Raw genomic sequence first — 72,089 nt, forward strand, 5'->3', positions numbered from 1 at the left:
GCAACAATTATAATACATAGTTAGGTTTAAAGTTGATGAGATATCTATTGTTAACTAATATTTTTTGAGTTTTAAAATAATTAGGTTTTAATTTGATAAGATATCTATTGTTAACTAATTTCTTCTTTATACATTGTTATTATCAAAGAATCATTATAAACTTAAAAGCTTAAAGTTTTAATTATAATTTTATATTATTACTAGAACATCTTTTCAAGTGAAAAAGACTTGACATGGTTTTCTATAATAGGTTAAGCCTTCTAATTATTTTTAATCTTTTTATGCCCATCCAACGGCTCTGCTGAATTGCTTGATACATCATAAAATGACTTGATTTTGTAATGTATATGATTGAACCCATGCAATCTGAACATTGAAAAGTAAAAAAGAATCTTTAAAATTTGGTCCAGAAAATGACTTGATTTTTCATGCCCATCCAACGGCTCTGCTAAATTGCTTGATACATCATAAAATGACTTGATTTTGTAATGTATATGATTGAACCCATGCAATCTGAAGATTGAAAAGTAAAAAAGAATCTTTAAAATTTGGTCCAGAAAATGACTTGATTTTTTATGCCCATCCAACAGCTCTGCTAAATTGCTTGATATATCATAAAATGACTTGATTTTGTAATGTATATGATTGAACCCATGCAATCTGAACATTGAAAAGTAAAAAAGAATCTTTTAAAACTGAACATTGAAACCTTCAATTAAACTTCTTGTAAGAGCATGTGATAGCTAGAGTTTTATTTACTTAACTGGATTCACAAAATACACTTTTCAAAAAATAAGATTCCTCATATCCAAAAATAAAAAAAAGTGTTCAGCATCAATGGTTGGACCCACGGAATGTGAGGCTTGAGAAGTAATAAAGACTTGGCATGGTTTTCTGTCTTTTCTATGCCCCGCTAACGGCTCCGCTAGATGAATTGATTTTTTGACGTTATTAGAAAATTAATAATCAACATGATCGAACCCATGGAATCTGAACATTGAGAAGTAATAAATAATGCATCTTTAAGATTTATGGTCAAGTCTTTGTTCATGTAATTCAGCATCTTTTGTTTTCCATATCATGTCGATCAAAATTGCATTGTCAAGCAGAGAACAAAATAATAAAGCTAAAGCACCACCACAAGTTGATATATTACTTTATATATATATATATAGGTACTCTACCGAGGTATTGTTTAAACTATATTTTATTTCAACAAAAAAAATAACATAGCCTTCTACGCTTGTAATTGCTAAACCATTTTGTATTCAGAATATATTATTTATACTATTCTCCCATGAAAATTCTTGGCTGTGATATTCATACACCAATTGCTGGCTCTATTTCATACACCATGGAAGACTTGGTTGATTTGGTCGATGACGTGGACACCTATGGTGATGGGGAAGAAGACGTTGCGGATGATGAGGACTTTTGGGGACAGCAGCAACGGGTTGGAAAAATCAGATCTGGCGAAGGATGGAGACAATTATCATGTATTGATATTCAAATACTCGAAAAACAAATTAGGTGGTGTGCTGCCTCAATCAGAAGATTTGAATAACTTTCATAATAATTTTTTTAATATCATGAATTAATTATTTGAATTTGATTAGTTACTAAGTGGTGCATAAATAATGTTTTTAAAATGCTAAAAATCATATTTAGATTAGTCCAACGATTTAGAAAGGTTTATTCACCTTAATTTACATTAAATTAATCTTCATTTTTATTATTATTTTAAAGTTTTATAAGTTTTATCAATTTTAATTCACATCGAGAAAATATAATTTTTAATTAAAAAAAGATTCTAATAATATTTTATTAATTAAACATGATTTGTTTTTATATATTAATTTTCGATATTAACCTTTAGGCTATGCGTGTTTGTATAACATCATAATTTAAATAATCTTTAAAAATTAAATAAGTGAATAAGCTTTCATGCATGCGCGCGCGCAGATGCTTCCTCACCATCACTATTTATAAACAAGGAATTATCTGCAAGAAAACTTATTCTCAGTGCAAACATGATTATTTACCATGAGAAACTCAGCCAGTATAATTAATTAGAAGAGATAAATTCTCCATCTAATAAAAAGAATGAACCTTGCAGAAATTTGTTAGACATGCTTCAAGAATATCTCTCTTATTGCAGAAAATTATGGTGCCACATACCTAGTCGGGTGTCTGAAAAGCACCAAGATCATGAAATTAAACCAAGAAAATATATAAATATCAATGAGAAATATTCAGGAGTGATTTATGAAAGTCAATAAATTTGACAAAAAGAAAGCAAAATGGATAGGAGTTTGGTCCGTCCCTTGCATGTTTAGATACTGCATTACCAAGAATGTTATATTTTCACATGTCACGTTGAAGTTATTGTATGAAAGATCCCTGCAAGTTAACAATTCATAAAATCGATTTGAAATTGATCTTTATGAATTGGCAAGTTAACAATTCATATATTACACTAAATTGGCATAAATTAATTAAATTGATTGGTCTTTTTAATAAAATTCTCTTAATCTTTCTCATCTCTCAGAGTTCACTAAATATACTGAAATTGCAAGTGCACTTTTTACAAAAGCAGTGTTTTTTTTTAATGAGTCTTTCACCTTCTCTTACATGCTTTTCCAAAATATATTTTTTATAACATGTCATTTTATTAATAAATAAATAAAACTATTATCATGACTAGATTCCATAAATTGCTAAATAAATAAAGATTGAATCTTATAATATAGTTATTAAATATAAATTGATAAATTGATCTAGAAAAACTTATAATCTAAAACCTTACCCGAGCTGAAATTCATGTTAAACTAAAAAGAAATATTGATTAGGTGAAGTCCAATTGATTCACCTCTATTTTTAATAATTATATTAACTTAATTAAACTAAATCTAGTTAATTTAAAGAATTTTCTTTAATAAAATAAAACAATATTGTTTTACTTAAAAATAACTTAAATTAACTGGGATATCTCTCAAATTAATTTGATAATTTAAACCATTTTTCGAGTTAGTTTCCGATTGCGAATCGATAACTACAATCATTCTACACCTATATACACTCTCGGAAAAAGATAATGATATTCATTTTTCTCAAAGGAAACTGTTGGTCCACCCATGTTCACCCTATGAACAGTCTCCCCACTGGATTAAAAGTTTCAGCATCATCTGTAATGAGCTCATCGGGAACTGAAACGACTTCCAAAGGCATTTAAGAGGCAAATGAATTGCCTGAAAGAGTGATGGTGATAACAAGGTTCCTTGAGGTTACATTAACTGAAAATTCTTTAACAACAGAAGCCTTCACACTGAAATTGCTGAGGAAACACCAAAACTCGCATTGCTCATGTTGTAAGTACCACTAACAAATGGATAGAAATATAGACGAATCCATTGCCTCCCAGGTTGGTTAATCAAAAAGGTGTACTTTGAGGTTCCATCAAAGATTCTTGCTGTTTGATAGAGTGGTGAATCATCCCCAGAAGTGACAGATATTGAAGCATTTGCAAAAGTGTTTTTCGGGGTTGAAAGAAAGTTGGGAGGCAGAGCTATCAGCAACAAAAACACGGTTACCCACTGTAGTATTGGTGAGTGATCCGCAGTCTATAAGATAATTGTCTATGTTGTAACCTATTTTTGGATTCTCATAATAATAATAATAATAATAATAATAATAATAATAATAAATAAATAGCTAGAAGAAATTAAAAAAAATAACAAGTGGCGGGAGCAATCAGAAAATTATCAGAAAAATGAATTAAGGAGGATAAAAATACAAAGATTAAAATTTTAACAGTATATCCTTAAATGATGAGAGCCATGTTAGAAAAGAAAATTCAATTTGAAGAGAAAAGTCCAAAATTGGATGTTTATAGAATCAATTGGATTTTATTGAAGGTTTAATTGAATTTATAAAGGGTTTGATTGCAAAACAAATTTATTTTTAAGTCATTTTGGGCTTTAATTGGAAGAAATTAAAGTTCTTAGGTCAAATTATAATTTTTGAGAGTTGATTTGGTCAAATCAGGGGCTTAATTGCAAAAATATTGAAGTTTAATGACCAATTAGGGATTTAATTGAGAAAATCTGAAACCAAGGACCAAATTGGAAAAGGCGCGTAAATAGAGGGGCTGTAATCAACCAAATCAGGGGTCAAATTAAAGAAATTGGAAGGTTATTAATCAATTGAGGGTCCAAATGCACAAATTCAAAACCAAGGACTAAAGTGAAAAAGGCGGACAATTATAGGGGCGGCGATTGAAATTGGCAGGGATGCAATTGAATTAATTCTTAAAATCAAGATTACATTGTGAGGACTTAAAAGAACAAAAGATAAATTAAGGATTGATTTGGAAATGAATATGCTAGCGCCACCTTTAAATGAAATGACACGTTTTGTATAAAGCGACGCCGTTTCATGTTTAAAAAAAAAAAAACAAAGAGCAAAACGATGTCGTTTTGAGCGACATCGTTCCTCTTTCTCCTTCCCCTGGACGTGCAGCAAGGGAAGGCATACGGTTTTCTTCTTCTTTCTTCATTGATTCCTGCGAGCCGCGTGCCCTACGAAAGACCCGAAGCCCCACGCACCTTGATGATGAGAAATCGGGGGCGCCATGCCTTGCTAGCCGTGCCCACCAACCAACCCAGCGCTGCCCTGCTCCCCATGCACATCAATAAAGAGGCCTCGCTCCCTTGCCCCTACAAATGGAGACTGAACGCCAGCACGCGAGGGGGACAAAAAAGAGAGAAGGAGGACGAACTGAAAAAGAAAGAAAACGAACCAAAACGGAGAGAACGAACAGGAGAGAGAGAGAAAGAGAGAGAGAACAAACCGGAGGGAGAGAGAACGAACCAACGAAAGGGAAAAACAAATCGAAAGAGTAGGAAAGGAAACGGAGGAGAAGGGAAGAGCAATAACCCCTCTCTCCGCCGCTTGAAGCAGTAACACCCCTTCTTAGAGCCGCCATCCATGAGCCGCGACACTGCCACCGGCCTCCACCGCAGCACCGCCAGCAAAGCAGTCAGAACAGTAAGGCATCGCCTCCACCGCACCAGGTAAACCCCCCCCCACCTTCATTTGTTTTGTTGGCTACATTTCCTCCTGCATGTAGAACAAATATCGTTCTGCATGCAAGAGAAGAGGAGGGGGAAAATAATTCCCCCCATCCGTGGGTTTTTTGTTGCTGGCCCAACACTGATGGGTTCCCTTTTTCTAGGCCAAAGCGGGTTTTGTGGGCCAAGTTGATTTCTGGCCCAGCCTTCATGTCTGGGCCAGGTTTGGCCTAGACCCAAAGAGGCAGAGTGAACTAGTAGACCGAGATCGGCCCAACCCTTTTGGGGTTGAGTTCGGCCCAGTTAGTTGGGCTGGCCCAACCCAACCCACCTAATATTATATATTATATATTATAATGTTTTTATATTATTTATAAATATAGATATAAAAAAAATCTGAAAAATCTTTAAAAAAATTGTTGATTTTCCTGCGTATTTTTATCAAAATTGCTTAATATTGGTTTGTATTTTTTATACTGTAAAGATACAAATCTAGTATTAAAATACCCGGTTTTTGTCAAGACATAAAAAAATGTTTTGTTTTCAAAATTCTGAAAAATTCTTAAAAAAAAATTATAGATTTTCATGCATATTTTTATTGCTTAATATTGATTTGTATTTTTATACCGTAAAGATACTAATCCAATATTAAAATTTCCGGTTTTTCGTCAAGACATATATATATATATATATATATATATATATATATATATATATATATAAAGGTTTTGTTTTCATGCATACGGTCTAGTTTCTCCAAAAAAATATCATATTTTTATACAATAAAAAAATTTTCAAAAAATATACGTATTAACATGCACTTTGGCTTTAACAACAAGTTTGTTAGAGCCATGAAAACCAGGCCAATATTTCAAAAATTCTAAAAAATCTTTTTGTCTTCTTTTAGTATCTGGGATTATGAATTTATACGTAAAACATATTCCTGATATTAAAAATATAGTTTTCAAATAGACGTTAGAACAATTAGGTTTTTACCCGATACAATAAGGACCTCCTTACTAAGGAGAATTTTTCTTGAACCATAGACAGACCAACAATTAGAAATATAATAACACCTTAGCTTTTTATCAAACAATTAAACAATACAGTTTATCTTAGGTAAGACGTATTTGGGATACTAATACATTTCCTTTACGCAATCAGTTCCCGTATCTGATCTCTGAGACCAATTAGGGATACTAGTGACCAAAATATTAGGTGGTGACTCACATTCCATTTTCCACCGATAAACGACAAGAGTTTCTTATCTTCCTATATTTGCCATATAGATAGATATTATATTTAGATTTGAAGTGGAACAATTTTTACCGCGACGCTGCACACGTGCGACAGTCTACATGAGTGAATCCACTAGATAAACATACCAAACTTAAGATTGACAAAAGTACACAAATGAAACGTCTAGATCCTACACTGCCCATCATTTCGAAATCTGGAACTTTACTGGGGAAATATGGAAATCTATTGAGCTTTAAGATATATAGAAACTAAGGACTCTTATCAAGGCAGAGCACTAGGGTGCCCCTAGTAATCAATAGCAGAACAATAGAAACCAAAATCCATGAAGAGGGATGAATAAGGAAGTGAAATCAAAATCCAAGATTGCATAATATAGCAAGAGCAAGCAAAGAAGTTGGCGCTTTTCAGTTACAGATACGGAAGAAATCTAAATCCTAAATAGCAATGTATAGAATTGAACAAGAAAGACAAATCTAAAGTAGCCAAAAGCAATACAAGGAAAGGAGCTTGTAGTTGTTGTTACTCACAAATAAATGAAGAAAAGATGGCACACCTTGAACAAAATTTGAGGTCGGGGGGGGGGGGGGGGGGGGGGGGGACCCAGATGGGAAATACTTGTGAGGAGGACAAGGTAAATATGGTATAGTTTGAAATGCTAAAAGGGCTTTCAGTTCAAATAAAAAGAAGTCAAAATACAAGCTGGTGCGAACTAGAACTTTACTGGGGAAATATTGAAATATATTTTAATCATGAAAAAAATATATTTTAATCATCTAATTAAATATTTTTTTTATAGTTTATTTTATTCTATTTTTTTTTATGTTTCTTGTTATATATGATTATATAATCTTGCTTGAGTTGAGTATAACATATATTTCAAATTATTAAATAATAATATCCTTTTCTATTATAAATTTCGTTAATTAGCATTTAATGTTCGCAGAACATGTTTGGTTTGATAATAACATAAAAAAAAAAAAAAATTATTCATTTACTTACTTTATTCAAAAGAAACTTAACTTCTTGGTTTTGATGCGTATTTAATAGTTTTTAAATTTTATTAAAATTGTTTTTTCTAATATATAAATAGCATATAATAGTTGTGATACTTTTTTTATTGGAAAAATATTGAGTAATAAAAAATTAGAATTAAAATTAATTGAAACTTTTTCTGCAAAATACTGTATTTCTGTGTGTTGTCTTTCTTGTTTCTTGTTTCCGCCTGCATCATGAACCTTTAAAATAATTCATAAATTCAATCAAGAATTCCCTGTCTGCATTTTGCTGCAGTCAGCTGTGGTCACTTTTTTGCCAATTCTGGCTGCAGAGAACTTTGCAGCTACGACGAAAGATGCAAAATTCTTTTTGGAATTCAGTTCTGTTTAGAGAAGAATCAAGCTAATAGGTTCAGGTACCACTGGGAGAGACAGAAAGAAGCAGCTATGGTTCAACAAGGCATGATCCTTGCTCAATGAGAAGTGTAGAAAAACTGGTATATAAACCACACAATCTGTGTAACATGGTGGTCTGCATGATCAACAATGGTAGTTGTCTTCTCAATTAGAGGATACATATAAGTAGGCATTGTTTAAAAACCACAACAAATTGGAAGACTCGTTATTGATGCTGCCACTCTCTCAGTTAAAGATGTTTCTTTAAGCCTTAACGACGATATCGACTGAGCTCATCTGATTGCTATAAGAACAAAGGATATTGAATTGTCTCATTCTGATTGCTGCAAAACCTCAACAAATGCTTCCTTCAAAAGCGGGTTTGAAGCTGCGACTCTTTGAGTAGTGATGTCAAAATCTTTACCAGATCTGTAGCCGAAAGAGCAACCATCAAAATATCAGAACACGCATTATATTCTGGACAAAATGTGAGCATATGCTTATGTTCTTCATATCCATGCATGGGACTATCCTCTCTATATCCCACACTACCCCCACCTAAGTTGTGGAAGGGATGAAATATAAATAGCATCACTTACGGGTCATAAACGATTCCTCCAGCTTCTTTGACAATCACAGCACCACCTGCCACATCCCTGAGTTCAAGAGTAGATTATATCAATCAAGCGTCCAGATGAACTTTTCTTGCGTCAATCACAAATACGTACCACGGGCCTCCATATCCGGTTTCATAAAACAAATCAATCCTTCCACATGCAACTCCGCAAAGATTCAATGCACAGGAGCCAGTCATCCTAAGGGATCTCACCTGATAACAAGATAATCAGATATGAATTTTAAGAAAACCAACACATTTTACCAAAGCACATAACTTCCACAGCATGTTCTGGTCTCACCTTGAAAAGTAAGTTGTTAATTCTGTTCGTTGTGGCATCCACAGTAGACTTGTCACGTTTTGTTCCAGCCTGCTCTTAGAAGAATTTAGTTTGGTCAGTTCCTAACATGATTCCTTATGAAACATAAAGGAGTGGACTTGAAGTAGAAAGGAGTTTTAACCAGATTCCACACAGAGCATAACAGGGGTGAACTTAAAGCACTCCTTTTGCAGGGTATTTGCAAGGGCAACATGGTAAAAACTAAATACATTCACAACGCATAGATCTGCATTTCAAATACAGGGAGTTGGATTTCTAGAGTCTACGAACAATATTTTAATATAAACGAGAAGGGTTAGCATGCCAGAAAAATCAATCCAGGGTTAAAACAAGCTACCCTTACTCAGCACTTAACATTTCTGACACTATCTGGAGTTAAGACTGAAATTGATTGTGCCCAAGGCAATTTTAACACCCTTCAAACCGATCCAATAAGAAACCAATTGGAGATGTACAGTTAGAAGGATAGAATTGTACCAAAAAAATATGAGACAGTAGGGCACCAATTCATCTCAGGTTTCAAAACTGATTCCCGGTTATATTTCAGTTTAAGCTATCTAAACTGAAAAGCATCTCAGTTTGCAAGTTTGGTCAGACAAAAATGATGCTGAAAAGCATACCTCTGTTGCAAGAAGAGATTTCACAAGCTCACTTTGAGATGATACTGCAATCGAAACACAAGTACATAGCTGCTTAAGTTTCATGGAAAGATTAGCATGCAAAAGTATCAAAATATAGAAACTGACAATAGTCAACTCAGAGACACCTTTTATGGGTTTTCCATTCAGAAATGCACCTTTTCCATGGACGCCTGTAAAAAGCTGCATTTATAAATCCAAAATCTTTTAGCAAATTACTGGATCACATTTCAAATTCTATAAAATTTTGACAGAACATTAACTTCGATGTTAAATGGGACAATATACGACCACATATCTGAAGTGAAAGCAAGAAGTGTTCAAGAAGGCAGACAAAAGTTTGATGGACTAACTGCTTAGATATAGCTAGATACTCGTTTTCCCGATATTTAAATACTGGCAGACTCAACATCATAAAGCAGACATTTATCTGAGTAGAGGACCATGAAGCTGAAAGCTAGTGGTCACTGGCCAGTGTTCATTTTGTGAGGAAAGATGCACTAACATCCAGCATACATGTAGAAGATCACCACGCTATATGAAAGGAGGTAAACTGTGCATGTTCTACATAAAATTTTAATCATTTAAAGTTCAAAGTAATATCTGGCCACCTAAAACTAACATGCAATATATAAAATCTCACCTCTTCCATTATTGGGTTGTAAACAACACCTACTGTAGGAACTTTTCCAATTGTAAGACCGATAGAAATGCACACAAAGGGGAACCTACATCCAAACATGTTGCGACAAATTAAAGTGATGTTACATGTATAAAAACAAGAGGAAATTGCCTTCACTAAACAATGTTAAAAAAAAAAAAAATTGCATTTACCCATGGACAAAGTTGGTTGTTCCATCAAGAGGATCAACTATCCATGTCGGTTCATCAGTCAGTTCCGTAATACCACAGGCAGCAGTAGTTTCTTCCCCAATGAACTGAGAAAACCAGCAAAAGAGAACTTTCAAGAGAAAAACAGAGGCACTTTTTAGGAGACAATATTCCCCGTACAGATCAATAATGCTCAAATTCATCACCTACAAAGTAGAAAAATACTAAAGTAAGTTGTTAACCTTATGTGAGGGGTGCTGCTGTTTGAGATAATTAAAAATAAGATCCTCACAAGCCTTGTCAGTCTCAGTAACTAAATCCACCTGCAATTGAGAAATAAAATAAACAATTGTCAGTAATTACACGCATATAGTGAAGTATGTTTAGCCACAGCACTTTTATCCAGGCTAAATTAACACAAATGGGTTGGCAACTTCTAATTTTTTAATTTCCTCCTCTGCTCCACAGTTATGATGATACAGTCCAATTAACAAAGGAAATATGCTAGCATTACAAAATAGCAAAAGCACTTTCAATTTTTTTACAAACTCGATGACCTCAGCGTGAAGATCAAAACTTTGTTTCCCAGCAGCTTTACAAACAAGGATTTTAGCACCTCATGCACGATGAATTCAATTACCGTTAGCTTTACAGACGTTGATGCTAAATTCAATTGCCATTTTAAAGCTCCCCCGGCATGTTAAATTCAATTCCCAGTTTTGTTACAAAACAAGATCACCTCAATGCCAAGATTAAAACTTTATTTCCATTAGCTTTACAAACTGGGATCTTAAAGTCCCCCCTTGCATTCTAAATTCAATTTGCAAGCAGATATAATCAATCACTGATCTGAATTCAAGATTATTTAGCAGCATTTGATCAACAATTCTCCTTTCTTTAGGGGAAAAAAATTGCTAAGCACTACACAGACTCTACATTCTCCTTTGAATCTACTCTGGTCAAGCCCGCTACCGGAACTCTTTTCAAGATCACATGATGCAACAAGAATGTCCAAGATAAGACTACCCTGATTAACGACCAACAAGAAAAAGAGATACAAAAAGAACCCAAGAAAAGCAAAGATGGGTACCAGGCCTTTATGCTCCACATGCTTGGTCTGGTAGAATCCTTCACGGATTATCTACAAGGCACACAAGAAATGGAAAATGAGACTAAATTTGAGACCCCTAAAAAAGGAAAAACAAAATCTAAAATTTATATCTCACCTCTCCAGCTCTCTTTGCTGCCTCAACAGCAGTCTGCAAGAACTCTGAAAGAGAATCTAAAACATCCCAAATAAAAAACAAAATGCAAAAATCATCAAGATCCCATACTGAAAATGAACCAAGAAATCAAAAACAAAACAAGAAAGAATGCAATAAAAAAACTTGATGGGGTCCTACCATTCTGTGCCATGTTTTAAAATTTGTATGTAGAAAGAAGAGAGTGACAGAGGGAAGTAGATTGTGGTGGAGGTGATGGTGATGAAAGGCTCCGTGTCTCTGAGTTTTTTAACGTCTAAAAGGAAGTAGCAGGCAAACCACAAAATGGACCGTTTGATTTCTGTTTTTTTCTCTCTTTATACATATATATGCTGAAGAATCTGCCTTTTCACCCAGTCTGTGTACGTTTTGCATCAAATTCCTGGTGAAAAAGGAAGTCCTTTAATGGTGCCTTTTGAGTCCTTTTAACCCTTTTTTATGGCTACTCTTCCCCTACGTCATATTGTTACTCTTGAGTTTTCCTAAGAAATTAAGAAAATATTAACATCCAAATGATGGGGAAAGAGATTTGCTCAATTTTGAATGATGGAGGGCATCATTGGTGAGCCTAGGAAGATAGGGACCAAATTGAAACCTCCCTAATAACTGGGGGTATATTTGTAGTTTTCCTAGAACAAAAAATACCTAAAATCTTACATTTTCTTTAAAAAACATAAATAAATAAAAAAACCCAGCATCAAACTGATTGCTGATGAAAGCATTAAAATCAGATACCGTGAGAATACGAAATGAATATGGTGGAAAGTAAATTCGGATGATAAAGGCATCTCCTTTTTATGGCAATAAAAACATAGTTACAGTAACAAATCGAGGATCAACTTAGTTGAAGGTTAATGTTACCAGTTGGATGGATTAATCTATATTAATAAATAAAATTTGAAATAACATTATTTTTTTTATAAAAAAAAAGGTTGTTCCACCTATTTAACTCGGATTACGAGGTTAGCCTGTATACTGAACCGAATCTTAGAAGTAGGATAAAAAGTGATAGCAGCAGAGAACATTCTGGTTTTGGAATTGAAGTAGATGCTTGGAATATGCTGGTGATGTTCACTCGTGAGTCGTGACTCACACATGGAAGCCTCATCTTTAATAATAAAGAAAATGACTCCTTTCCTGGCAAGAAGAAAAGAAATTTGGTGTGAATTCTCTACCCTGTGGCCCACCAAACGAAGTTTCCTATCATATCCCTCCTCAGTAGGTTCTGCTGAGGAATGTCCTTTGATACTCTGTATACGGTCAAATGGTGTTATGGAGGACCCCTAATGGCGGTGGGAATTTAGTAACATGCGACTGCTGCCTACTCTCCTCACTTGAGACTTGGTTCAGACTCCTACCATTGACTAGAGTTATAGCTACTTTACGTCCGCACTCCCTCGAACAAGGACTCGTAACTTGTACATATGAAGTCTGTGTACATATGGAGAGGGAGACCTATATGGCTTCAAGTAGGTTACCATGGGGAATGAACATACGGTGAAGCTGAATAATGACGGCTTCCAATAGAGGACATGGTTCACAAAAACATGGACAAGCTCTCTAACAGGGTTCCTAAAAGCCGAGTATTGGATTGAACTCGATTCTTGTCTCTTTATTTCTCTCTTCCTTCGAATACATGTAATTTTACCACAGATCGATGGATACTGATATTGTCATCAGGTTTGGGCTATGAGAGCTACAATTTATGTAAAATGATTACAATAAACAACCAAGCTCTTTCATGACTACTCTCTAGGCTCAAGGGTAGCTATTGATCCCTTGAGCTCACATATCGTGTCATCACAACTGCATTAGAGCGATCCAATAATATATCTCCCAACAGCTGTCACAATTAAAGAAGCCTTTTTAATAAATAGTACAATTACCAATAGCAATAACAAAGCACATTTTAATGAAAACATTTTCCTAGGTTCAGATGCCTAGAGAATTGCTTCATTGAATGTTCTAATGATATATGAGCGGGATATAATTAAGTTTCCCTACCTTGACAGCTTGTCGTCTTGTAATGTAATGTGGATTCTAGCAGCTTCGAATTAAATTCAGCAAAAAACTGAAGTCCATACAAAGTTAGACAATGTCAAGCTCTGACCAACATTTAGCAAGCATGGCCACAACAGGAAATAAAGACACATTTAGAATGTTGCAGTTCATGTTTTTGTCATAGATATGTAGCTACCAACATGCAGTTTAAAAAAGCAAAGAAGAATGCTAAAAAATGAGGAGATAAAGCTGCTCAATTCATCAGAGAGTCGAGTAATAGATTCTACTTTATATGCTCCATCATTGCAGAGCCACAATATTTTGATATTAATGCATTACCAGAAAAATAAATTTGCAAAGCGTCTTTCTCTAATCTCACCAAAGGTTTTCCGGCTAACACTTTTGTTGGCCTTCAAATTCTTTGAAAAAACTATAGAGGATCCAGGTATGCCCCATTATACAGTGTCAGTGCGTGCACAACTGAGGCAATATATGCGCACATATGTATCTATAGGTATATAGGATTTGAATTTGGGTGTTAAAAAAAAACCATCAGAGCTTAAAACGCTTTTATAGGATTTTGGTTTAGATTCTGCTTTATGTCACCATCATTGCACAGTCACGATATCGTGTTATTAATGCATCACCAGATAATTAAATCTGCACATCATCTTTCTCTAATCTCAGCCACAAGTTTTCTCACCAAAATACTCGTCTGCCTACAAATTCATTAGAAAACAAGAGGATTGGGCATGCCTATCAACCACCTTGTGTGTGTGGGATGACCTAAGGCATACATAGCAGAAACAAGTATAAACCTGTACAAGTTAGCATCTAAACATAAGTGACAGCAGAACTCACCCAATCATAGTTCTTAGAAAGAAATTCAGCTACTGTAGATTTATGTCTTGTCAATAGTTCCTGCAACAAAACAATATAAAAGTCTCAGATTCACACTTCAACTAATAGCAAATACAAGGCCGAAACATAAAAACTTCATAAACATGCAATAAAGACAAATAAAGTTTTTCGAAAATACTTCAACTCCCTGATATTTTTAGCTAACTCTGCCATCTGTATTAGAAAATACAATTGTCAAATTCGAATTCCACAAATAAAATGCTTGACAGAAGCTTCAAAACCCTAATGCATGTTCATCGCAATCTTACATCTACACTCACCAAAATTCAACAACACTAATCTAATTCTTTTATTGTGAACAAACTAGTTGAAACAAATCAATGACACATATAGCGCCACAGATCACACCAAATTCACAAACCTACAATCAAAGTTTCCACTTTTAATTACTCCCTTGACTACTAAAGCTACTAAAAAGCTAAAACCTTTACACCCAACCAACTGCCAGTAATATCAGATTCCTCTCACAGCACACCCAACCACATTCAAGTTAAACTTGGCCAGCAAACTAACCTCTTTGCAATCACATTAGCACTCAGCAAATTAACTATTTCTTCCTATCTATGTAAATATCACAGCATATTATAGCATACTCTAATCCAAACCTCAATCAGACATCAAGAATCACACTAAAAAACGCAATTTTTTCATAAAGATTGAACCTTTCTCATCCAAAGCAAAAAAAGAAAAGCAACCCAGACCCCAAACAATCTCAAATCAATCAAAATCCACCTAATTAAAAGAAAACAACAGAAAAAGAACACAAGCACACATAAAATATATAGAAATGATAAGAAAGAGACTGCCAACCTTCTCTTCTCGTTTTGAATCTGATAATGAAGCTGAACTCTGATCAGCATAGATTAAAAGATCGCGAGTCTGTCTAACTATATCGACAGGAGTCCTCGGCTTTGACTTGAAAAGTCCCTTCATCCTCTTCGAATCACCCACTAACTGCCCCGATTTCGAACTCAACAGCACTGGATGTCCCGATTTCGAATTACTCAACAGCCCAGAATGTCCCTTTGTCGCTACTGCCGCTGCCGGCGCCGGTGATTGTGGCGGTGGCGATACTCTCCTCACCACTACCTCCTCCCGGGCTGCTGCTGCTGCGGCAGCTGGTTTTGACACGCAGACTCCTATCTTTCCTCCCTTTATAAACCCCACAAAAACACAAGAAAGCTATTTTGCCTTCTATCTACGAAAAGGGTTCACGGTTTACTTGATTTCAGCCACCAATTTTGCTTTTGGATTATTGGGTTTTTATGGGATCTTGGTGAAAATGTGTGCTTGATTCAACGGTTATGGTTTTTTGGGCTTTGCATAAACAGATTGCCAGTCGTTACCGTGTCACTAACCGCTAAATACTTACAGTACAGTACTATTTTTTCTTACGTATTCATTTTCTCTATTATTATTATTATTATTATAAAAATTACAAAAGAGGGGAATTCACTATGACCGTCTCACAAAAGCACTGTTTATTATAGTTTTAAAAAATATTATTTTTAATAAAAAATCTAAAAAAATAAAATTCATCAACGGTGTGTTAGTTAGTTAAACAGGTCAGCTAAACTTTTCAAGTTCAGCTAATTTTATTTTTTTCAACTCGAATGGCTCCAGTCATAGATTAGATTAACTGGGTCTAAGTTGATTTATCGGGTAGTCTAGGTTTTAGAACAATATTGTTTATAATTCTAGATCATGAATTTAATAAATTAATTTAATTATATATATTATTATTTCAATTTTAAAAAAAAATTGTCATTTTAAAAAAAGATTTTCAAAGCCAGTTTTTATCTGGCATTTAGGTTAATATTTGACCTGTCAAATTCACTATATTATATTAAATTAACTCTAACATGGTTTTGATTTTTAAATTTGAATTAAATAAAAAGAATTCAAAACTAAATCATTTATCCAATTTTTAATAATATTATCAGAATATTACTCGTTGCCTAAACATTTTTTTATACATTAAAATTTTTTTTTTGTTCGGCTAGTAGCATAACGTAAATATTATCCAGTAATCGATCTAATCCATTTTAAAAATTTTAATATTAACAGCTATATGTGCAGGGAATATCATGGGGTAAGTTCAGATTGTAATAAAAAGGACTTATTCCATTCAAACTTCTTAGGTTTGGAAACAATCATTGGCAAATTTATTTGTAATTAGTCTTATTCATAAAAGTATCCTAAGACAATCATTTAGCTTCGACATTGATGCAATATTTATACCAAAAAAGTCTTTTAGACGTTTAATGTTTATGTATAGTAATTTATTTGTATTTATTTTTGTTATACAAAAAAGTAAAGTATACCTTTTATATCTACCTATGTATCTATGTATATCTACCTATGTATCTAAGTTTTTCATAAATAGACAACAGTACAATACTACTGCTCATCACTTAGATAGATACTAGTTAAACTTGGATTCATTCCGGTTTGATTTGAAATATAATTAATTTAGAATCTGGAACAGTTAAAGTTAAATAAAATAAATAGAGAATTTAGTTGATCTCATAAAAAAATTCAAGTTGATTCGCTAATCGGGTCAAACACCCAACCCTCAATTTCTAGAATTTTTTTTATAAAACAAATATTATTTTTATCATATTTAAAAAAAAAACATTTGATAATTTGACATATAATCTTTTTTATTTATAACCTATATCTTATTTGGTCCATTATATATCAAGTTTTACAACTATATTAGATTTTATTAATTCCTTTAAATTTTATAATGGAATTATTTTGGATCCATATCCAATATAAAAATGTGATTCAATATTTAATATTAAAATTATAGTTGCATAAATCTAATGAGTTTCTAAAGTAGATAATATCATAAAATTATCTTTTATATAGGCTATATATAAAGGATGTCAAATGATAATCTTATTCAATTCACGAAATTAACAGCTGCTATAACAGCACAAATAAACCACAGCAGACAAAACAAACACACATATTTTCTCATGGAGTCTCACAAACACACATCAATGTTCTCTTGTCACCACCACATAATTAAACATAAGGTTTTCATCACCAAAATTAACATTACCAATTGGCTAAGAAATTGGCTCTATTTCCAACACCCTGGAACACGCACCGCACATTCCTCCAATATTTGTAGATGGAGTATCATCGTCTTCGAAAATCTCATCGATTCTTTTCTCACCTTCAAGTACACTGACGACTTCGGATATTTTAGGCCTTAGAGTAGGAGACAGTTTAACACACTTCATTGCCAACAACAAAATAGTGAGAGCCTGCTTCCTATCGTAACTGGATGCTAATTTCTTGTCCACCAAGTCAAGGATTCTTCCTTTATCGTGCAAAACACCAGCCTGCAATTACAAAGCAAGATTGGCTTAGCTACGAGTATTAAGGAAATAATCAAGTAAATATTCCTGATTATTTTCTATTCAATAAAAAACAAATCAAGAAATTAAATAATTCTAGGCAATCAAGAAATTACTTCAATCATCCAATTAAAGGATACAATAAACTCTATTTTCTATAATTTATTTTATTTACTTATGTGTCTTGTATATAATTATATAAACTTCATATGAGTTGAATATAACACATATATCAAATTATTGAATAATAATATCTTTTTTTATTCTAAATTTCTTCTTTAGTATCAGAACAATCTTTAAATATTAGCTTTTGTTTTTTCATGAGTTGAATGTAAAACATATATTAAGTTATTTGATGTTGACAGAACATGTTTTGGTTTGATAATAACTACGGAAAAAAAAAAAAAACAAAGGGTTTATCCTGTAAGACCCACTTACTTTATCTAGAAGAAACTCAGCTTCTTGGTTTGGTGTGTAATCTGCACTAACTTTTCCGCTAACTATTTCGAGTAGGACAATTCCGAAACTGTAAACATCAGCTTTAACAGTTATTGCTTTTCCCATTGAATACTCAGGTGCCATGTAAACTCTGCAATAAGAGATTATTTATTGGTTAGCTCAGTTAATTAAAAGAATGAAAGTAGTTGTCCATCAATGATCATAATACTTACCGCGACCCTTTTGCTTTGATGGCCATAAATGGATCTTCCTCATCACAAAGCGTTGCCAATCCAAAGTCAGACAACTTGGCCGTAAGAGAGTTATCAAGCAAAATATTACTAGGTTTTATGTTTCCATGAACAATCTTGAACCTTTTCTCTTCATGTAAATACTTCAAACCTCTTGCTATTCCCCGACAGATATCAAATCTAGTTTTCCAATCGAGTTTTGTCGTGGAATTTGGTTCTACAAATCAAGCTTATTGATATTAAGTTATCGATATTTGCAAGTACACTATCCTTGTACTAACAAAAGATTCAAATATACAATTAGAAACTCTCACAAACATTAAGTAACGGAATTCTATTAAGTTATCGATATTCAAATATACGTGTTTTAGTTCTCAACAATTATATGAATTTCACAAGGCAATGCATTAGGTGAAAATTAAGATAAAACTTGAGAACCGAAAGAGATGACAGTATTACCGAACAACACATGGTGAAGGGAGCGTTTATGCATATAGTCATATACTAGAAGATGCAGGTCTTTAATAGAATAGCCATCCAACAATTGAACAAGATTCTCATGATGCAAAGATTTCAGGTTGAAGATTTCCCTTTGTAATTCATCTTTTCCATGTTGCTTTGATTGCGGAGAAATCTTCTTCACTGCTAATTTTATCTCCTTCGGCAATTCAGCCTGTATACACGTGAAATCAATTTACCAGAACTCTGAAAGAAAAGAGTGCATGTTGAGGAACAAATGTTTCAGAAAAGAAAATCTGACCTTGTATACTATTCCAAAGCGTCCCCTTCCAATCTCCATTTTGGGGCTAAAATTTCGAGTTGCATCGATTATTTGTTTGAGGGTGAAATATATTCCATCTCTTTTTACCTCAATAGTTATTTCTATTTGAAGAAAAAAATCAAAGTAAGAATTCTTAAGGTTGTGCGGTGCATAATGATCTTAGATTAGCATGGAGAGGTACCATCCAACTCGCTTTTCCGCAGCCAGCCCATTTTCCACATGAAGGCCAGCAGAAGTAGAGGAGCAAATACTGAACCTGCAGTAATCCCTGCAATTTGTGAAGGAGATAGTCCCTTGCCACCAACTTTGAAGTCTGGATACACATAGTGGAAGACACCAAGAAAAAATTATTTATCCAGATAAAGTGTAATAGAAATCTTTGCTCAACAAAAATAAAAGACATGCAACTCTTTACTTGCAGTTACGGAAATGCCTGCCACAAGGGGTCCATTCTGATACAGGGCAACAGGTGTATAGGAAAAATCTGGCACCGGGAAAGATCCTTTGCCAGCCCAGAAAAAATGGATAGTCAATAGATGATCATCTCCTACAAATGCTGTGAAACTTTGAGTCCATGTCTTATTGGTGCCGCTGGCCATTTCTTTTATGTTGAAGTCTTTCAGTTCTTTCTTCCCCTATACCAAAAATGGATGTTGAATGGTGGAAATTTTTTAAAGAAGCTGCAGAAAAATATAGCGGTTACCTGTATATATACATCAAAAACACGTTTCCCTAAATTCGAGTAATCTTCATCATTTTGGTAAACAGTTTCAGCAAAGTAAAGCTTGACAGTGTAATTTCCTTTAAATAAACAGAAGCCGTAATATGTCAGAGAAAGAGGGCAGAGGCGAGTTGAGTTGTATAGAAGTGTCCTAGCAGGATCACAATCTTCACATTCCACGTTTTTTATGTAATCAGTGGAATCGTAAGTTTTCGATCCGAAGTCTCCAGAACAAGAATAAGCCCAATTGTTTCTTGGAGCTGAATAGTAATTTGATGTTGCACTGTCTGCTTCAAACTCTTTCCCATCAAAAACTGTGCCTCCTCCTCCACAATTTATATATAAGGAATCGTCTGTAAAAATTGATAATCAGTACAGAAAATCTGTCCTGCGCAAAATTAAGAGCTTCTCAATGGAACTTACACTTTGGTTTTCCCCCACATTTATCTGTCAAATCACGTATAGAATTCCTAGAAATAGCAAACAACATTTGTAAGAAATAGCTCAGGATTATTTGTTCTAAATTAATTGCACCATATGGAGGATATTACCATACCTGTTTGGTTCACTGCTTGAGTAGGAACAACATGCAAGCAGTTGGTGCACATGATACAAAATGATCAGAAGTTGGAATTTCTTAGACAACAATATTCTTGCTAGTGAAAAAAAAGGAAGAAGAAAATGAAGTTGCCGTTATTACATTTTCAGCTTTCGTTCTCCTTTCTTCGGACCATCACGTGGAATTTCAAAATTATTATATGACAAGTCCCTGCAACATTATTGTTTACATATCAAGATTTTATTGAGGATATCTACAAAAGGGAAAACAACCCATCTGAGCAAAGAGCACAAAGCCATAACATACGCCTTGTCTTCAATGGTATGAGGAAGCCAGGCAGGTACTGTGCCATTAAGCATATTCCCTGTGAGAAACCTAAACAAAACAAAACCAGTATGAAAACCATCCCATGTACTTTTTAACAGAGTGGCAGAACGAACTTATTATAAGACATCGAGTTCAAGGAATCTCTTTTGCATACATCTTACTTAAAGTCAGGTTTTTCATGGAATCTGGTATTCCGCCCGTTAAATTGTTAAAGCTCAAGTCTCTGCAGGATCAATAAAATGAAAGCAAACGTTATCCTACATATTTGATATATAGTTGTGCTATGGTAAATTATTGCATAGCTGATTCTGTAAACACATAATCAAAATCATCAACACTTCCTATGCATGGCCTAATGGCCCTAAACAATGAGTATTAATAGAGCTGATGAAACAAAATAGCCCTGACAGAACTACAAATCCTTTACAAAAGAGGAAATGAAACTTACAGGTATGTTAACCATGTCCAATCACCAATGTACGGGGGGATTTCACCACTTATTGAGCAATTCCTTATCATCCTACACAAATCATTGAAGAAGTTGGTGTTTGGATTTATCCAATGCATACATATCGTTAAGAGTCACATACATAAATATTGTGACTTCATGATTCTGTTATGCCTATAGTTGTAATTAATATATATATATATATATATATATATATATATATATATATATTTTAAAAAATTCTCAAACCTGAATCCCATATACAACTAGTCTTCACAGCAAGTAATAGCTCATAAAAAAAAACAAAACTCAAGATCATATAAAGAAAAATAGGCCTAAAAATATATTTATGTAAAAGATTGGTCGTAATCCAAATTCTACAACAATAACGCTCCCAGACAAATATAATTCTACGTGTTTATTGTTTTAATTATTCAATTTGAATTTATATTGTTGTTATCTAATTTTTGACCTAATATTTTTTTAAAAAAAAAAACTTAAAAAAAACATATTTTTAACATATTTACATTGTTTTTAGTATTTTTAATGTTGTCTCAAAATAATTTAAATTTCAAAGGTTTTTTTTGAATGTGTTTGATTTTTTAACGTGTTATTTTTTTAAATAATTGATTTTTTTATTGAGTGATATTACTTGTTTTTTTCAAAAATTAAAAATTAAAAAAAAATTAAAAATTAAAAATTAAAAAAAGAAAAGAAATTGAGAAACAATTGAGACCTAACAATATTCTATTTATAAATAAAAGTCACTCAACACACAATAGGGGAAATTTTGAAAAAAAATAAATTAAGAAACCATAAAAAAATAATCGTAATACCCTCCCCTCCTCCAGCTGCCGCTCTCCATGTCTAAGCCACAACCGTCCTCATCTTCTTCTCCCTCATCAAACCCATAGTTATTAAACCTGACCTGGAGGTTGACCCGGCCAAGGGGCTGGGCCCGGATTTCATGGGTCAACCCGAGTCAATATAGGTCAATTCGAAAAAAATTAATATATATATATATATTATATTATTTAATATGAAAAAATCCATGTAAATATAAGTTATACATATTGTAAATAATGAAGTTTTAAAAAATATATTTTTAAAAAATTTATCCCACATTAAAAAGATATCATGTTAAGCTTTTAAGTTGAAGTATTTAAACCAAAATATTTTTTTATCCCACATTGAAAAAGCATAACTTCTTTCATGGGAACATATAGTATATATACAAAAGGATTTCAAATCCCACATTGAAAAGATACTATGTTATCCTTTTAAATTGAAGTATTTAAATCAAAAGGTTTTTTTTATCCCACATTGAAAAAATATGATTTTTTTCTTGGAAATATAGAGTATATATACTAATGAGTTTCAGATCTCACATTGAAAAAACATAACTTTTTTCATGGAAATATATATATATATATATATATATATATATATATATATATATATATATATATATATATATATATATATGAAAGGGCTTCAAATCCCACATTGAAAAGATACAATGTTATTCTTTTAAGATGAAGTATTTAAACTAAAAGGTTTTTTGATCCCACATTAAAAAAACATGATTTTTTTCTTGGAAACATAGAGTATATATACTAATGAGTTTCAAATCTCATATTAAAAAAAACATAACTTTTTTCATGAGAACATAGAGTATATATACGAAAGAGCTTTAAATTTCACATTGAAAAGATACTATGCTATCTTTTTAGTTGAAGTATTTAAACCAAAAGGTTTTTTTATCCCATATTAAAAAAATATGACTTTTTTCCCGAGAATATAGAGTATATATACTAATATATTTCAAATCCCACATAAAAAAAAATTGGGTCTCGTTCGGGTTCGCCCGAGTCATGGGTCGACCCGCCGAGTCCCCCAGGTTTGGCCGGGCTATTGCCACAGTCGGTCTTTTATTAAACCCAAACCGGTCCAGCCACCAGGTCGACTGGGTCTCAGGTTGACCTGCCAGGTTTAATAACACTGACCAAACCTTCCCTCCTGAACTAGCCGCCAGCTCGCCAAGACCAAAAGAGGGCAGAGCCGTTTACCCTTACTCTCCCCTCTCGCTGGTTGTTTCAACTTCTCCCTCTCCTTCTCCACCGCCGACCGAACCAGGTCTCCCCTTCCTCTCACGGAACCCAAACCCATTCTTCCCCTGGCCACAACATCAACCTTCCATCTCCCCACCACAACCGCAAAGGCGCCCACTGCACTTCGTCATCTTCCTTTCCCGATCTTTGACAGCTGACCCAACAGCCCCATCACCGGCCTTCACAGACCATCCTCCACAGACCCGAACCAGGCCCTCCAGATCCACCGATAGTACCACCCCTCTACTCTTTCAGCCGCCCCCTTCTTTGCTAAACCGAGACCCAGCTCTCTCTCCGTCACTCAGCCACCTCTGCCTCTCTGTAATTCGACCATAGATGCCATTCCAGATCACCCCCCTGTTTCCTTGTTTTTCTCAGCCGTTTCCAGCACTGTTCCTGAGTCTATTTTGTAATTTGTAGATTTCGAAATGTGTATTTAAATTATTGTAAGCAATTTTAATTTTTGTTACATTGGAACAAACTGGGAGTGGGTGAGTAAATTAGAATGTTTGGTTGGGAGTGTGTGTTTGTGGGTATTTTCTTTTATGTTTTTTGAATGTTAAAAAACAAAAGAATTTTTTTTATTTTTTATTTGCATATGATAAAATCGTATCTATTTGACATGAAATTTCAAGAATATATTTTGGTATGTAACTAGTTTTATATTTTTATTACTTAAAGCCTTGATAATTATTTATGTGATTTTCGAGTGTGAGCTTTAAAGAAAAGCAAAGGAAGGAAAAACTCACAGGAAAGTTATTGCCGTCATATTTGCATATTCTGGGAAAGGGAAACCGGCCGAGCTTCTTACATCACTAACCACCCTGGAAGAAAAACCATCCAGAATAAAACATGCATTTATTTCAACCCGGTTAAATTAAATTATAGAGCACTTACAAGTATTCAAGATTTGACATGTTAAAAAGAAGATCAAGAGGAAGCTCTCCTTTAAAATCATTTCCGGAGAGGTACCTGTCATCAGTACACAAAAACACAAATCATTGAATGATATTCTTTGATCATCGACAGTTTCTCAATCAAATAATATTACAGAAAGTACAAGTAATTTCTTACAGGTAATTGAGTCCAGTCCAATTCGCAATGAACCTTGGTACTTGACCGGTCAAACGGTTCCCAGCTACGCTACTGCAGCCATAGTTAGTTGCTTTTCCTTGGAACAATAATTAAACAGATTGTTGGTTGAAAGAATATGATGAGTTGCACTTACAACCACTGCATTTCCGTAAAGTTGTAATAATTTCCCGGCAGTTCTCCACTGAAATTGTTGGAGCTCAACCCTCTACAACAACAAATCAAAAGGATTGTATATCCACCTTTTTTCTGTTTTATTTCTCCTATTACAATCAAAAGTTGACATTATTATTCTTCTTTTTGAAACTTACAAAGCATATAGAGATCCCAATCTTCCAAGTTCTGGTGGAAGCTGACCAGTGAGTTCATTGAAGTCCAAGTACCTAATTAAATAAGAGATAATAACCAAACCAAACTCAATAAGTTAAAAAGGAAATTCAAGGAGAATGAAAGAGCGAGCGAGTTTCTATACATATATAGGAGTTTCTATATATATATATATATATATATATGTGTGTGTGTGTGTGTGTGTGTGTGTGTGTGTGTATTCTGACAACGCATACTGAGACTATATTTTCATAGAAGATATTAATTGTATGCTTTTTTTCTTACCATTATATATTATTTTTTAAAAGAACAGCAATGATATAAAATCAACCCCAAATATCCAAGATGTTCTCCTATAATTCATATAAAAAATGGATGTTCTTCGATGCCCAAGTCGAACTTTTTGGTTAGTGCCAATTTGTTTTTAAGAAATTCTTGATTATGGATAGTTTGCTTTTAACTATATTAGAAATAATAGATTTAGTGTTAATTAAAGCATGAAATCTAAATACTTGATTAGGAAAAACATAATAATCTATAAAAATTGGACATGGGATTTTTCTAAAAAAAAACAAAATTAATAAAATACATATAAACACCCACAAGAAAAGAGCACAAGACTTGTATCAGTAATAAAAAAAGAATTTAATTTACATTACATGATACAGAAGAGATTGTGATTGGATGATACTTACATGTATCCAAGAGACGACAAACTTCCCAAAGATAGAGGTATGGAGCCATTGAGGAAGTTATCGGAAAGATCGCTATGCATATGTATTACCATATAAGTTTATTATTACTCGAAAGATAATATATATATTGAGACTATATTTTCATAGAAGTTAGTAATTGTATGCTTTTTTTCTTACCATTATATATTATTTTTTAAAAGAACAGCAATGATATAAAATCAACCCCAAATATCCAATATGTTCTCCTATAATTCATATAAAAATGGATGTTCTTTGATACCCAAGTCGAACTTTTTGGTCAGTGCCAATTTTTTTTCTTTTAAACCTTAGAATTCTTGATTATGGATAGTTTGCTTTTAACTATATTAGAAATAATAGATTTAGTGTTAATTAAAGCATGAAATCTAAATACTTGATTAGGAAAAACATAATAATCTATAAAAATTGGACATGGGATTTTTCTAAAAAAAAGCCAAAATTAATAAAATACCTATAAACACCCACAAGAATAAGAGCACAAAACTTGTATCAGTAATAAAAAAAAGAATTTAATTCACATTACATGATACAAAAGAGATTGTGATTGGATGATACTTACATGTATCCAAGAGACGACAAACTTCCCAAAGATAGAGGTATGGAGCCGCTGAGGAAGTTATTGGAAAGATCGCTATGCATATGTATTACCATATAAGTTCATTATTACTCGAAAGATAATATATATATTGAGACTATATTTTCATAGAAGTTAGTAATTGTATGCTTTTTTTCTTACCATTATATATTATTTTTTAAAAGAACAGCAAAGATATAAAATCAACCCCAAATATCCAAGATGTTCTCCTATAATTCATATAAAAATGGATGTTCTTCGATACCCAAGTCGAACTTTTTGGTCAGTGCCAATTTTTTCTTTTAAATCTTGAATTCTTGATTATGGATAATTTGCTTTTAACTATATTAGAAATAATAGATTTAGTCTTAATTAAAGCATGAAATCTAAATACTTGATTAGGAAAAACATAATAATCTATAAAAATTGGACATGGGATTTTTCAGAAAAAAAACCAAAATTAATAAAATATCTATAAACACCCACAAGAATACGAACACAAAACTTGTATAAGTAATCAAAAAAGAATTTAATTCACATTATATGATACTGAAAAGATTGTGATTGGATGATACTTACATATCTTCGAGAGATGACAAACTTCCCCAAGATAGAGGTATGGAGCCGCTGAGGAAGTTATTGGAAAGATCGCTATGCATATTTATTACCATATAAGTTTGTTATTACTCGAAAGATAAAAATTTACATCCTAAAATAAGAACCATTAATTTAAATTTTAAGAAGACACACTAAGAACTGAAATTAGTTATTATATATAATAAAAAAACTAAGCAGCTCTTTGCTCATAATAATGCAGTCACCCAAACAAGCCTCAACATGGTTAAGCAATTAAAAAATAAAACTCGGAAGGGGGAAAACATCCACAATAAATTAATGGAAAAAGAAAAAAAGATTACAAACATGAAATGTTGAAAATCAATACAGATTTCTTTACTAGCTCCCTTGTTTTTAGAAGGCACTTATTTTATTTTTATTTTTTACTATTTCAAACCGACATCTAAATTATACTTGTAAATATCTTTCCTCTTTAATGAAACAGTAGAAAAAACTCATACTCCTATTTAATTTAACATATCTACATTTATTAATATTAAATATTAAACATTAAAAGACTATAAAATTATTTGAGATAATTATATTAATAAAAATTAACATTGATTTTCCTATATTCGTGAATATTTGTCAATTTTACAAAATATAAATTTAATTTTTTTTTTTTTAAAAAATTCAACCATCATTAATATATATGTGTGTAATATATATATATATATATATATATATATATATGGTTACCCAATAGTAGATAAAGTATAATACATAGTCTGTTTTAGAAATTGATAACTTATCCATTTAGTCACTTTTAGCACTGGAAAATAATAATAAGAACGTATTTAACGAACATTGACAACAAAAATAAACTGCAGTAGTAGTATATGACCATGGTAATGGATCACTTACAGATAGGTGAGTGAAGGCAAGCTCCTCATGGTGACGTCAGGGATGCTACCATAAAGTTGATTGTAGGACAAATCACTGTTATTAATATAATAGGATTGTTATCAATTAGTTGAGCTCAGCATACTGATTCGAATTATTATCATCACATGTCATATGATACTCACATTCTTTCTAGGTGAACGAGACTAGCCAAGGCTGTAGCGTTGATTTGTCCGTCTAATTTGCGGTTTGAGAGATCTCTACCTCCCAAAAATGGCGTCAACATAGAAACCAGTGAGTTTTAAAGAGGATGCATTGCCTTGCAAATATAAAAGAGAATTGGATGAAGTTGATGAGGAACTTACAGGCCGGTGACGTTACAAACTGTGCTGTTGCAATCGCATGTGATGCCTTGAAAGGAACAATCCGAGCTTAGTAGCGAATCCCCCCCTAACGTGGTCATGAAGTCATCCAAAGCCGTTTCTGCCAAACGTTTTAAACAAAGAAACACATATTTTGTTTAGCAAGATTCAAACAGGCCTAGCTACTTCTACCTAGCTTCAAATCCGAACTAAAAGAAGAAAAAAACGAGTGCTAATTTTATGGATGTGTGAATTGACTCCATATAATTCCATGTTGAAAATCCATCTAGATTTCCTTACCACCTCCCTTGTTTATAAAATCCTCGTAAAAATCACTTCATCCTTAACCAATCACTTCGCTTGATAGTTATAGGAAAAGATGGAGAAGCAGGAAATATCTAAGATATGCAGTACGTAGGCTAGCACTACGGAACTCTCTGCCAGGCTGTGGAAGCACTAGCTAGAGAGTGCAAATGGAAGAGAGAAATAGCAGTATCTTGTGCACAAGGCTTTTCGTTGTTTGGGTCACAAAGATTAAGACCCTTCCTTCCAACTCAAGATCAGTTTCTTGCAAACATGAGTGAGTTTATAGTCTAAACAGTTAATTGAGTTTATATTCTTGAAAACAAATTTTCTTCCTTCTTTTGTATATAGCAGGAAAAGGATATATATGTAGATGGAAAAGTATATCGTGCGTGTGTACCTTCATCGTCAGGCAACAGCGGGCTTTCAGAGGAATTTGTTGATTGACAAACTACATAGCGAAATTGACGAAGAAGAAGAAGAACGGCAAGAGAGGAAACAAGCTTAGGAAAGAGCTTATTAAGATAAAGTTTAGCCATTACTTTAGCATGCAATGCGCTTCCCTTGAGATGACATACATTCTTTATATAGATATTGTTTTACCGTTCAAACAGTTATTAACTCTGAATCAATTACCTCACGTTACCAAATTGTCCCTATCCAAATATCAAAATACCCGAGAAAAGTAACTTGCAATATTATGCATGGAGGCCTAACAATTTTGGCTCAAGTAAATTGCAAAATGATTCCAAAGCAGCATCTTTTTAAATTGATTATCTCGTAGTTTTTAAAACGGTGTAAAATTTGCATATTTGAATTCAATTCAATGTCTGAGATTTGTATTCATTCATGCATAATTAATGGGTAGTAATTAATCAAATATATAATATATAATTATGAGTTATTATGCATTATTAATCCAACACTATTTTTGTATCTAGTATCCTCTCCCGAGTAATGTGAGCTTGTGTTTTTATGTCTTTTATCTCACAATTCATAGAAAAATATCCATCACACTTTTTTTATATCTATATAATAATGGAGAGAATTATATATAAAGCAGCCCATCAATTAAGTGGAGCTGAAAGATAAGACAGAATACAAAGAATCTGAAAAGAAGAAAAACAAAATATTTATGTGCCTCACAACTAACCCCCAGTCTTCACTCATGATACAATAAGCACGCCCTTCTTCCACTTTGGACCACAAGTTGTCACTGAGGCCGCACAGAAGCCCACAAAATTGTTTAACAAAATATGAGAGAAACAAAAACAAAAACTGTTTGCATGGTTTGCTTCACACAAAAAACAAAATATGAGAGAAAATCACAGGACACAGCTTGCTTTTCTGAGATTTACTTTAAATATAGCAATTAAAAGTACCGCAGATATAGTGGTGTAGCCATAATATTTTAAATGAGGGATAAATTACTTATAAATATTCAATATTATATATTATATAGATATGTGTTATATAAAGAAATCTACTAATTAATTTAAAATTTGTAAAATAAAAAAACTTACATTATAATTGTTCTCTTCGAGATTTTATATTTTAAAACTGCTTCATAATAATTTTATTTTTAATCTCATTAAAAAATATATTTCTCAATATATACAACAAACTTTTATTTATTTATTTCTAAATCTTTCAAGGATTACGGAAGTTCTTGGTAATAATTCTATGCTGATATATGATTTATAACATCTAAAATTATAGCTTAAAAGGATTGTCATAAATTGATATTGTTCTTATTGACTTGTTTTGTACAAATTTATTAAAAATAAATATTAAATGTTTTTCTTTTTAATTTATCTATTATCTTTCTAATTTTTTTAGCTGTCTTTTTACTTCACTTTTAATCATTAGTAAATTCGTCATTTTTATTTTTAATATAAAATTTATAGCAAAATAATTATCAATTCATCAAAATTTATTTTAATTCATATTCATTAGCATATAATATTATTCATACTTATATTAATTCAACAAATATATAAATTATTATAAACTCTAATATTTTTAATAACTAATTAGTATAGAAAAAAGAAAACTAACAAGTAGTTAATAAAGAAAATTATTTTGAAATAAAATAAAATAAAGGATCAATTACGTACCTTCTCTTGCACTCATGTGCTCCGCCACTGCGTAGATATTTGTTTAAGGTATATTGTGCTCCAATCTTAATTAGTTTATAAAAACTACAAACAATAATGAATGGGTATCAGCATACAAAACCTTTTATCTTATTTAATTTATCCCTGTATATATATACCCGATTTGTCCAAACTCAAGCATATAAACCATAAAAAAAAACATATCCAAAATAAGTTCACATCTTAAATAGGTTTAATTTAGAAGGACTAAATTAAGTAAATATTGTTCATAAATCCTATTTTGACGCAAACCAATCTTAATTCCAATAAAGCCCATTTAAATGGTAGAGTTTTCACATAATTTTACTAAGATTTCTACTATTAAATGGTAGAGTTTTCACATAATCCTACTAAGATGGAATACAAAGAGTCATATGCTGCGAAAAGAAAAGAAAAAAAATCAAGAAAAGAAAGCTTGTCTTGATAATTATAATACATAGTTAGGTTTAAAGTTGATGAGATATATATTGTTAACTAATATTTTTTGAGTTTTAAAATAGTTAGGTTTTAATTTGATAAGATATTTATTGCTGACTAATTTCTCCTTTATACATTGCTATTATCAAAGAATCACTAGAAACTTAAAAGCTTAAAGTTTTAATTATTACGTACTAGAACATCTTTTCAAGTGAACATTTATCATTATATATTTTGTTTTATATTAATATGTTTTTTGTAGAATTGAATTTTTTTTTACATTGATAAAAGAATTATAATGTAAATGATTGGATTCACGGAATCTGAAGTAAAAATGCATCTTTTAAAATTGATGGTGAAGTCTTTGTTCGTGTTCAGCATCAATTTTTTGCCTCGTCAAGCAGAGAAAGATTAATAAAGCTAAAGCATATCAGTACGAATACCGCAAGTTGATCATAGATATCTCTACATTTCTTGGGTCCAATATGTGAACCTTGAGAAGTAATAAAGACTTGACATGGTTTTCTATAATAGGTTAAGCCTCTTAATTATTTTTAATTTTTTCTATGCCCATCCAACGGCTCTCCCAAATTGCTTGATACATCATAAAATGACTTGATTTTGTAATGTATATGATTGAACCCATGCAATCTAAACATTGAAAAGTAAAAAAGAATCTTTAAAATTTGGTCAAGTCTTTGTTCGTGTTCAGTATCAATATTGGACCCACGGAATGTGATCCTTGAGAAGTAATAAGGTCAAAATAAATAAATAAATAAATAAAGACTTGACATGGTTTGCTGTCTTTTCTATGCCCCGCTAACGGCTCTGCTAAATGAATTGATTTTTTGACATTATCAGAAAAATAATAATCAACATGATCGAACCCATGGAATCTGAACATTGAGAAGTAAGAAATAATGCATCTTTAATATTTATGGTCAAGTCTTTGTTCATGTAATTCAGCATCTTTTGTTTTCCATATTATGTGGATCAAAATTGCATTGTCAAGCAGAGAACAAATAATAAAGCTAAAGCACCACCACAAGTTGATAGATTACTTTTTTTTATAGGTACTCTACCAAGGTATTGTTTAAACTATATTTTATTTCAAAATAAATAAAGTATATAGCCTTCTGCGCTTGTAATTGCTAAACCATTTTGTATTCAGAATATATTATTTATGCTATTCTCCCATGAAAAGTTTTGGCTGTGATATTCATACACCAATTGCTGGCTCAATTTCATACACCATGGAAGACTTGGTTGATATGGTCGATGACGTGGACACCTATGGTGATGGGGAAGAAGACGTTGCGGATGATGAGGACCTTTGGGGACTGCAGCAACGGGTTGGAAAAATCAGATCTGGCAAAGGATGGAGACAATTATCACGTATTGATATTCAAATACTCGAAAAACAAATTAGGTGGTGTGCTGCCTCAATCAGAAGATTTGAATAACTTTCATAATAATTTTTTAATATCATGAATTAATTATTTGAATTTGATTAGTTACTAAGTGGTGCATAAATAATGTTTTTAAAATGCTAAAATCATATTTAGATTAGTCCAACGATTTAGAAAGGTTTATTCACCTTAATTTACATTAAAAATTTATCTTCATTTTTATTATTATTTTAAAGTATTATAAGTTTTATCAATTTTAATTCACATCAAGAAAATATAATTTTTAATTAAAACAAGATTCTAATAATATTTTATTAATTAAACATGATTCTTTTTATATATATTAATTTTCGATGCTTAACCTTTAGCCTATGCATGTTTGTATAACATCATAATTTAAATAATCTTTAAAAATTAAATAAGTGAATAAGCTTTCATGTATGCATTTTTTCTCAGTGCAAACATGATTTTTTACCATAAGAAACTCAGCCAGTATAATTAATTAGAAGAGAGAAATTCTCCATCTAATAAAAAGAATGAACTTACGCCTTCGACCACATTTTTTCCTCCGCATCTCATCACAGAGATTTGTTAGACATGCTTCAAGAATATCACTCTTATTGCAGAAAATTATGGTACCACATACCTAGTCGGGTGTCTGAAAAGCACCAAGATCATGAAATTAAACCAAGAAAATATATAAATATCAATGAGAAATATTCAGGAGTGATTTATTAAAGTCAATAAATTTGTCAAAAAGAAAGCTAGCAAAATGGATAGGAGTTTGGTCCGTCCCTTACATGTTTACATACTGCATCCCAAGTGTGGCACCCCAAAAAAAAAAAAAAAAAAAACAAAAGTTTGTTTTTTGCGACATTCGACTGGCGATTTTCGTTTTGTTCTGTTTTGCTGATTTGGTTCTTTGGAGTCGCCACCTAGTATTTTGATCACTAGGAACCCTAACTGGTCTTTCAGAGGTTCTAAGGTAAGGGACTGGTTGCGTAAAGGGAAGGTATTAGCACCCCTAGTACGCCCTATCTAAGGTAAGCTGCTTGGTGTTTGGTTTGCCTTATAATTGCTATGGTGTTGGTATTTTTTTAGGCTCGTCAATTGATTTTGGATAGAAATCTAAGGAGATTCCATGTGCTTTAAAAGCTCATTTTTCCCTTAGTATTTCAAAAGTTTACGACTCATAAATCGTGGGATAATAAAAAAAAATTAAATTTTGAAATGTCCTCGATTATAATCAAGGCTTCTTTCAAGAATGTGTGCGGATTTATTACTCCCAATAATATTTTGGATATTCATCCTTTTAAGGATTTCTTTATCCAAACATTAGCGGTAAATAATAAATAAATTCCTTTTCCAAAAATAAGATTTTTATAGTTTTTTGAATATTGGCCAATACCCTTTGGAATTTTACAAACACGTTGTAAAATCCAGAAATGCAAGAAAATAATTTGTGTTTAAGAAATTTATGCGAAAACACACTTTCGAAGCTTCCAATATATTTGTTTTATAAAAAAAAAGAATATTCAAAACATGTTAGAGTATTGGCCGTATGCAACACGCAAGAAAATATATATTTTTTAAAACAATATTTTTTTTTGACGAAATCGGGTATTTTTAATACTGAATTTGTATCTCCACAGCATAAAAATACAAACTAATATTAAGTCATTAAAAAGATGTACGAAAAAAATCAACAATATTTTTAAGGAATTTTTAGAATTTTTTGAAAGCAAAAAAAAAAAAATTTATCTTTGAAAATTTTGGGTGCCACGACGAAAATCAGATATTTTAAATACTGAATTTATACCTCCACAGTATATAAAAAAAAAATACAAACCCCCTTAGAAATATATATATATATATATATATATATATATATATATATATATATATATATATATGAAAAGAAAATAACAACATTTTTTTTTAGATTTTTTATAAATATTATATATATATATATATATATATATATATATATATATATATAACATATACACACATATATATAATATAATAATATAAATATAATTATATATTAATTATTAAGGGGGCTGGGCCGGCCCAACTAACTGGGCCGGGCTCAGCCCCACAAGTCATTGGGCCGGGATCGGCCCAAGAAAGTGACTGGGCCGATCTCGGCCCAAGAAAGGTAACTGGGCCGATTCGGCCTAAGAAAAAATAACTGGGCCGATTCCGGCCCAAGAAAAAATAACTTGGTCTGGGCCGGACCCGACCCAGACCACCGGGTTGGGCTAGAATCCTTCTGGCCCATATACATGTTTCTGGGCCAGAACCCGTCTGGCCCAGAAGAGGAAACAGAACGGGGGGGGGAATTAATTCCCCCCCCCGTCCCCTGCATGCAGAACAATTCTGCATGCAGGGGACGAAACCTAACAGAAGAAAGAAAACAAAATGCAGGGGAGAGAGAGCGTACCTGGCGAGGCTGGAGACGGTGGTTGGCTGACGGGGCTATGGTGGCGTGGCTCGTGGATGGCGGTTCCGGGCGGCGTTGCTGCCGTTTCCAACAGTGGCGAAAAATTCTTCTTCCTCCCTTCTCCTTCGGTTTTTTTTCGTTCTCAGTTGCTGTTTGTTCTCGGTTTGGTTTTGGTTTTTTTGGTTTCGGTTTCCTTCTTCTCGGTTTGTTTCTGTTCTTCTCTCTCTCTTCTGGTCGCTCTCTCTCTCTTTCTCTCCTCGGGTCTCTCGGGTTTTTCTTCTTTTTTTTTTTTCTCTTCGGTTTTCTTCTATATTTATAGGGGCAGAACGGGTGGGGGACCATGGTTAGTGCGCCTTCAATCACGCATGGTTGGTCGGTTCTTTCGGTGGTGGTGGTGGGGGCGAGGAGAGAGACGCGAGAGGTTTTTTTCTTTCGTCTTCTGTTCTGCTAAAACGGGGGGAAGGAGGAAGATGAACAGTGTCGTTCAAAACGACACCGTTCTGATCTTCCTCCTTTTTTTTTTCTTTTTTTTTTATATATATGAAACGACGTCGTTTTGGGTAAAACGCGCCGTTTCATTTAAATGGCTAAACTTCAAATCAGTCCTTCAAATTCGGTCCCCGCCCCTCTTGTTGGCCGCCTTTTTTACTTTGGTCCTTGGTCTCTGAGTTATGCAATTGAGCCCCTAATTGATCAATAAACTTCCAATTTCTTCAATTAAGCCCCTGAAACAATTCCAAACAGCCCCCTCTATCTTTGCGCCTTCTCCAAATTGGTCCCTGGTTTCGGATTTTCACAATTAAGTCCCTAATTGGCCCTTAAACTTCAATATTTATGCAATTGAGCCCCTGTTTTGACCCAATAAATTCCTAAAAAATATATTTTGGCCCCAGAACTTAAATTTCTCCAAATTAAAGCCCAAATTGACTTAAAAATCAATTTTTCTTGGAATCAAATCTTCTATAAATTCAAATAAAAATCCAATCAAGTCCATAAAAATCCAATTAAGTCCATAAAAATCCAATTAAGTCCATAAACATCCAAATTTGGGCTTTTCTCCTCAAAATTCCAATTTTCCTTCTCAATAGGGCTTTCATCCTTCAAGAATATACTGTCAAAAATTCAATCCTTGTATTTTTAAATTCCTTGACCAATTTTCTGACTGTTTTCCGAGCGCTTCTGCCTCCTGTTATTTTTCTAACCTCTTTTGGCTATTTATTTTATTTTTCATGGGGACCCAAAAATGGGTTACAACAGATGCCCCCTCTTTATAATACTTACGGAGCATGGGTTTTGCGCAGTAAGTGTTATAAAGATAAACCCAAAACGGAACTCCCGAAACTGATCTGGTCGAAGCTTGATTGATCTGAAACTTTGTCCTTTATAACAATCCTCCTTAGCTCCAAAAATCATGATCGAAACTTAGTCATCTCGAGATCCTTATCCAGCGATCCTCTGAATTCTTATTTTAGTTTGATCAACATGGAAATCCATCCGAGATCCCATCTAGTGATCTCCTTTAACCTGGAATCCCATCTGGCGATTCCTTTACTCATAACCAATACAAAAAATGCGTGTGTGGTCTCATTATGATGGGTGACCTGCCCGAGGGGAAAAGGGAAAGAGTGGTCTCATTCTTTGGGTGACCTACCCAGGTAAAAAAAAAGATGGAGAATGGTCTCATTCTTATGGGTGACCTACCCAGAAAAAATATGGTCGCATTGTGATGGGTGACCTACCCAAGGAAAAAGGAAGAGTGGTCTCATTCTTTGGGTGACCTACCCAGGGGAAGGAATGGCCTTATTCTTATGGGTGACCTACCCAGATAAAAAAAATGGAGAAGGGTCTCATTCTTATGGGTGACCTACCCAGAAAAATATGGTCTCATTGTGATGGGTGACCTACCCAAGGAAAAAAAGAAGAGTGGTCTCATTCTTTGGGTGACCTACCCAGGGGGAGGAATGGCCTCATTCTTATGGGTGACCTACCCAGATAAAAAAAAATGGAGAATGGTCTCATTCTTATGGGTGACCTACCCAGAAAAGTATGGTCTCATTGTGATGGGTGACCTACCCAAGGAAAAAAAAATGTGAAGTGCGGTCTCATTGTAATGGGTGACCTACCTAGATGGAAAAAATGTGATGAAGCGGTCTCGTTGTGATGGGCGACCTACCCAAATAGAAAGAATATGAAGTGCGGTCTCATTGTAATGGGTGACCTACCCAGAAAAATGTTGGTGAGGGCTCAAAGGCGCACTCGAAAAGAGGTAGGGTTTAGAAAACGCACTACCCGAGAAGTGAGGGCTCAAACGGCGCATTCGAAAAGAGGTAGGGTTAGAAAACGCACTACCCAAAAAGTGAGGGCTCAAACAGCGCACTCGAAAAGAGGTAGGGTTAGAAAACGCACTACCCAAAAAGTGAGGGCTCAAACAGCGCACTCGAAAAGAGGTAGGGTTAGAAAACGCACTACCTAAAAAGTGAGGGCTCATACAGCGCACTCGAAAAGAGATAGGGTTAGAAAACGCACTACCTGAAAAATGGTGATGAAATCCCGATCTGAAAAATGTTGAAAGCAATATATTATGGTTAATATGCATGTATGTTTTTGTTACCTATCTTGGAAACATAGGTCCCCCTTTCGTCGTAAACCTCTTTGCTCTTGTTTCAAGCTTTTCTCATGAACCGAAATATCCTTCATGTCCTTTTAGTGAAGAGATCTTTGGTTCCTTATGGGGCCCTTTTTTGCTCCATTGAGTTTTGCGCCAAAGGAAAAAATTGGTTTTGTTCATGAAAACTGAAACTTTTAATGCAATTAGCAAATTTTATAAAAGATGCTTTTTTAGAAGTTATTATGATATCCCTTTTGGGCTTGGGTTTACTCTGGACCCTTATGTGCATTTTGTGCACCTTTTGCCCCCTAGTGTGATGTGCAACTATATGTCAAGTAGATTTGATTTGGTTCACCAATTGATGGAGTCATCTTCTTAGTCATGCCAAAAAAAAGTTCTTTTGAGCAAAAGATTCCAAATGCTATGAGATCATGGCCGAAATTTATATATATATATATATATAAAAAGACCCTTTACAAAGAGAATTCATGACCAAAATTTATTTTATCGAACGGGAAATTACGAAATACATCAAGCGTAGTATTTCTTTACAGAGTTGGAATTCACAGGCCTAGCTAGATCTTCTCCATCCATTCTAGACAGTAACAAAGCTCCTCCTGAGAATGCTTTCCTCACCACGTAAGGCCCCTTATAGTTAGGTGCCCATTTACTCTGATCTTCTCCAGGTAAAGGTAATATTTTCTTTAGTACAAGATCTCCTTCGTGGAATCCTCGGGGTCGAACCTTCTTGTCATAGGATTTAGCCATCCTTCTTTGGTAGAGTTGATGATGACAGATCGCGGCTATCCTCTTTTCACTGATCAGATTCAACTGTTCATATCTAACCTTTGCCCATTCTACCTCTTCCAGCTCAGAGTCTAACAACACTCTCAATGATGGGATTTCCACTTCTAAAGGCATCACCGCCTCCATTCCATATACCAACATGTACGGGGTGGCTCCTGTTGAGGTTCGAACTGTGGTGCGATATGCATGAAGGGCGAATGGCAACATCTCATGCCAATCCTTATAGGTGACTACCATCTTCTGAATAATCTTTTTGACATTCTTGTTAGCAGCTTCTACCGCACCATTCATCTTTGGTCTATATGGCGAAGAATTGGAATGCTTGATTTTCCATTTAGTGCAGAGCTCTATTATCATCTTGCTGTTGAAATTCTGGGCGTTATCAGTTATAATCTTTTCTGGTGGGCCATACCGACATATCAAATCTCTCTCAATAAATTTCTTCACCACTTTTTGCGTCACATGAGCAAATGACCCAGCTTCTACCCATTTTGTGAAGTAGTCGATAGCCACGAGAATAAACCTATGACCATTGCTGGCTTTTGGGTTTACCGGTCCAATTACATCAATTCCCCACATCGCGAAGGGCCATGGAGATGTTAAATTAAACAGAGGAGCCGGGGGAGCATTGATTTTGTCACTGTATACTTGACACTTATGACATTTCCGAACATAATCGATACAATCCTTCTCTAACGTCATCCAGAAGTACCCGGCTCTTTGTATCTTCCTGGCCATCGCATGTCCACTAGCATGAGTTGAGCAAATCCCTTCATGGACTTCCCGTACTGTGCTTTTTGCCTCAAATTCATCCAAACATCTCAACAAAGTCCCGTTAGATGATTTCTTATACAAAATCTCCCCATCAAGATAAAAATCCATTGCCAACCTTCTCAAAGTCTTCTTGTCGATTTTGGATGCCCCCATGGGATATGCCTGGTTTTGGATGAAATTCTTAATATCATAGTACCACGGGTTTCCATCCACTTCTCTTTCGACTGAGCAACAATGAGCGGGGTTATTTCTGATATTGATGTGTACTGGCTGTACCTTGTGCCCAAAGTCTATCTTGGCCATAGATGCTAGTGTGGCCAAAGCATCTGCAAACTGGTTCCCTTCCCTTCCCAGATGGGTGAACTCTATTTCCTCAAATTCTTTAGCCAGCTTAGACAGGTATTCTTGGTAAGGCCTTAACTTCTCTTCTTTGGTTTGCCATTCTCCTTTTACTTGGCAAATGATCAGCATTGAATCTCCATACACATCTATCTTTCTTATGTTCATCTCTAAAGCAGCCTCTAAACCAAGAATGCAAGCTTCATACTCAGCCGTGTTGTTGGTGCACCCGAACTGCAGCTTAACTGAAACCGGATACTGCTTCTTATCAGGAGAGATTATCACTGCCCCCGCTCCATTACCACATACATTTACAGCACCATCAAAGTACATAACCCACCAATCTGATTTCTCTTCCTCGATTGCAAACACATCTTCATCGGGAAAGTCAAAGTTTAACCGCTCATAATCTTCCATAGCATGGTCAGCCAGGTGATCGGCAATAACACTCCCTTTCACGGCTTTCCTTGTCATATATACTATGTCATACTCAGCCAAAAGAACTTGCCATCTTGCAATTCGGCTAGATAAATAAGGCTTTTCACAAATGTACCTTAACGGGTCTAACTTGGAAATTAACCATGTAGTGTGATACAACATATACTGACGTAATCTCTTTGTAGCCCATGCTAGTGCACAACACAGCTTCTCAATCACAGTATACCTAGACTCATATTCCGTGAACTTCTTGCTTAGGTAATAAATGGCCCTTTCCTTCCTTCCGGTTTCATCATGTTGCCCAAGCACACATCCCATTGCTGTTTCGGTTACTGTTAGGTATAAAATCAATGGTCTTTCGGGTACGGGAGGAACAAGCAGAGGTGGATTTAGCAAGTACTGCTTGATTTTCTCAAAAGCTTTATCACACTCTTCATTCCATATTCCAGGGTTCTTCTTCCTCAACAAACGAAAGATCGGGTCACAAGTCGCGGTTAAATGGGATATAAACCGAGCGATGTAATTCAACCTTCCTAAGAAACCTCTCACCTCCTTCTCAGTCTTGGGGGGTGGCATAGATTGAATAGCTTTTACTTTTTCAGGATCCACTTCTATCCCTTTGTCACTCACAACAAACCCCAACAGCTTACCGGATTTCACCCCGAACGAACACTTTGCTGGGTTAAGCCTCAACTTATATTTCCTTAATCTTTCAAATAATTTCTTCAATACTTGGACATGATTCTCTCCCTCTTTAGATTTAGCAACCATGTCATCCACGTATACTTCAATCTCTTTGTGCATCATGTCGTGAAACAAAGTCACCATAGCCCTTTGGTAAGTGGCCCTGGCATTCTTTAAACCAAATGGCATGACTTTGTAGCAAAAGGTTCCCCATGGTGTTACAAAGGTTGTCTTCTCCCTATCCTCTGGCGCCATTCTTATCTGATTGTAGCCTGAAAACCCATCCATGAAGGAATATGTAGAGCTGCGTGCTGCATTATCAACTAACATATCTATGTGTGGTAAAGGGAAATTATCTTTAGGGCTAGCCCGATTTAAATCCCTAAAGTCCACGCAAACTCTGATTTTACCTTCCTTTTTGGGTACCACCACTATGTTTGACACCCATTGTGGATACTTCACTACTTCCAAAAAACCAGCGTCCCATTGTTTTTCAATTTCCGCCTTTACTTTGATTAAGACCTCCGGATGAGTTCTCCTTAACTTCTGCTTAATCGGCTTGCATCCTTCCATCAGTGGTATTCTATGCACTACAATGTCCGTATCCAGACCAGGCATATCCTCGTAGGACCAGGCAAAGACATCCACATAATCCTTGAGCAGTGCAATCAACTCTTCCTTTGCTTCGGGGGTGATCAAAGTCCCTATCTTCAGCTCTCGCTTGATTTCTTCATTGCCTACATTTATGGTTTCAAGTTCCTCTTTAGCGGGCCTCCAAGCCTGTTCGTGTTGTTCTATTAATTTTGTGAATTCCCATATGTTTTCCTCCTCCCATTCCTCATCTTCTATAGCCACTATGTATTCTTTAAATTTTGGCCATTCATTCTCAATGTAAAGTGCAGGTGTTGTTGTGGAGGATCCGCTTTCAGAGTTCTTGAAAGCGGAAAGTGATGTGTAAATGCATAGTAAGACATCAAGATGAATTTTGAAAAATGTATGATCTCATTAAAAATAAAAGATTGGCTCACAACAAAATAAAATTTCATTGACATCTTGAGCCTCGATTGTAAATAAAAAAACAACACAGAAAAAAAGCAAACAACATAGATAAAAATATAATCCAACCATCATTGTTGATTACATTTTAAAAACCAATGGAGCTTCTTGGGTCTCCCAATTCTGGAACTTCTCCCCTTCGGCTAGCTTCCGGACAAAAGTCTTGACGGTGACTTCTTCCAAAGTGTGGATGGTCAATTGTGGCAGCTCTTCAATCCTCCTTTCGGATTCGATTTTCTCAGCAATGTCCTTGACTTGATTTTCCTCCAGAGTGTTTATGTTCATTGAAGAAAGCTTCTGAAAGAGGTCTCCATGTCCCCCATCAGGTTGTATCACATATGCGGCCTTTGGGAATGAAATCCTGATTGGAGGGATGGCTAAGTTTTCTTCTACAGGCTTCCTTCCTTCCATCCTAGCCATTCTCTTCTCCCTTCTTGCACCAACAGCTCGTTTGTAATCCTCTTTCTTGGGCTTATATCCAAGCCCAAACCTCTGTTCTGCAGCTTTCAATTTGATTATACCCCTCCATTCAGGCCTTCTTTGCTCCATATCGTATGGGAAAAGAATCTTGTTTTTCAAAAAGATTTTAGCGGCCATTTTAGTGGCTTCAGAGATTTCTGGCTTCCTCAACACAGTGTTCTCGGGCACCCACTCGGTATTCACAATCTCAAATGCATGAAGGTTTCCGTCCCTACAATCTTCTGCTTCAATGAATGGAACCGCCACATTTCTCACCATCGATATAGTCTCCTCAGCCTTAACAATAACCAGGACACCGTTGGCAATGTACTTTAAACATTGATGTAGCGAAGAGGTGACAGCTCCCGCAGAATGTATCCATGGCCTCCCTAACAACATGCTATAGGAAGGGTGGATATCCATCACTTGAAGGGTTACTAGAAAGACTTGTGGACCCACAGCTAGTTCGACCTCAATTGACCCTACAACTGGCCTTGATGAGCCATCATACGCTCTTGCCGTTATCACACTGGGTTGCATATGTGAGGGATCTATTGGCATTTCATCCAGCACATGCCTTGGTAACACATTCAGGGCCGAGCCGTTATCAATGAGAACCTTGCCGACGAGGCAATCCTTGCATCGGATCGTGACATACAAGGGCTTGTTATGTCCAGTTCCTTCAACATCGAGTTCATCTTTCGTGAAATACAAGTAATTGGCAGCATGGATCCTCCCTACTAGATGCTCCATAGTCTTTTGCTCAATATCTTGGGGCACATAGGCCTCATTCAGTACTTTTTGCAAAGCATTACGATGTGGCTCCGAGCTGAGTATTAAAGACATGATGGAGATCTTAGCAGGGGTCTTCTTCAACTGATCCACTATACTGTACTCACTATGCTTCATCAGTTTCAAGAACTCATTTGTTTCTTCCTCAGTCACAGGTTTATTCACCTCAAACTCTTTATCGAGGTCCAGCACCTCCTTGCCTTTAGCCTTTCTTTGTCTTTCTAGTTCTTCAGGTGTGAAACAACGACCACTCCGAGTTAGCCCACTTATCTCTGTTTGGAACAGCGACAAAGGAGCTTCAATATTCGAGGTATAACCATAATCTCCAGGCATCGCTCCATAGTCTACTTTGCTTGCATATGAGGGCCTGGTTAATACCAGTTTTTGAGCGACCATTTAGCTGTTGATTGGATTCTACATTTCCTCTATCATCTCTACCTCTTCATTGTCACTTATGTCCTCTATCCTCAACTCTCCTAGAGTTAGCATTCTTGCAACTTTTTGATGAAATTCTATGCATTCATCAATGTGATGCCCTTCCTTTTTATGGAAAGGGCAAAAGTTACTTTCCCCTGTGCAGTACTCAGTCGTTTCTTCCAAATGTCCAGACTGTACCAACATCAAGTATAGCTTGGCCATGGTTGCTTTCAACACCCTCTTTTTGCTACCAATCTCCATGGTATTCACTCCTCCCCTACCATCGACATGTTTAGGTAAAGGGTTTGAATTCTGATTAGGTGAATCCTCAAAAGTGACCCATCCCACTTTGATCAGTTGTAATACCTTTCTTTTAAAAGCAAAGCAAGCCTCAATGCTATGGCCTGCGTGACCAGCATGGTATTCACAAGTTACCTCGGGGTTGTACCAGGCAGGGAAAGGTGGCTGCATAGGTGGTATGGGTAGGGGAGCTATCTGCCCAATACTCAACAACTTGGCATACAACTCTTTCAAGGTTATTGGTAAAGGAGGTAGTTGTTCTTCTGATGGTTGCTTATCCTTTCTTTGGTAATTGTGGTGGTTATTTGCTGGGAATTTTACTGGATTGGGCTGGTTTGGAGTGGGGGGTTTGGAAAAGTTAATACTAGTGACTCGAGGGGTAGGTATTTGATAGTTTTTCCTTTCGAGGTTGTTCACCTCAATTTCTTTCTTCCTTCCAATGAAACCTCTCTTCTCTAGAGGTTCTGCAATTCTTCCACTTCGGATCCCTTGTTCAATCCTCTCGGCGATCCGCACGACATCATAGAAATGTTGTGCTGAACTACCCATAAGGTGTTCATAGTATGGAGCCCTGAAAGTATTGGCAAACAAAGTCACCATTTCTGTCTCTATCAGCGGAGGTTGCACATTGATAGCTTGGTCACGCCACCTTTGAGCATAAGCCCTTACGGACTCTTGAGTTCTTTTCTCCATGCTAATCAGACTGGTCCTATCAGGAGCAATCTCTAGGTTGAACTTGTATTGTTTTAAGAAAGCGTCCGCCAAGTCTGTCCACTTCCTGATCCTAATATTGTCTAACCTCATATACCAACTGAGGGCTGATCCGGGCAGGCTATCCTGGAAGAAGTAAATTAACATTTTGTCGTCGTGGATAACCTCTGCCATTTTGTTATAGTAGGAGCGAAGATGGGTCTTCGGGCATTCCATCCCAGTATACTTAACAAACTCCGGCACTCTGAACTTCTTTGGAATGACAATATTAGGTACTAAACATACCTCCGCGGCCCTAATTGGGTCAAACAAATCATTTCCTTCAATGGCCCTTAGCCTCTCTTCTAGGGCAGTCCACTTGTCATCTCCTTCATGATTAGAGAATTTAAATTCATGTGGATCTTCGTTTGTTAAATCCATTGTAATAGGGATTTGGATGGGCCGAGCAGGACTCTGCTTAGTTGGTGTATTTGCCCCTATGTTTATAGGTGCGACAGGAATTTGAGCTGCTGCTGGTGCTTCATTAGGTCGAGTAGATGTTCCCTCTCCATCTCTGGCTCTTAATAATTACTCTAACATACTTGTTAAGTGCGCCACATCATTCCGAACTCCTTCGAGTTCTCTTTGGTACTGAGATTCTGGTTGTGACCTTCCTTCGTTTTCCATTCTTGCTCTTAGTCGAGTGTTGTGGATTCTAGGAGGGGGACCTATGTTTCTTAATCTGCAGATGCATGCATAGATGTATGAGAAAAATGATTGTGATGGATGCATGATTGAAAAATGTATTTATTGGGTATGGATGCAGCCAATAAAAATGTATTTATTGTGAACGAATAACAGCCATCACATTTTAAGCATTCTCTTGTCACATTGCTTTGATAGGAGTTCTGCCTTTCGAGTCGTTTGCTTGAATCACGTTCACCAAAAGACAGATTTTTTTGCATACGAAGATGGGTCAACGCCCTTTTCATTAACGCTTGGATAAAAATACATTTAGAAATAAAAGGAATACAACATGTTAATCCCTTTCCTCCCTAAACTCCTTAGCCAAAGGTAAGAAAGCAAAGCCGCGGTTCTCAATCTTCCCTAGAAAGGCATCAGTTTCAGCTAGGCTTCGGCGATAGCAAATGATGTCTCCCCCCACATTCCGCGAATTGATTCTAACAATCCGAGCATGTGCAGCAGCTTCGTCCATTTGCTCATCTGTTTTGGTCATTTTTTCTATGAGCAACATGTTGGTTCTGTTCAAAGCAGTGTTGTTGGCGTCGATTTGATCTTTGTGCTTCTCCATTGCTACTAGCTTTTCGTCTAAATACTTCGACTTTTCCCGTTCTTTGTCAAGCTTTATCCTCATGACTTTTATCTCATTCTTCTTGACTGCTAACTCTGCTTTAACATCCTCGAATCCTCCCTTTTCGCTTTCCAACTCCATATATTTCTTATTCAAATCCTCATACTTCCTAATCCTATCCATCAGCTCGAATTGCACTTGCGCAAATTTTTCTTGGTAATATTCTGCACTTTCTTGGCAATCGCTAAAGTCCATCTCCATTGCTTGAAGTTCAGAGCAACTTTGCATCCAATCCAAACTCATCCCTTTAAGCTCCTTCTCACTTCCTTCCTTAGCAATCTTCTCCTCAACCAACTTTGACTCCAGCTTCGTTATTTTCTCATCTCTAGACTGTATTTGCTCATCTAGAAATGTTCTCATCTTTTCCTGTTCTAGCATCATTTCTTCCAACATTGCTTTGTCTTTTCTGTTCTTGCTCAATTCTATTCATAGTCTCTCCACTTGCCTTCTCAAGTCTTCTTCATTACTAACTCTCTTTCTCTTGATAGGCTCCTCTACAGTTGGAGAAGATTTGACTTCTACACAAGGCATGGCTGAAGCAACTGTATCATCTTCAATGTTCACCCTTTTTCTCTTAATAGGCTCCGCTACATCTTGAGGAGATTTAGCTTCTACGCGAGAGGTGGCTGAAGTGGTTGAGTCTCTCCATTTTACATATCCTTCGCTCACACTTGGATCTCTTAACCCTTCCATCTCCACCAACACTAGATGCTTCCAATCTTGCTTGATGATCTCCAAAACCTCTTCTGCCATGGGATCTTTGAACAAACCAGAGAATTGAGCAATTCCCATAGTCCTGGGAACGAACTGCATGCCCCCAAGTTGTCTTACCACTAAGGCAGGAGCATAACTCACATAACCCGTGATCCCCACCAATGGTACCCAACGCCTTTGTCCACAACTCATTAGGACCTTCACTGTCGTTACCCATGGGGCCCTCCACTTAAACTCGCTATTAGGTAAACCTTCTAATTTATCAACCCAACCCTGGTTGTCTAGATCTCCCCATTCTTCTTCTTCTACTAACTTGAGGGGTTTTTGGGTGAACCACCAAAAATTATTGAAGACAGGTTTCTTTGTCTCGATATGGCTAACCATCCAAATATACAACAGTTGCGTGCAGCATCTCATTGCTCCTTTTCCGGCCCTCCTACAATGGTTAAGTGTCAAAATTGTTTCGGCTAAAATAGCAGCCACTGGATTGATTCGTGTATTCTCATATTCCACGTAAGCAGCAGCGGCCTCCAAACTCACTAAACCAATCTGACTTGGGAACAACACAAGGCCAAATATACCTAGGGCAATCAATCTCTCTTTTTCTACTCCTGACTTCTTTTCCAATTCTAACATCCTCCATTTCAAACCGGTACCATTCTTCTCTTGAAACTTTTCCAAGTTGGAGATTCTGAGCAGCTTTGACAGTTCAGGGATGATCTTGTCGGATCTTAAAGGAGAATAAATCCGATACAGGTCGTTGGGAAACTCGGTCAACAATCCATATTCATCAACCGTGGGGCACAAGTCTATGCTTCCAAAGGAAAATGAACTAAAGCTCGCACAGCTAGGCTTAAAACTTCTACCTTTGCAATTTCCATCAAACGTCCGTATTTCCTAAAAAATGCATCTTTATCCACATTCTGAAAATGAGTCGTTAACTTGTTCACCTCATTCAATACGCAATTCAGGTTCTTGATTGGTGACATCTTCTTAGCATCGCTTCTAAGGCAGTCTCCTTCAGTCAATTGTGACAGTTCAGAATTTTTTCCATATTCTAAGATGGAAGATTTAGTGATGATGGCCATTTCATTCACAAGTCCTGCAATTCAAAATGCATTGGGGTTTAGACTTGTTTTGATGCAAAAGATATATTGGAACATACACCCTAAGGATAGGTTCTAGTTCCTCAATGTGAGACATAGGGTAGGTTTACTATTGGGTCTCTAAAAGAGGGTCTCTTGCTGTTCCAGTGATCAACCTTCGTAAAGGCGATATGGAGGTCTAACAGATAGTGGGATGGTACGTGTACCAATCACAATCAGTCTAAACACTCAGCAAAGAGTTGGGGTTTACACAAACTTAAACCTTGACTCAAGTCATAAGACAAGCTGCTAGTCCCCCACTTAAACTTAAAGTTACATGTGTGTGCACTCCAAAACATAATAACAATAATAAAGTGATGCATGACTATGCCATGTATGATAGAATGTAAAGATATATGCTAAAGCTTTTAAACAAAGCATCATAAAAAAAACAAAAACCAATAACACATAACATAAACAAACAAACAAATCAAGCTTAGTCCAAGGGTCCCCAGTTGAGTCGCCATCCTGTCGCCCCCCCAAAAAATAAACAAAAAAAAGTTTGTTTTTGCGACATTCGACTGGCGACTTTCGTTTTGTTCTGTTTTGCTGATTTGGTTCTTTGGAGTCGCCACCTAGTATTTTGGTCACTAGGAACCCTAACTGGTCTTTCAGAGGTTCTAAGGTAAGGAACTGGTTGCGTAAAGGGAAGGTATTAACACCCCTAGTACGCCCTACCTAAGGTAAGCTGCTTGGTGTTTGGTTTGCCTTATAATTGCTATGGTGTTGGTATTTTTTTAGGCTCGTCAATTGATTTTGGATAGAAATCTAAGGAGATTCCATGTGCTTTAAAAGCTCATTTTTCCCTTAGTATTTCAAAAGTTTGCGACTCATAAATCGTGGGATAATAAAAAAAAATTAAATTTTGAAATGTCCTCGATTATAATCAAGGCTTCTTTCAAGAATGTGTGCGGATTTATTACTCCCAATAATATTTTGGATATTCATCCTTTTAAGGATTTCTTTATCCAAACATTAGCGGTAAATAATAAATAAATTCCTTTTCCAAAAATAAGATTTTTATAGTTTTTTTGAATATTGGCCAATACCCTTTGGAATTTTACAAACACGTTGTAAAATCCAGAAATGCAAGAAAATAATTTGTTTAAGAAATCTATGCGAAAACACACTTTCGAAGCTTCCAATATATTTGTTTTTATAAAAAAAAGAATATTCAAAACATGTTAGAGTATTGGCCGTATGCAACACGCAAGAAAATATTTTTTTTTAAAAACAATATTTTTTTTTGACAAAATCGGGTATTTTTAATACTGAATTTGTATCTCCACAACATAAAAAATACAAACTAATATTAAGTCATTAAAAAGATGTACAAAAAAAAATCAACAATATTTTAAGGAATTTTTTAGAATTTTTTGAAAGCAAAAAAAAAAATTTATCTTTGAAAATTTTGGGTGCCACGACGAAAATCAGATATTTTAAATACTGAATTTATACTCCACAGTATATAAAAAAAAAAATACAAACCCCTTAAAAAATATATATATATGAAAGGAAAATAACAACATTTTTTTTTAGATTTTTTATAAATATTATATATATATATATATATAACATATACACACATATATATAATATAATAATATAATATAATTATATATTAATTATTAAGGGGGCTGGGCCGGCCCAACTAATTGGGCCGGGCTCAGCCCCACAAGTGACTGGGCCGGGATCGGCCCAAGAAAGTGACTGGGCCGATCTCGGCCTAAGAAAGGTAACTGGGCCGATTCGACCCAAGAAAAAATAACTGGGCCGATTTCGGCCCAATAACAAATAACTTGGTCTGGGCCGGACCCGGCCCAGACCACCGGGTTGGGCCAGAATCCTTCTGGGCCAGAACCCGTCTGGCCCAGAAGAGGAAACAGAACGGGGGGGGAATTAATTTCCCCCCCCCGTCCCCTGCATGCAGAACAATTCTGCATGCAGGGGACGAAACCTAACAGAAGAAAGAAAACAAAATGCAGGGGAGAGAGAGCGTACCTGGCGAGGCTGGAGACGGTGGTTGGCTGACGGGGCTACGGTGGCGTGGCTCGTGGATGGCGGTTCCGGGCGGCGTTGCTGCCGTTTCCAACAGTGGCGAAAAATTCTTCTTCCTCCCTTCTCCTTCGGTTTTTTTCGTTCTTAGTGGCTGTCTGTTCTCGGTTTGGTTTTGGTTTTTTTGGTTTCGGTTTCCTTCTTCTCGGTTTGTTTCTGTTCTTCTCTCTCTCTTTGGGTCGCTCTCTCTCTCTTTCTCTCCTAGGGTCTCTCGGGCTTTTCTTCTTTTCTTTTTTTTTTTCTCTTCGGTTTTCTTCTATATTTATAGGGGCAGAACGGGTGGGGGACCATGGTTAGTGCGCCTTCAATCACGCATGGCTGGTCGGTTCTTTCGGTGGTGGTGGTGGGGGCGAGGAGAGAGACGCGGGAGGTTTTTTTTTTTTCGTATTCTATTCTGCTAAAACGGGGGGAAGGAGGAAGATGAACAGTGTCGTTCAAAACGACACCGTTTTGATCTTCCTCCTTTTTTTTTTTTATATATATATATGAAACGGCGTTGTTTTGGGTAAAACGCGTCGTTTCATTTAAATGGCTAAACTTCAAATCAGTCCTCCAAATTCGGTCCCCGCCCCTCTTGTTGGCCGCCTTTTTCACTCTGGTCCTTGGTCTCTGAGTTATGCAATTGAGCCCCTAATTGATCAATAAACTTCCAATTTCTTCAATTAAGCCCCTGAAACAATTTCAAACAGCCCCCTCTATCTTTGCGCCTTCTCCAAATTGGTCCCTGGTTTCGGATTTTCACATTTAAGTCCCTAATTGGCCCTTAAACTTCAATATTTATGCAATTGAGCCCCTGATTTGACCCAATAAATTCCTAAAAAATATATTTTGGCCCCAGAACTTAAATTTCTCCAAATTAAAGCCCAAATTGACTTAAAAATCAATTTTTCTTGAAATCAAATCTTCTATAAATTCAAATAAAAATCCAATTAAGTCCATAAACATCCAAATTTGGGCTTTTCTCCTCAAAATTCCAATTTTCCTTCTCAATAGGGCTTTCATCCTTCAAGAATATACTGTCAAAAATTCAATCCTTGTATTTTTAAATTCCTTGACCAATTTTCTGACTGTTTTCCGAGCGCTTCTGCCTCCTGTTATTTTTCTAACCTCTTTTGGCTATTTATTTTATTTTTCATGGGGACCCAAAAATGGGTTACAACACCAAGCATGTTATATTTTCACATGTCACGTTGAAGTTATTGTATGAAAGGTCCCTGCAAGTTAACAATTCATAAAATCGATTTGAAATTGATCTTTATGAATTGGCAATTTAACAATTCATAAATTACACTAAATTGTCATTAATTAATTAAAATGATTGGTCTTTTTGATAAAATTCTCTTAATCTTTCTCATCTCCCAGAGTTGACTAAATATATTGAAATTGCAAGTGCACTTTTTACAAAAGCAGTGTTTTTTTTATGAGTCTTTCACCTCCTCTTACATGCTTTTCCAAAACTCTTTTTCTCCAAAATATCTTTTTATAATATGTCATTTTATTAAAAGAAAAAATAAAACAACTATTATCATGACTAGATTCCATAAATTACTAAATAAACAAATATTGAATCTGAAGTAAAAACACATCTTTTAAAATTGATGGTGAAGTCTTTGTTCGTGTTCAGCATCAATTTTTTGCCTCGTCAAGCAGAGAAAGATTAATAAAGCTAAAGCATATCAGTACGAAAACCGCAAGTTGATCATAGATATCTCTACATTTCTTGGGTCCAATATGTGAACCTTGAGAAGTAATAAAGACTTGACATGGTTTTCTATAATAGGTTAAGCCTCTTAATTATTTTTAATTTTTTCTATGCTCATCCAACGGCTCTGCTAAATTGCTTGATACATCATAAAATAACTTGATTTTGTAATGTATATGATTGAACCCATGCAATCTGAACATTGAAAAGTAAAAAAGAATCTTTAAAATTTGGTCAAGTCTTTGTTCGTGTTCAGCATAATATTGGACCCACGGAATGTGATCCTTGAGAAGTAATAAAGGTCAAAATAAATAAATAAATAAAGACTTGACATGGTTTGCTGTCTTTTCTATGCCCCGCTAACGGCTCTGCTAAATGAATTGATTTTTTGACGTTATCAGAAAAATAATAATCAACATGATCGAACCCATGGAATCTGAACATTGAGAAGTAAGAAATAATGCATCTTTAATATTTATGTTCAAGTCTTTGTTCATGTAATTCAGCATCTTTTGTTTTCCATATTATGTGGATCAAAATTGCATTGTCAAGCAGAGAACAAATAATAAAGCTAAAGCACCACCACAAGTTGATAGATTACTTTTTTTTATAGGTACTCTACCAAGGTATTGTTTAAACTATATTTTATTTCAAAATAAATAAAGTATATAGCCTTCTGCGCTTGTAATTGCTAAACCATTTTGTATTCAGAATATATTATTTAGGCTATTCTCCCATGAAAAGTCTTGGCTGTGATATTTGTCGATACACGACGGGCGACGGCTCCATATCATTTTTATTTATTTAACAAAAAAGATTTTTTATTTTTATTGGGGAAATGAAAATTATATTGGAGTCGTTATCTAGTAATTTGAGGGAACTAGAAATCCCAAATTAAACACTGGTTCCAGAGATTCAGGTACTGGGTTAGTTATGATTAAGGGAAGGTAGACACCACCCTTAAAACATCCTTTCAAAAGAAAGGTTACCCTTACTTGTGTGTTTTTTATTTGATTTAAATGCTATTATATTTCGAGTTTATTTGCAATTTCGTTTTTTTTAAATAGTTAACGTCGGTCCCTAAAAATAGGAGACGCGTTAAAAATGACATCAGTCCCTAAAAATAGCAGACTCGTCTAAAATATTGACGTTTAACCCTAAAAAGGAGAAGTACGTCTGAGTTACCAAAAAAAACTATGGACATAATCCATATTGGTATTTAAACTTTTAACATCGGTCCTTTTCTGAAAAAGAGACGTGTCGACGAACAGTATTTGTTTATAAAATTATTTTTATATCGTTGAGAAATGGGTATCCCATATTTGAGATTTGGGCTTTGGGCCCACGAACGATAACATGATAGGATGAGTGTTGGACCCGCGTTGTTATTCCTTTTTTATTTTATTTTTTGTTTGTTTTACAACATACAAGAAAATTTATATACAAAATAAAAAAATGTTAGAAATCTATAAAAAAAAAAAAAACAAATTACCTAAGTGACACAGTATAGGTAAAAGACTGAAATACCCTCGGATCTATCAGAAATTTATGAAAATGCCACTATGCGACGCGTGTGGCTCACGCGCAGCTACTGTTGGTGCGGCGAGATTTTCAGGCGCGATTTCTGGCCCACCGATGGTCAGTTCTGGTAGATCTGAGGTCGAGGATTCTGTTGTTGGTGGTCTCGACGTCCGTTGATGGCTTACGAATGAGAATCGACGCTTGAAGGTTCGGTGGCCGACGAAGATCGCGGCCTTTTTCCGGCCAGATGAGGCGGCGGAAACAATGAAAACCGCCGGGGTTTTTCTTCACAACAGGGTAGCTACCTTTCTGTGGTGGTTCGGAGGCTTGAGATGGCCGGAAAGTGGAGATCGGATGAGAGAGGGAGTCGCCGGTGAGAGGAGAGAGAGGCTTTGAGAGTTGCTATGGTGTGAACGCGTATACGGTGTACCGGTGCCTCTGAACACTGTGCACCGTTCTATCTCGGATGAAACGATCGGATGGCTGTGATTGGCTAGATATGCGGTTGATCTGACGGTCTGGATGAACTTAGCTTTGATCTGGTGTGTTGCGGTGCACCGAAAGATCGGTACACCTGAGACGTGGCGTAACCGGTTCAAATCTTGAATTGTTTCAAAGGCCGAGATGTGTCGGGATATATTTGGTATTTTTCAAATTGTTTTTTTTTAAAAGACAATATCCTACTCTCCGGAAGAAAAACTACAAAAAATGTTAATGGTATCAATCGATTTTTTTTTTTCTTCCTCCCCTCACTCCTTCCCTGCTCACGTGGCTATTTATAGGTAATTTTTTTTGTATTATTGTTTTTTTTGTTTTAATATATATAATAATAAATATTTATATAGGTAAAATTAAAAATTTCAACCGCTAACACTAAAAAACATTTGATAGGTATCAACCCGATAAACCGGGTTTTAACCGAAAAATGATGGTTTTGACCCAAAAATAGCCCGACACTCATTTTTCATCCCGGTCGACATGGTTTGACCCGTATTGACCTGGTGAACTCGGTTTGGGTCGAAAATGACGTTTTTGACCCGAAACAGCCCGAAACTCATTTTTAAACCTGGTCGACATGGTTCGACCCGTATTGACCCGGTGAACTCGGTTGTGGTTGAAAATGATGTTTTTTACCCGAAACAGCCCGGAACTCATTTTTGAACCTGGTCGACATGGTTTAACCCGTATTGACCCGGTGAACTCGATTGTGGTCGAAAATGATGTTTTTGACCCGAAACGGCCCGGAACTCATTTTTAAAACTGGTCAACATGGTTTGAATGAAAAGATGCGGTTGACTCGAGAAAAAAAAATATTTTTGAATTTTCAAATTTTTGTTAATTTTTTTGGATTTTTATAAATAATAATAAAAATAAAATAATATTCAAAAAAATTGTGTGTCGAAAATTGGGTTACAACAATATTCATACACCAATTGCTGGCTCTATTTCATACACCATGGAAGACTTGGTTGATATGGTCGATGAAGTGGACACCTATGGTGATGGGGAAGAAGACGTTGCGGATGGAGACAATTATCATGTATTGATATTCAAATACTCGAAAAACAATTTAGGTGGTGTGCTGCCTCAATCAGAAGATTTGAATAACTTTCATAATAATTTTTTCATATCATGAATTAATTATTTGAATTTGATTAGTTACTAAGTGGTGCATAAATATTGTTTTTAAAATGCTAAAATCATATTTAGATTAGTCCAACGATTTAGAAAGGTTTATTCACCTTAATTTACATTAAATTTATCTTCATTTTTATTATTATTTTAAAGTATTATAAGTTCTATCAATTTTAATTCACATCGAGAAAATATAATTTTTAATTAAAACAAGATTCTAATAATATTTTATTAATTAAACATGATTTGTTTTTATATATTAATTTTCGATACTTAACCTTTAGGCTATGCATGTTTGTATAACATCATAATTTAAATAATCTTTAAAAATTAAATAAGTGAATAAGCTTTCATGCATGCGCGCGCGCGCATATGCTTCCTCACCACCACTATTTACAAACAAGGAATTATCTGCAAGAAAACTTATTCTCAGTGCAAACATGATTATTTACCATAAGAAACTCAGCCAGTATAATTAATTAGAAGAGAAAAATTCCCCATCTAATAAAAACATTTTTATTAACTGAAAATTCGAATTATTTGATAATTTAAACCATTTTTCGAGTTAGTTTCCGATTTCGAATCGATAACTACAATCATTCTACACCTATACACTCTCGGAAAAAGATCATGATATTCATTTTTCTCAAAGGGTGTTGGTCCACCCATGTTCACCCTATGAACAGTCTCCCCACTGCATTAAAAGTTTCAGCATCATCTGTAATGAGCTCATCGGGAACTGAAACGACTTCCAAAGGCATTTAAGAGGCAAATGAATTGCCTTCACACTGAAATTGCTGAGGAAACACCAAAACTCGCTTTGCTCATGTTGTGACAACCACTAACAAATGGATAGAAATATAGACGAATCCAATGCCTCCATGTTGGTTAATGAAAAAGGTGTACTTTGAGGTTCCATCAAAGATTCTTGCTGTTTGATAGAGCGGTGAATCATCCCCAGAAGTGACAGATATTGAAGCATTTGCAAAAGTGTTTTTCGGGGTTGAAAGAAAGTTGGAGGCAGAGTTATCAGCAACAAAAACACGGTTACCTACTGTAGTATTGCTGAGTGATCCGCAGTCTATAAGATAATTGTCTATATTGTAACTTATTTTTGGATCCCACACAAAAAAAATATATATAATAAAAAGATAAAATAATAATAAATAAATATATAGCCGGAAGAAATTAGAAAAACTAACAGGTGGCGGGAGCGCTCAGAAAATTATCAGAAAAATAGATTAAGGAGGATAAAAATACAAAGATTAAAATTTTGACAGTATATCTTTGAATGATGAGAGCCATGTTGGAAAATAAAATTCAATTTGAAAAGAAAAGTCCAAAATTGGATGTTTATGGACTCAATTGGATTTTATTGAAGGTTTAATTGAATTTATAAAGGGTTTAATTGCAAGATAAATTTATTTTTAAGTCAATTTGGGCTTTAATTGGTCGAAGAAATTAAAGTTCTGGGGTCAAATTATAATTTTTGAGAGTTGATTTGGTCAAATCAGGGGCTTAATTGCATAAATATTAAAGTTTAATGGCCACTTAGGGATTTAATTGAGAAAATCCAAAACCAAGGACCAAATTGGAAAAGGCGCGTAAATATAGGGGCTGTAATCAACGAAATCAGGGGTCAAATTGAAGAAATTGGAAGGTTATTAATCAATTGAGGGTCCAAATGCACAAATTCAAAACCAAAGACTAAAGTGAAAAAGACGGACAACTATAGGGGCGGCGATTGAAATTGGCAGGGATGCAATTGAATTAATTCTTAAAATCAAGATTACATTGTGAGGACTTAAAAGAACCAAAGATAAATTAAGGATTGATTTGGAAACGAATATGCTAGCACCACCTTTAAATGAAATGACACGTTTTGTATAAAGCGACGTCGTTTCATGTTAAGAAAAAAAAAACAAAGAGCAAAACGGTGTCGTTTTGAGTGACACCGTTCCTCTTTCTCTTTCCCCTGGACGTGCAGCAAGGGAAGGCATACGATTTTCTTCTTCTTTCTTCATTGATTCCTGCGAGCCGCGTGCCCTACGAAAGACCCGAAGCCCCACGCACATTGATGATGAGAAATCAAAGGCGCCACGCCTTGCCAGCCGTGCCCACCAACCAACCCAGCGCTGCCCTGCTCCCCATGCACAGCAATAAAGAGGCCCCGCTCCCTTGCCCCTACAAATGGAGACAGAACGCCAGCACGCGAGGGGGACAAAAAAAAAAGAAGGAGGACGAACCGAAAAAGAAAGAAAACGAACCAAAGCAGGAGAAACAAAACGAAGAGAACGAACAGGAGAGAGAGAGAGAGAGAGAACGAACCAACGAAAGGGAAAAACAAATCGAAAGTTTTTAAAAATTCTAAAAAATATTTTTGTCTTCTTTTAGTATATGGGATTATGAATTTATACGTAAAACATATTCCTGATATTAAAAATATAGTTTTCAAATAGACGTTAGAACAATTAGGTTTTTACCCAATACGATAAGGACCTCCTTACTAAGGAGAATTTTTCTTGAACCATAGACAGACCAACAATTAAAAATATAATAACACCTTAGCTTTTTATCAGACAATTAAACAATACAGCTTACCTTAGGTAAGACGTATTTGGGGTACTAATATCTTCCCTTTATGCAATCAGTCCCCGTATCTGATCTCTGAGACCAGTTAGGGTTACTAGTAACCAAAATATTAGGTGGTGACTCACATTTCATTTTCCACCGATAAACGACAAGAGTTTCTTATCTTCCTATATTTGCCATATAGATAGATATTATATTTAGATTTGAAGTGGAATAATTTTTACCGCGACGCCGCACACGTGCGACAGTCTACATTAGTGAATCCACTAGATAAACATACCAAACTTAATCATGAAAAAAATATATTTTAATCATCTAATCAAATATATTTTTTTATAGTTTATTTTATTCTATTTTTTTTATGTTTCTTGTTATATGATTATATAAATCTTGCTTGAGTTGAGTATAACATATATTTCAAATTATTAAATAATAATATCCTTTTCTATTATAAATTTCGTTAATTAGCATTTAATGTTCGCAGAACATATTTGGTTTGATAATAACAAAAAAAAAAAGATTTATTCATCCACTTACTTTATTCAAAAGAAACTTAGCTTCTTGGTTTTGATGCGTATTTAACAGTTTTTTAATTTTATTAAAATTGTTTTTTCTAATATATAAATAGCATATAATAGTTGTGATACTTTTTATTGGAAAAATATTGAGTAATAAAAATTAGAATTAAAATTAATTGAAACTTTTTGTGCAAAATACTGTATTTCAGTGTGTTGTCTTTCTTGTTTCTTGTTTCCGCCTGCATCATGAACCTTTCAAATAATTCATAAATTCAATCAAGAATTCCCTGTCTGCATTTTGCTGCAGTCAGCTGTGGTCACTTTTTGCCAATTCTGGCTGCAGAGAACTTTGCAGCTACGACGAAAGATGCAAAATTCTTTTTGGAATTCAGTTCTGTTTAGAGAAGAATCAAGCTAATAGGTTCAGGTATCACTGGGAGAGACAGAAAGCAGCAGCTATGGTTCAACAAGGCATGATCCTTGCTCAATGAGAAGTGTAGAAAAACTGGTATATAAACCACACAATCTGTGTAACATGGTGGTCTGCATGATCAACAATGGTAGTTGTCTTCTCAATTAGAGTATACATATAAGTAGGCATTGTTTAAAAACCACAACAAATTGGAAGACTCATTATTGATGCTGCCACTCTCTCAGTTAAAGATGTTTCTTTAAGCCTTAACGACGATATCGACTGAGCTCATCTGATTGCTATAAGAACAAAGGATATTGAATTGTCTCATTCTGATTGCTGCAAAACCTCAACAAATGCTTCCTTCAAAAGCGGGTTTGAAGCTGCGACTCTTTGAGTAGTGATGTCAAAATCTTTACCAGATCTGTAGCCGAAAGAGCAACCATCAAAATATCAGAACACGCATTATATTCTGGACAAAATGTGAGCATATGCTTATGTTCTTAATATCTTTGACCTATTGCTTGCCCGGATGACAGAGTTGAGGATGTCACAAGACGACGATTAAATCATGTTGACATTCGATAAACACTGTCTTTCATGTCCATGCATGGGACTATCCTCTCTATATCCCACACTACCCCCACCTAAGTTGTGGAAGGGATGAAATATAAATAGCATCACTTACGGGTCATAAACGATTCCTCCAGCTTCTTTGACAATCACAGCACCACCTGCCACATCCCTGAGTTCAAGAGTAGATTATATCAATCATGCGTCCAGATGAACTTTTCTTGCGTCAATCACAAATACGTACCACGGGCCTCCATATCCGGTTTCATAAAACAAATCAATCCTTCCACATGCAACTCCGCAAAGATTCAATGCACAGGAGCCAGTCATCCTAAGGGATCTCACCTGATAACAAGATAATCAGATATGAATTTTAAGAAAACCAACACATTTTACCAAAGCACATAGCTTCCACAGCATGTTCTGGTCTCACCTTGAAAAGTAAGTTGTTAATTCTGTTCGTTGTGGCATCCACAGTAGACTTGTCACGTTTTGTTCCAGCCTGCTCTTAGAAGAATTTAGTTTGGTCAGTTCCTAACATGATTCCTTATGAAACATAAAGGAGTGGACTTGAAGTAGAAAGGAGTTTTAACCAGATTCCACACAGAGCATAACAGGGGTGAACTTAAAGCACTCCTTTTGCAGGGTATTTGCAAGTGCAACATGGTAAAAACTAAATACATTCACAACGCATAGATCTGCATTTCAAATACAGGGAGTTGGATTTCTAGAGTCTACGGACAATATTTTAATATAAACGAGAAGGGTTAGCATGCCAGAAAAATCAATCCAGGGTTAAAACAAGCTACCCTTACTCAGCACTTAACATTTCTGACACTATCTGGAGTTAAGACTGAAATTGATTGTGCCCAAGGCAATTTTAACACCCTTCAAACCGATCCAATAAGAAACCAATTGGAGATGTACAGTTAGAAGGATAGAATTGTACCAAAAAAATATGAGACAGTAGGGCACCAATTCATCTCAGGTTTCAAAACTGATTCCCGGTTATATTTCAGTTTAAGCTATCTAAACTGAAAAGCATCTCAGTTTGCAAGTTTGGGCAGACAAAAATGATGCTGAAAAGCATACCTCTGTTGCAAGAAGAGATTTCACAAGCTCACTTTGAGATGATACTGCAATCGAAACACAAGTACATAGCTGCTTAAGTTTCATGGAAAGATTAGCATGCAAAAGTATCAAAATATGGAAACTGACAATAGTGAACTCAGAGACACACCTTTTATGGGTTTTCCATTCAGAAATGCACCTTTTCCATGGACGCCTGTAAAAAGCTGCATTTATAAATCCAAAATCTTTTAGCAAATTACTGGATCACATTTCAAATTCTATAAAATTTTGACAGAACATTAACTTCGATGTTAAATGGGACACTATACGACCACATATCTGAAGTGAAAGCAAGAAGTGTTCAAGAAGGCAGACAAAAGTTTGATGGACTAACTGTTTAGATATAGCTTGATACTCGTTTCCCGATATTTAAATACTGGCAGACTCAACATCATAAAGCAGACATTTATCTGAGTAGAGGACCATGAAGCTGAAAACTAGTGGTCACTGGTCAGTGTTCATTTTGTGAGGAAAGATGCACTAACATCCAGCATACATGTAGAAGATCACCAGGCTATATGAAAGGAGGTAAACTGTGCATGTTCTACATAAAATTTTAATCATTTAAAGTTCAAAGTAATACCTGGCCACCTAAAACTAACATGCAATATATAAAATCTCACCTCTTCCATTATTGGGTTGTAAACAACACCTACTGTAGGAACTTTTCCAATTGTAAGACCGATAGAAATGCACACAAAGGGGAACCTACATCCAAACATGTTGCGACAAATTAAAGTGATGTTACATGTATAAAAACAAGAGGAAATTGCCTTCACTAAACAATGTTAAAAAAAAAAAAATATTGCATTTACCCATGGACAAAGTTGGTTGTTCCATCAAGAGGATCAACTATCCATGTCGGTTCATCAGTCAGTTCCGTAATACCACAGGCAGCAGTAGTTTCTTCCCCAATGAACTAAGAAAACCAGCAAAAGAGAACTTTCAAGAGAAAAACAGAGGCACTTTTTAGGAGACAATATTCCCCGTACAGATCAATAATGCTCAAATTCATCACCTACAAAGTAGAAAATACTAAAGTAAGTTGTTAACCTTATGTGAGGGGTGCTGCAGTTTGAGATAATTAAAAATAAGATCCTCACAAGCCTTGTCAGTCTCAGTAACTAAATCCACTTGCAATTGAGAAATAAAATAAACAATTGTCAGTAATTACACGCATATAGTGAAGTATGTTTAGCCACAGCACTTTTATCCGGGCTAAATTAACACAAATGGGTTGGCAACTTCTAATTTTTTAATTTTCTTCTCTGCTCCACAGTTATGATGATACAGTCCAATTAACAAAGGAAATATGCTAGCATTACAAAATAGCAAAAGCACTTTCAATTTTTTTACAAACTCGATGACCTCAGCCTCAGCGTGAAGATAAAAACTTTGTTTCCCAGCAGCTTTACAAACAAGGATTTTAGCACCTCATGCACGATGAATTCAATTACCGTTAGCTTTACAGACGTTGATGCTAAATTCAATTCCCAGTTTTGTTACAAAACAAGATCACCTCAATGCCAAGATTAAAACTTTATTTCCATTAGCTTTACAAACTGGGATCTTAAAGTTCCCCCTTGCATTATAAATTCAATTTGCAATCAGATATAATCAATCACTGATCTGAATTCAAGATTATTTAGCAGCATTTGATCAACAATTCTCCTTTCTTTAGGGGAAAAAAATTGCTAAGCACTACACAGACTCTACATTCAAGATCACATGAAGCAACAAGAATGTCCAAGATACGACTACCCTGATTAACGACCAACAAGAAAAAGAGATACAAAAAGAACCCAAGAAAAGCAAAGATGGGTACCAGTCCTTTATGCTCCACATGCTTGGTCTGGTAGAATCCTTCACGGATTATCTACAAAGCACACAAGAAATGGAAAATGAGACTAAATTTGAGACCCCTAAAAAAGGAAAAACAAAATCTAAAATTTATATCTCACCTCTCCAGCTCTCTTTGCTGCCTCAACAGCAGTCTGCAAGAACTCTGAAAGAGAATCTAAAACATCCCAAATAAAAAACAAAATGCAAAAATCATCAAGATCCCATACTGAAAATGAACCAAGAAATCAAAAACAAAACAAGAAAGAATGCAATAAAAAAACTTGATGGGGTCCTACCATTCTGTGCCATGTTTTAAAATTTGTATGTAGAAAGAAGAGAGTGACAGAGTGAAGTAGATTGTGGTGGAGGTGATGGTGATGAAAGGCTCTGTGTCTCTGAGTTTTTTTACGTCTAAAAGGAAGTAGCAGGCAAACCACAAAATGGACCGTTTGATTTCTGTTTTTCTCTCTCTTTATACATATATATGCTAAAGAATCTGCCTTTTCACCCAGTCTGTGTACGTTTTGCATCAAATTCCTGGTGAAAAAGGAAGTCCTTTAATGGTGCCTTTTGAGTCCTTTTAACCCTTTTTTATGGCTACTCTTCCCCTACGTCATATTGTTACTCTTGAGTTTTCCTAAGAAATTAAGAAAATATTAACATGAGAAAATATTAACATCCAAATGATGGGGAAAGAGATTTGTTCAATTTTGAATGATGGAGGGCATCATTGGTGAGCCTAGGAAGATAGGGACCAAATTGAAACCTCCCTAATAACTGGGGGTATAGTTGTAGTACATATGGAGAGGGAGACCTAAATGGCTTCAAGTAGGTTACCATGGGGAATGAACATACGGTGTGTTGTAACCCAATTTTGGATTCACCAAGTTTTTCTTAAATATTATTTTATTTCTATTATTATTTATAAAAATCCAAAAAAATAAAAAAGGTTTAAAATTCAAAAAAAATATTTTTTTCTCGAGTCAACCGTATCTTTCCATCAAAACCGAGTTCACCGGGTCGATACGGGTCAAACCATGTCGACCAGGGTAAAAAATGAGTTTTCGGGCTGTTTCGGGTCAAAACCATCATTTTCGGCCAAGACCGAGTTCACTGGGTCGATACGGGTCTAACCATGTCGACCGGGATAAAAAATGAGTTTCAGGTCATTTTGGGTCAAAACTGTTATTTTGTGGTCAAAACCCGGTTCATCGGGTTGATACCCATTGAAAGTTTTTTTTTAATGTTTCGACATAATTTTCGGTAATTAAAATTGATTTTTAGCGGTTGAGTCGGGCTTTTTCTAATACTGATTTGAGTTTTTAATTTTATCTATGTAAATATTTATTATTATATATAATAAAACAAAAAACTTTTTTGTCATATTAGGTAATGTTAGGCAAGTACTTTTTCTTTTTTTTCTTACAATTAGGTAAATTTAGGCAGAAATCAATTCTTATATTACTGTTCACTGCCTATAAATAGGCAGTGAGCATCGCCAGAAAGAGGGAGAGAAAAAAAAAAAAAAAAAAAAAAAAAAAGGAGGGGAACGGGAAAACAAAGCCAGAGAAGAAGAGAAAGAATGGTTACTGTGCATATTTTTTGAGTTTTTTCTTCACAGGAGTAGGATATTGTTTTCTTAAAAAAACAATTTAAAAAATACCAAATATATCCCAACTCATCTCAGCCATTGAAATAATCCAAGACTTAATCCCGTTAAGCCACGTCATCCGGTGTACCGAGATTTCGGTACACCGCGTCACACCGGATCTAAACCCAGACTCATCCAGACCGTGCGATCAACCTCAGATCTAGCCAATCACAGCCATCCGATCATTCCATCAGAGATCCAACGGCGCACAGTGTTCAGTGGTACCGGTATACCATGCACGCGTTCACACCGTAGCCTAATCTCGGACTCTCTCTCTCCTCTCGCCGGCGACGCCCTCTCTCTCATCCGATCTCCACTTTCCGGCCGCCTCCAGCCTCCGAACCACCGCAGAAAGGTTGATCCACTGGTTTAAAAGCAAAACCCCGGCGTTTGTAACAGTTTTCGCCGCCTCATCTGGCCGGAAAAAGGCCGCGATCCTCGCCGGCCACCGAAGCTTCAAGTCGCTGATTCTCCCTCGTCAGCCATCAACGGACGTCGAGACCACCACCATCAGAATCCTCTCCCTCAGATCTACCAGGATCGAGGATTCGTTTCCCAGAAAGCTCGCCGGGAAACTTCGCCAGTGCCAACAGTAGCCGCGCGTGAGCCATACGCGCCGCCAGTGGCATTTTCGTAAATTCTTGAAAAATCCGAGGGTATTTCAGTCTTTTACATATACAGGGGTACTCAGGTAATTTTTGTTGAATTCCTAACATTTTATTTTATGTAAATATTTGTAAATTTTGATTGCATGTTGTAAAATAAAATAAATAAAACAAAAAAACAAGTATAAAAAGAATAACGACGTGGGTCCAACGCCCATCCCATCATGTTATTGTTTGTGGGTCCAAAGCCCAATTTTCAAATATAGTTATACCCATATCTCAACAATATCAAAATATTTGTTTTTATAAACAAATATTGTTTGTGGACACGTCTCTTTTTATAGAAAAGGACCGATGTCAAATAAAAACTTTAAAAAACCAAACAAATATGGATTATGTCCATAATTTTGTTTTTTTGGTAACTCGGACGTAAATCTCCTTTTTAGGGTTAAACGTCGATATCTTAGACGAGTCTCCTATTTTTAGGGACTGATGTCATTTTTAACGTGTCTCCTAATTTTAAGGACCGACGTTAACTATTTTATAAACAAAACAAAAATTACAAATAAGCTCAAAATATAATAGCATTTGAATCAAATATAAAAACACACAAGTAAGGGTAACCTTTCTTTTGAAAGGATGTTTTAAGGGTGGTGTCTACCTTCCCTTAATCATAACTAACCCAGTACCTGAATCTCTGGGACCAGTGTCTAATTTGGGATTTCTAGTTCCCTCAAATTACTAGATGGCGACTCCAATAAAATCTATTTCCCCCAATAATAAAACAATCTTTTTTTGTTAAATAAACAAAAAGAGCGGAGTCGTCGCCCGACGTCGTGTATCGACACGGTGAAGCTGAATAATGACGGCTTCCAATAGAGGACATGGTTCACAAAAACATGGACATGCTCTCTAACAGGGTTCCTAAAAGCCGAGTATTGGATTGAACTCGATTCTTGTCTCTTTATTTCTCTCTTCCTTTCAATACATGTAATTTTACCACAGATCGATGGATACTGATATTGTCATCAGGTTTGGGCTATGAGAGCTACAATTTATGTAAAATGATTACAATAAACAACCAAGCTCTTTCATGACTACTCTCTAGGCTCACATATCGTGCCATCCCAACTGCATTAGAACGATCCAATAATATATCTCCCAACAGCTGTCACAATTAAAGAAGCCTTTTTAATAAATAGTACAATTATCAATGACAATAACAAAGCACATTTTAATGAAAGCATTTTCCTAGGTTCAGATGCCTAGAGAATTGCTTCATTGAATGTTCTAATGATATATGAGCGGGATATAATTAAGTTTCCCTACCTTGACAGCTTGTCGTCTTGTAATGTAATTGGTGGATTCTAGCAGCTTCGAATTAAATTCAGCAAAAAACTGAAGTCCATACAAAGTTAGACAATGTCAAGCTCTGACCAACATTTAGCAAGCATGGCCACAACAGGAAATAAAGACACATTTAGAATGTTGCAATTCATGTTTTTGTCATAGATATGTAGCTACCAACATGCAGTTTAAAAAAGCAAAGAAGAATGCTATAAAAATGAGGAGATAAAGCTGCTCAATTCATCAGAGTCGAGTAATAGATTCTACTTTATATGCCCCATCATTGCAGAGCAACAATATTTTGAGATTAATGCATTACCAGAAAAATAAATTTGCAAACCGTCTTTCTCTAATCTCACCAAAGGTTTTCCGGCTAAGACTTTTGTTGGCCTTCAAATTCTTTGAAAAAACTATAGAGGATCAGGCATGCCCCATTATACAGTGTCAGTGCGTGCATAACTGAGGCAATATCTGTATCTATAGGTATATAGGATTTGAATTTGGGTGTTCAAAAAAAACCATTAGAGCTTAAAACCTTTACATTGCTTTTATAGGATTTTGGTTTAGATTCTGCTTTATGTCTCCATCATTGCACAGTCACGATATCGTGTTATTAATGCATCACCAGATAATTAAATCTGCACATCATCTTTCTCTAGTCTCAGCCACAAGTTTTCTCACCAAAATATTCGTCTGCCTACAAATTCTTTAGAAAGAGGATTGGGCATGCCTATCAACCACCTTGTGTGTGTGGGATGACCTAAGGCATGCATAGCAGAAACAAGTATAAACCTGTACAAGTATGCATCTAAACATAAGTGACAGCAGAACTCACCCAATCATAGTTCTTAGAAAGAAATTCAGCTACTGTAGATTTATGTCTTGTCAATAGTTCCTGCAACAAAACAATATAAAAGTCTCAGATTCACACTTCAACTAATAGCAAATACAAGGCCGAAACATAAAAACTTCATAAACATGCAATAAAGACATAAACAGCATATTATAGCATACTCTAATCCAAACCTCAATCAGACATCAAGAATCACCCTAAAAAACGCATTGTTTTCATAAAGATTGAACCTTTCTCATCCAAAGCAAAAAAAGAAAAGCAACCCAGACCCCAAACAATCTCAAATCAATCAAAATCCACCTAATTAAAAGAAAACAACAGAAAAAGAACACAAGCACACATAAAATATATAGAAATGATAAGAAAGAGACTGCCAACCTTCTCTTCTCGTTTTGAATCTGATAAAGAAGCTGAACTCTGATCAGCATAGATTAAAAGATCGCGAGTCTGTCTAACTATATCGACAGGAGTCGTCGGCTTTGACTTGAAAAGTCCCTTCATCCTCTTCGAATCACCCACTAACTGCCCCGATTTCGAACTCAAGAGCACTGGATGTCCCGATTTCGAATTACTCAACAGCCCAGAATGTCCCTTTGTCGCTACTGCCGCTGCCAGCGCCGGTGATTGTGGCGGTGGCAATACTCTCCTCACCACTACCTCCTCCCGGGCTGCTGCTGCTGCGGCAGCTGGTTTTGACACGCAGACTCCTATCTTTCCTCCCTTTATAAACCCCACAAAAACACAAGAAAGCGATTTTGCCTTCTATTTACGAAAAGGGTTCGCGGTTTACTTGATTTCAGCCACCAATTTTGCTTTTGGATTATTGGGTTTTTATGGGATCTTGGTGAAAATGTGTGCTTGATTCGACGGTTATGGTTTTTTGGGCTTTGCATAAACAGATTGCCAGTCGTTACCGTGTCACTAACCGCTAAATACTTACAGTACAGTGCTATTTTTTCTTACGTATTCATTTTCTCTATTATTATTATTACTATAAAAAAAAAATTACAAAAGAGGGGAATTCACTATGACCGTCTCACAAAAGCACTGTTTATTATAGTTTTAAAAATAATATTTTAATAAAAAATCCAAAAAAATAAAATTCATCAACGGTGTGATAGTTAGTTAAACAGGTCAGCTAAAATTTTCAAGATCAGCTGATTTTTTTTTCCCAACTCGAATGGCTCTAGTCATGGATTAGATTAACTGGGTCTAAGTTGATTTATCTGGTAGTCTAGGTTTTAAAACAATATTGTTCATAGTTCTAGATCATGAATTTAATAAATTAATTTAATTATATATATTATTATTTTAATTAAAAAAATAAATTGTCATTTTAAAAAAGATTTTTCAAAGTCAGTTTTTATCTGGCATTTAGGTTAATATTTGACCTGTCAAATTCACTATATTATATTAAATTAACTCTAACATGGTTTTGATTTTAAATTTGAATTAAAATAAAAAGAATTCAAAAACTAAATCATTTCTCCAAATTTAATAATATTATCAGAATATTACTCGTTGCCTAAACATTTTTTTATACATTAATTTTTTTTTTGTTCGGCTAGTAGCATAACGTAATTAACCAGTAATCGATCTAATCCATTTTTAAAAAATTTTAATATTAACAGCTATATGTGCAGGGAATATCATGGGGTAAGTTCAGATTGTAATAAAAAGTACTTGTTCCATTCAAACTTCTTAGGTTTGGAAAGAATCATTGGGAAATTTATTTGTAATTAGTCTTATTCATAAAAGTATCCTAAGACAATATCATTTAGCTTCGACATTGATGCAATATTTATACCAAAAAAGTCTCTTTAGAAATTTAATGTTTATGTATTGTAAATTTATTTGTATTTATTTTTGCTATATAAAAAAGTAAAGTATACCATATCTATCTATGTATCTAAGTTTTTCATAAATAGACAGTACAATACTACTGCTCATCACTTAGATAGATACTAGTTAAACTTGGATTGATTATGGGTTGATCTGAAGTATAATTAATTTAGAATCTGGAACAGTTCAAGTTAAATAAATAAATAAAAAATTTAGTTGATCTCATAAAAAAATTCAATTTGAATGGTTTCAACACCCATCCCTCAATTTTTTTAAATTTGTTTTTAAAAAAATATTGTTTTTATCATATTTAGAAAAAAAACATTTGACAATTGACTTATGATCTTTTTTACTCATAATCTATATCTTATTCTAGTCCACTCTATATCAAGTTTTACAATTATATTAGATTTATTAATTTTTTTAAATTTTATAATGGAATTATTTTGGATCCATATCCAATATAAAAATACGATCTAATATTTAATATTAAAATTGTAGTTGCATAAATCTAATGAGTTTGTAAAGTAGATAATATCATAAAATTATCCTTTATATAGGCTATATATAAAGGATGACAAATGATAATATTATTCAATTCATGAAATTACCGCCTGCCATAACATCACAAATAAACCACAACAGACAAAGCAAACACACATATTTTCTCATGGAGTCTCTCACGCACACATCAATGTTCTCTTGTCACCACCACATAAATAGACCCAACAACACTTATGTTATAGAATATTAATTAATAAAATAAAAAAGAAGAGGCAGGAGGTTTTCATCACCAAACTTAACATTACCTATTGGCTAAGAAATTGGCTCTATTTCCAACACCCTGGAACATGCACCGTACAGTCCTCCAATATTTGTTGATGGAGTATCATCGCTTTCGGAAATCTCATCGATTCTTTTCTCACCTTCAAGTACACTGACGACTTCGGATATTTTAGGCCTTAGAGTGGGAGACAGTTTAACACACTTCATTGCTAACAGCAAAACAGTCAGAGCCTGCTTCCTATCGTAACTGGATGCCAATCTCTTGTCCACCAAGTCAAGGATTCTTCCCTTATCGTACAAAACACCAGCCTGCAATTACAAAGCAAGATTGGCTTAGCTCCGAGTATTAAGAAAATAATCAAGTAAATATTCCTGATTATTTTCTATTCAATAAAAAACAAATCAAGGAATTAAATCATTCTAGGTAATCAAGAAATTATTTCAATCACCCAATTAAAGGATACAATCAACTCTATTTTCTATAATTTATTTATTTTTATTTACTTATGTGTCTTGTTATATAATTATATAAACAACATATGAGTTGAATATAATACATATATCAAATTATTGAATAATAATATCTTTTTTTATTTTAAATTTCTTCTTAGTATTAGAGCGATCTCTAAATATTAGCTTTTGTTTTTTCATAAGTTGAATGTAACACATATATTAAGTTATTTGATGTTGACAGAACATGTTTGGTTTGATAATAACTATGAAAAAAAAAGAAAAACAAAGGATTTATCCTATAAGACCCACTTACTTTATCCAGAAGAAACTCAGCTTCTTGGTTTGGTGTGTAGTCTGCACTAACTTTTCCGCTAACTATTTCGAGTAGGACAATTCCGAAACTGTAAACATCAGCTTTAACAGTTATTGCTTTTCCCATTGAATACTCAGGTGCCATGTAAACTCTGCAATAAGAGATTATTTATTGGTTAGCTCTGAATTAAAAGAATGAAAGTAGTTGTCAATCAATGATCATAATACTTACCGCGACCCTTTTGCTTTGATGGCCATAAATGGATCTTCCTCATCACAAAGCGTTGCCAATCCAAAGTCAGACAACTTGGCCGTAAGAGAGTTATCAAGCAAAATATTACTAGGCTTTATGTTTCCATGAACAATCTTGAACCTTTTCTCTTCATGTAAATACTTCAAACCTCTCGCTATTCCCAGACAGATACCAAATCTAGCTTTCCAATCAAGTTTTGTCGTGGAATTTGGTTCTACAAATCAAGGTTATTGATATTAAGTTATTGATATTTGCAAGTACACTATCCTTGTACTAACAGAAGATTCAAATATACAATTAGAAGCTCTCACAAACATTAAGTAGCGGAATTCTATTACTACTGTACGTGTTTTAGTTCTCAACAATTGTATGAATTTCACAAGGCAATGCATTAGGTGAAAATTAAGATAAAACTTGAGAACCGAAAGAGATGGTAGTATTACCAAACAACGCATGGTGAAGGGAGCCTTTATGCATATAGTCATATACTAGCAGATGCAGGTCTTTAATAGAATAGCCATCCAACAACTGAACAAGATTCTCATGATGCAAAGATTTCATGTTGAAGATTTCCCTTTGTAATTCATCTTTTCCTTGTTGCTTTGATTGAGGAGAAATCTTCTTCACTGCTAATTTTATCTCGTTCGGCAATTCAGCCTGTATACACGTGAAATCAATTTACCAGAACTCTGAAAGAAAAAAGTGCATGTTGAGGAACAAATGTTTCAGAAAAGAAAATCTGACCTTGTATACTATTCCAAAGCGTCCCCTTCCAATCTCCATTTTGGGGCTAAATTTTCGAGTAGCATCGATTATTTGTTTGAGGGTGAAATATATTCCATCTCTTTTTACCTCAATAGTTATTTCTATTTGAAGAAAACATCAAAGTAAGAATTCTTAAGGTAGTGTATGGTGCATAATGATTTTAAATTAGCATGGAGAGGTACCATCCAACTCGCTTTTCCACAGCCATTTTAGCATGAAGGCCATTTTCCACATGAAAGCCAGCAGAAGTAGAGAAGCAAATACTGAACCTGCAGTAATCCCTGCAATTTGTGAAGGAGATAGTTTCTTGCCGCCAACTTTGAAGTCTGAATACAAATAGTGGAAGACAACAAGAAAAAATTATTTATCCAGATAAAGTGTAATAGAAATCTTTGCTCAACAAAATTAAGAGAATGCAATTCTTTACTTGCAGTTACGGAAATGCCTGCCACAAGGGGTCCATTTAGAGACAGTGCAGCAGGTGGATAGGAAAAACCTGGCACCCTGAAAGATCCTTTTCCAGCCCAGAAAAAATGGATAGTCAAACGATGATCATCTCCTATATATGCCGTAAAATTTTGAGTCTTATTTGTGACACTGGCGTTTTCTTTAATGTTGAAGTCTTTTAGTTCTCTCTTCCCCTATATCAAAAATGGATGTGATGTTGAACGATGGAAATTTTTGAAATATAGTTGCAGAAAAATGGATGTGATGTTACCTGTATATATACATCAAAAACACGTTTCCCTAAATTCGAGTAATCTTTATCATTTTGGTAAACAGTTTCAGCGAAGTAAAGCTTCACGGTGTAATTTCCTTTAAATAAACAGAAGCCGTAATATGTCAGAGAAAGAGGGCAGAGGCGAGTTGAGTTGTACAACTGTGTCGCAGCAGAATCACAAATTACTCCACAATCCACGTTTTTTATGTAATCACGGTTTGAATCATAAGTCTCCGATCCGAAGTCTCCAGAACAAGAATAAGCCCAATTTTTACTTGGAGCTGAATAATAATTTGATGTTGAAGCGTCTGCTTCAAACACTTTCCCATCAACAACTGTCTCTCCTCCTCCACAATTTATATATAAGGAATCGTCTGCAAAATATGATAATCAGTACAGAAAATCTGTCCTGCGCAAAATTAATTAGAGCTTCTCAATAGAGCTTACACTTTCGTTTTCGCCGACATTTATCTGTCAAATTACGTATAGAAATCCTAGAAATAGCAAACAAAATTTGTAAGAAATAGCTCAGGATTATTTGTTCTAAATTAATTGCACCATATGGAGGATATTACCATACCTGTTTGGTTCACTGCTTGAGTAGGAACACCATATATGCAAGCAGTTGGTGCACATGATACAAAATGATCAGAAGTTGGAATTTCATAGACAACAATATTCTTGCAAGTGAAAAAAAAGGAGGAAGAAAATGAAGTTGCCGTTATTACATGTTCAGCTTTCCTTCTCCTTTCTTCGGATCATCACGTGGAATTTCAAAATTATTATATGACAAGTCCCTGCAACATTATTGTTTACATATCAAGATTTTATTGAGGCAATCTACAAAAGGGAAAACAAACCATCTGAGCAAAGAGCACAAAGCCATAACATACGCCTCGTGCTCAATGGTATGAGGAAGCCAGGCAGGTACTGTGCCATCAAGCATATTTCTTGTGAGAAACCTAAACAAAACAAATCAATATGAAAACCATCACATGTTTTTTAATAGAGTGTCAAAACGAACTTATTATAAGATGGATTGATCGAGTTCAAGAAATCTCTTTTGCATACATCTTAGTTAAATTAAGGTTTTTCACGGAATCTGGTATTCCACCCGTTAAGCTGTTAAAGCTCAAGTCTCTGCAGGGTCAAAAAAATGAAAGCAATCGTTATCCTACATATTTGATGATCATTTGACATCTTATTGATAATTGATTCTGTAAAAACATAATCAAAATCATCAACATTTCTATGCATGGCCTAATGGCCCTAAACAATGAGTATTTATAGAGCTGATGAAACAAAATAGCC

General features: G+C 35.0%; 5 protein-coding genes across 7 annotated transcripts in view; all 5 read right to left on the reverse strand.

Annotated features, from left to right (window-relative positions):
- Positions 1-7,772: 7,772 nt before the first annotated feature.
- On the reverse strand, positions 7,773-15,677 carry LOC118049589 (inositol monophosphatase 3). Of its 2 annotated transcripts, XM_073405072.1 has the most exons (14): positions 15,140-15,677; positions 14,270-14,329; positions 13,412-13,478; positions 11,372-11,427; positions 11,236-11,286; positions 10,388-10,468; positions 10,149-10,252; positions 9,958-10,042; positions 9,443-9,497; positions 9,297-9,340; positions 8,638-8,706; positions 8,449-8,549; positions 8,320-8,376; positions 7,773-8,149 (listed from the first exon to the last, which is right to left on the reverse strand). In XM_073405072.1, exons 1-14 carry the CDS (start codon positions 15,260-15,262, stop codon positions 8,053-8,055), a joined length of 1,050 nt encoding a protein of 349 aa, XP_073261173.1. In that variant the 5' UTR covers positions 15,263-15,677; the 3' UTR covers positions 7,773-8,052. The 2 variants fall into 2 exon arrangements, with proteins under 2 accessions (XP_073261173.1, XP_034915517.1); XM_035059626.2 differs by lacking the exons at positions 13,412-13,478; positions 14,270-14,329; positions 15,140-15,677 and adding an exon at positions 11,549-11,709.
- Positions 15,678-17,267: 1,590 nt separating this feature from the next.
- Positions 17,268-24,287, reverse strand: LOC118049594 (probable LRR receptor-like serine/threonine-protein kinase At1g53440). Its single transcript, XM_073405070.1, has 16 exons — positions 24,234-24,287; positions 24,086-24,160; positions 21,226-21,297; positions 20,932-21,000; positions 20,757-20,825; positions 20,592-20,660; positions 20,448-20,459; positions 20,315-20,361; positions 19,874-20,244; positions 19,586-19,805; positions 19,352-19,483; positions 19,150-19,271; positions 18,849-19,062; positions 18,372-18,606; positions 18,139-18,289; positions 17,268-17,685 (listed from the first exon to the last, which is right to left on the reverse strand). The coding sequence occupies exons 1-16, from the start codon at positions 24,251-24,253 to the stop codon at positions 17,407-17,409; spliced, it is 2,157 nt and encodes a 718-aa protein (XP_073261171.1). The 5' UTR covers positions 24,254-24,287; the 3' UTR covers positions 17,268-17,406.
- Positions 24,288-57,691: 33,404 nt separating this feature from the next.
- LOC118049590 (inositol monophosphatase 3-like) lies at positions 57,692-61,643 on the reverse strand. Of its 2 annotated transcripts, XM_035059628.2 has the most exons (12): positions 61,487-61,643; positions 61,310-61,365; positions 61,178-61,224; positions 60,402-60,486; positions 60,164-60,267; positions 59,972-60,056; positions 59,458-59,512; positions 59,310-59,353; positions 58,651-58,719; positions 58,462-58,562; positions 58,333-58,389; positions 57,692-58,068 (listed from the first exon to the last, which is right to left on the reverse strand). In XM_035059628.2, exons 1-12 carry the CDS (start codon positions 61,497-61,499, stop codon positions 57,972-57,974), a joined length of 813 nt encoding a protein of 270 aa, XP_034915519.1. In that variant the 5' UTR covers positions 61,500-61,643; the 3' UTR covers positions 57,692-57,971. The 2 variants fall into 2 exon arrangements, with proteins under 2 accessions (XP_034915519.1, XP_034915518.1); XM_035059627.2 differs by lacking the exon at positions 60,402-60,486 and having other exon boundaries at positions 61,174-61,224; positions 61,487-61,642.
- A 2,741-nt stretch (positions 61,644-64,384) lies between these two features.
- On the reverse strand, positions 64,385-66,594 carry LOC118049592 (putative MO25-like protein At4g17270). Its single transcript, XM_035059629.2, has 4 exons — positions 66,025-66,594; positions 65,629-65,688; positions 64,776-64,844; positions 64,385-64,614 (listed from the first exon to the last, which is right to left on the reverse strand). Exons 1-4 carry the CDS (start codon positions 66,145-66,147, stop codon positions 64,495-64,497), a joined length of 372 nt encoding a protein of 123 aa, XP_034915520.1. The 5' UTR covers positions 66,148-66,594; the 3' UTR covers positions 64,385-64,494.
- A 1,431-nt stretch (positions 66,595-68,025) lies between these two features.
- Positions 68,026-72,089, reverse strand: part of LOC118049597 (probable LRR receptor-like serine/threonine-protein kinase At1g53430) — a 90,940-nt gene continuing 86,876 nt past the window's right edge. The window contains exon 10 of the mRNA XM_073405363.1: positions 68,026-68,583. Within this exon, the coding sequence (XP_073261464.1) occupies positions 68,305-68,583 (279 nt within the window). The 3' untranslated portion in view covers positions 68,026-68,304. The remainder of the gene's footprint in view (positions 68,584-72,089) is intronic.

The sequence above is a fragment of the Populus alba genome, chromosome 16 (assembly GCF_005239225.2).
Source record: "Populus alba chromosome 16, ASM523922v2, whole genome shotgun sequence".
Classification (NCBI taxonomy): domain Eukaryota; kingdom Viridiplantae; phylum Streptophyta; class Magnoliopsida; order Malpighiales; family Salicaceae; genus Populus; species Populus alba.

Excerpts from the sequence above, each read along its gene's own strand:
- LOC118049589 (XM_073405072.1), bottom strand. The coding sequence starts at position 15,262 with ATGAAGGGACTTTTCAAGTCAAAGCCGAGGACTCCTGTCGATATAGTT. Across the intron at positions 11,428-13,411 it reads CAAGACGACAAGCTGTCAAG|ATTCTCTTTCAGAGTTCTTG; the intron begins GTAGGGAAACTT and ends GGGATGTTTTAG. Across the intron at positions 10,469-11,235 it reads ATGTGGAGCATAAAGGCCTG|GTGGATTTAGTTACTGAGAC; the intron begins GTACCCATCTTT and ends TCTCAATTGCAG.
- LOC118049594 (XM_073405070.1), bottom strand. The coding sequence starts at position 24,253 with ATGTCAAATCTTGAATACTT. Across the intron at positions 24,161-24,233 it reads ATGTCAAATCTTGAATACTT|GGTGGTTAGTGATGTAAGAA; the intron begins GTAAGTGCTCTA and ends TTTTTCTTCCAG. Across the intron at positions 19,063-19,149 it reads GCTTTGGAATAGTATACAAG|GCTGAATTGCCGAAGGAGAT; the intron begins GTCAGATTTTCT and ends ACGTGTATACAG.
- LOC118049590 (XM_035059628.2), bottom strand. Across the intron at positions 58,720-59,309 it reads AATCTCTTCTTGCAACAGAG|GCTGGAACAAAACGTGACAA; the intron begins GTATGCTTTTCA and ends TTCTAAGAGCAG. Across the intron at positions 58,563-58,650 it reads TTAACAACTTACTTTTCAAG|GTGAGATCCCTTAGGATGAC; the intron begins GTGAGACCAGAA and ends TCTTGTTATCAG.
- LOC118049592 (XM_035059629.2), bottom strand. The coding sequence starts at position 66,147 with ATGAAGGGACTTTTCAAGTCAAAGCCGACGACTCCTGTCGATATAGTT. Across the intron at positions 65,689-66,024 it reads ATTCAAAACGAGAAGAGAAG|GAACTATTGACAAGACATAA; the intron begins GTTGGCAGTCTC and ends GTTTTGTTGCAG. Across the intron at positions 64,615-64,775 it reads CAAGACGACAAGCTGTCAAG|CTGTTGGGAGATATATTATT; the intron begins GTAGGGAAACTT and ends TAATTGTGACAG.